The sequence below is a fragment of the Anser brachyrhynchus genome (assembly GCF_964034855.1).
Source record: "Anser brachyrhynchus genome assembly, chromosome: 1".
Classification (NCBI taxonomy): Eukaryota; Metazoa; Chordata; class Aves; order Anseriformes; family Anatidae; genus Anser; species Anser brachyrhynchus.
Window position 1 is genome coordinate 156232577 of NC_137694.1, and position 72089 is coordinate 156304665.

At 44.0% G+C, this 72089-nt stretch overlaps 1 protein-coding gene across 1 annotated transcript; it reads right to left on the bottom strand.

The window, feature by feature from the left end:
• Positions 1 to 26450: 26450 nt before the first annotated feature.
• On the bottom strand, positions 26451 to 58018 carry RAP2A (RAP2A, member of RAS oncogene family). Its single transcript, XM_080555594.1, has 2 exons — positions 57662 to 58018; positions 26451 to 30450 (listed from the first exon to the last, which is right to left on the bottom strand). The coding sequence occupies exons 1-2, from the start codon at positions 57973 to 57975 to the stop codon at positions 30213 to 30215; spliced, it is 552 nt and encodes a 183-aa protein (XP_080411720.1). The 5' UTR covers positions 57976 to 58018; the 3' UTR covers positions 26451 to 30212.
• Positions 58019 to 72089: the final 14071 nt, after the last annotated feature.

Here is a 72089-nt window from a genome sequence, read left to right on the forward strand (position 1 = left end):
ACGAGTGGTGAGTCAACCTATTAAAAATTAAAAATCAATTTTACCTTCACCCTATAGAAGTTTGCCAAATGAACCAAGCACTATTTCATCTTATTTTCATTATCGCAGCATCTGAGAGTCCGGGTGGTGACAGGAGCTGTACAAGTGGTGACCAAAGGCAGCCACCCCACCACCGAGGGGAGATGGGTGGTAGGAGGAGCTGTGAGATGGGCACCATGCACTTGGTAGGACGGGGCTGCTGAAGGCCCTGGGTTTTGTTCTCTGACACAATATGGGTGCTGTCCTGGGCCCAGCAGCCAGCTTCTCTGTGGGAAAGAGACACTGGAGATGCTGACCCCCAGAAGCATCCTGTTTGTTTACAGCCCTAGGAAAACATGTCTTAGAGGTGTTGGGCAGCAAAACCCTCTAGATAATGTCTCACCTTAAGCTCAGGTCACCTTTAGCAGGTCACCCTTCAGGGAGCTAGACTGGTAGAAAAGTCCCCTTGTGCTGGCTGGGGACTGGGGCAGGGACATGGCTGAGCATGGGCTAGGGTGAGGAGAGAAAGCTGGGGCTGAGGAGCACCACCACCCTCCCTTACAGCAGCCAGTAGTGTTTCATCAGCTGTAATGTTTAATAAGACTACTCCTTTGCATGGTCACCAGAGTGCCCGCAGAGGCTGGAGAGGTGAGGACAACCACCTGCAATGAGGAAGAGGATGGTTTTCCTGGCACATTGATAGAGGTTGACATCTATGCCCTCAGACTAGGAAAATGTTGAGACACAAAACCATGTCTGGGCCCTTCGTTCACGCTGCCATGAGTGGCTCCATGCTGGTTCAGGAATCTGCTCAAAGCCACTTGCAAGATCAAGGCATTTCTTTGTAATCTGTTGGGGCCAAAGATGGTCTTTTATATATATATATAAATATTTTTATAAATATAATAAATAATAAAATATGTTTTATTATATATATATATATATTTATATATATATACATATATATAAAATGCTTCGTGTCCTTGTAGCCACTGCAGGCAGAATAGATGATTGCAGCCCACTGAAATGTTCGTGTGAAAACTTTGTTGATTCAGTCCTGGTATTCACCCTAGTGCTCAGACTTGGTTTTCTGAGTGCATAATTATTAATGTAGTCATTAAGAGCATTTCCTGCTGTGTCAAAGCAAAGGAACAGCTCAGAACTGAGCACAGAACATATCAGAACAGAGAGTCAACCAAACGAATATGAGTTAAAAGTGCAAAAACATCTGTAAAAAACAGGTCAAGAGGAGTCTAATTACAGGGAGCACTTTGAAAGAGATTTATTTTTCGTTTTGGGGTATATAGTTTTAAATAATGATGAAAAAACCTGCAATCTTTATTGATTCTGCGTTATCTAGAAGTAAGGATGAGTTAAGGCTTCATAGTCTGAAATATAAAGATTGTGTTATGCATATCATTTAAAACATACTAGATTTTGTCAGATGCTCGTTAAAAATGATAAGTTATTCACAAATATTGACACCATTTGTCAAGATGTAATACTTTAGATAGTCTGCTGCAAGAAGAACAAGAAAGTATGGTCTCATTTGCTTTCTGGATTGTGGCAATAATCTCCAAGCATTTTTGCTTTCAACAAGTATAATCTGAATGGTAAAAATTGTTCAGTATGAAATTATGAAATGCTGGGAAAGAAGGCTTAATTCCAGGGCCTTTACCGTAATTTTATCTGAATGCTTTCAGCTCCAGGATCAGGGCCAGCAAGTATGGAGGACTTTCAGGGCTCTATGAATGGATTTGAAGAGGGTATAAAGAGGAAGAGTTTAAATGTGTTTGACACTGGAAAATGGCTTGGATGAAAGAGCCTGATGCTGGGGCTGACAAGGAAAGAATCTATGCTGTGAGGATAATAAAACAATGGGACAGGTTACTCTGATAGGTTGAGCAGTCTCCATCCATGATGGAAGAACATCACCCAGCAGCACAATGCAACCCGGACTGATGCCGGCATTGACCTCAGTGTGAGGTAGGATGAGAGACCTGAGCTGCCTTCCCACCTAAACGACTCAGTGTTTCACCATGGATGGGTCCACCACAGCCTACAGTGGACGTGGCCCCATAGCGAACCCCCAATCCCAGCCCCCTCGTGCTGTTAGTTTGGCATTCTCCAAATCCATCCATCTCATAACAAGCTAGAGCTCCCAAGGGCAGAGTATCTCCATCCCTCACCAAGGCAGGGCTCGTGCATGGCCATCCCCACACTCAGTGGCCACCATTATGTTGCTTCATGTGTCAAATAAGCTCAGCACACGTTGAATAATCATGCTGTGAGGAAGGGGAAAACCCACCCACCACCTCGCGGCCCACCAACCGCCCAGCACGGCGCTGCTGATTACTCAAGCAGGAGTCGCCAGGAGGGTTTTATTGCGCCTCCAAAGCTAAAGCCTCATTTCCTCGCGTCTCCAGCAGAGCATCCCACCCGTTCTGCAGATCCTTCGGCGGTATTAGTCATTTGTGGCTATCAGCCATGCTTTCCCAGGCCTCCCCTCGCAGCTGGTAACTGGGGGAAAAAAGCATGCTGTAACAGAAACGGCCTGTGTTTCTAAATCACAAACATCACCGTTGTGTTGTGCTAACAGCCATCATCTTTATTTTTAGGATATTTAATCAATTTGGATGGTTTCAGATATATTTTAGTCAGACCAGCTTGCTCTAACTTACCTCCTAGTTCTGGTTGCCATGGCGTAACAATGATTTCTCTTTTAGCTAAAAATAAACCTTCAGCAACAAATGTATTAGCCATACACATGCACACCCAAAACAAAAACAAAAACAAAACAAAAACAACCCTGAAGCACTTTTCTATGCACCGATTTGTATCCTGCCCAACTGGGGCTCCTTGGGCATCAGCTGTAGAAGGCCCTGGACAGGTGCTCCCCGCCTCCCCTCCCCTACTTATGGACCTTTATATTCTGTCTAATGAAAGAAATGCCTGCAACAGTGCAAATATTTTTTCTACGTGGCGTCAAAACTGAGAGCATCTCCACTAAAACTACTGCAGGTGGTAGCTTATAGGTGCAGCTTGCCACGGGGATGTTCAGCTTGTAAAAACGGCGCTGGCACGTTCAGAGGGGTGTTTTCTTTGGCTTTGGAGTACCGACACCTCTTCTGCTGCTGGCAGTGCTGCCGTGGGCTCTCGGCAGCAGGGAAAGGGCAAGTCTGGCCAGGTTTGTCCTGCCCTGCCCTTCTGCCTCCCCGCCGAAATGAGTTTGCAAGCCGCTGACAGGGCCCTGCCGAGAAGCTCTTGGGCCGCGTCAGCCCAAGCGTGCCCGTACTGTGGCACGGGGGAGAGCGGGCGGCTTGCTCAGCTCCTCTGCCAAAACCCCACAGAAAGGTAACGCGGAAATTTCCGACGCCCAGCCAGGGAAGCAGGACAGAAGCAAGGACACCGTTTCTCCGCACGCCTTTGAGGAAGGTTGGGCTCTCACCCAAGCGGCGCGTGCTTGCTGAGTCCCTGCACTGCCAGTTCTCACGCTCCCGTTTTCAACACGCTGCGAGGCCGAGCCTTTCTGGGATCTTGGCCTGGTTTTGTAAACACTGCCTCACTTAACACAGTTAAACACAGCAGGGGCAGGAGGGACTCCTGCCCCCGAGGGTGACTGCGGCTGAACAACTCCTGTCCGTGCAGCAAGGCCACCTGGGCTTGCATCAGCACCGTACCGCTACCTATATTTATTGGTGTATAAAAGAAAAAAAAATACACATATCTAGTCACATATATACATACATAAAAGTATATATATGAAGTTGCTGTCCTCTTTTGTAGCTGCTTTAACAGCAGAAAGGTTGGTGTCACTGTGCCTGCTCACCCCATGTCCTCAGCTCTCGTGGTGGCAGCCAGCAGGTGGATGCTGATGGTCCCATGGTTAAAGCCCAACAGGTTTGGGGCAAGGAAATCTCTTTCCTCCAAGGCATTTGGGCTGAGGCTAGGTAGCTCAGTGAGTGCTTCCCAGCCTGCAGCTGAGGCATATGCTTGCAGTGTGCTTGTGATGGGTGCCCAGTGCCTCTCTGACAAAACCAGATGGAAAACAGGAGTTTTCTGTCATTACCAGCTCTTTTAGCCCTTGGGGTGCCCTGGGCCTCACCACTGGTGTGAGATGCCTGACCCAGCAGGCTCACCAGCTGAATTCCTTGTTTGACCTGTTGCTAATGGCAGCATTTTAATAAAAAATACCCAAACCCTACCTGTGAGAAGAGTGAAGCGTTGCCAAAATAGAGCTGGACTGAAATCCCACAATCCAGGCCCTCGCTTTCCTACGGTTCTTCCCAGAACATGACCCTTGGGCTTGGAGCTTGTATTTGGGTAAGAACTCAGGCATTTAGGCAGCCACCTCATTCCTGCAGCCTTTGGGCTTCTGCTGCCGCTGGGGAGTGCTCTCATGCAGCACGCGTATACGAGGACAAGGCCGTGCTTTGCTTTAGGTGTGTTGGTCTCTCTGGCATTGTCACTCGCCACACCACGGCTGGGGCAGCATCACCACTGGTGACCTGGAAGGCTGAAGGTCTGGAAATGCTCTCCAGAGGCATACTTACTGGTCCTTTCTCCCCCAGCCCTCAGGCTTCGATGCTTGCCCTGCATCTGAGCAGACCATCCCCTGTCCCCTGTCCTCACTACATGGCAGCCCACCTCGTTACTTGCGGTGATGAGCTTTTTGAATGCTGCCTTTTCTCATGTCTTATCGTCGCAGGTTCAGCAGAAGGAATGGAAGAGCACAGCGGCTGCTTACCACCCGAGTGGTGCTGCCAGGCTCATGGTGGAGCTGAGCAAAGATGCAGGAGGAGATGGAGTAAGCGCTGGGGCTGGGGAGCCTTATGGCACTTCTTGTACCAGCCCCGTGATAATGCCACCACCCTCCCCAGTGAGGTAATGGGATCTCGTGAAGCTTCTTCCTCCTCTGAGCCCTGAACACACAAAAGGATGTCTGTGATGCCCAGATCATTGCAGACTTTTGCTGAGCGTGTGCCAGAGGGGTCCATGGCTGCCTCTTCCCCACATGGCTCCCGCAGTGGGTGGGCATCAGCTCAGCTGCAGGGAAATTTCTGGCAGGGCTGGTTAATCTTGAAATTGCTTTTGGGAAAGACAATGAAAAAATGCAGATCCGTTTTCTGCCCATGCTCAGCAAAACTGTCGTGCTGGGCTTACAGAAATACTCCTCTGCTGCTCTGCTTGGGTTTCTGTTTTCCCTCAGAGCTCACATTTTTTCCTTTCGCTTCACCAGGTCAGCCTGCAGTTTAACACGAGCTTCAAAACCCCCAGTGCGGCATTTAATGGCTTTCCCAGATCATCTTTCCTATCTTTTATTCTGCTCTTCTCTTTGCTCATCATACCCCTGGTCTTTTCCAGAGTAAGTCTCACATCCACCGCAGAAGTCCCTTCCCCGCTGCAGTTGTTTATCCCTGGTTCCTCATCTTGGAGCCAACTGTTTTCAGGATCAGCTTTCAACAGGGGAAATCACCTCCCTTTGCAGTGCCCCAAACCTGAGCTTGTGAAGACAAAAATCCTTTTGTTGATTATCAGCACTGTCATTGTTTGGGCTTTGTTTTTAGTGTTTCTTTCTACCTTTCTGCACAAAGAGAGGCTAAACCCGCTCTGATGTGCTGCCTGCCACTACTGTCGACCGCTGGCACAGTCATGAGTTTCACTGCAGCCAGAGATTTCTCTGCATTCAGCTAAACGCGAGTGCATGTATTTGCAGGCTTGAGAACAGGAAAAAAAAAAAAAGAAAAAAAAAAGACAATATCTCGTGATAACTTACAGATATAGATTTACACACCACTAACACAATCCCTGTGGAGGGTGAAACAAATTTCCATGGGTCTGGAATGAGGTCATGCAAGCTAAAAGAGCCCTGTACTTCCCCACTCTGAGCTGCCCATCAGTTTCTGCTGCCACCTGACCAGTGGACCTAAAACAGCAGGAGTGCCCCAAAATGTGGCACACTCATGGACAAAAGATCCCTCAAAGCTGTTTTGTGAGCCTCCTGCTTGGTGAGCATTTATTCAACCTCTGTTGCCTTCTAAGCTTTACAGTTTTACCATAGAAGAAATATTCTTCAGGGGAAAAAGAATGAAACAAAAGTAGTTTGGAAATACAAATATTCAGTGCCTTCCTCTAGCACTGAGAAACAGAAATAAAAGGACACAGAAAAGAAACCGAGCTCTCAGGTAAATACAAAGAAAAGAAGGTGTTAGGAAGCAAGAAAATTATTTATTTGAGTTTATTTAAACAAACAAACAAAAATCATCCTGATCACTTCTTCAGTAAGCATGGCAGTGTGTGAAAAGAAGCCATACACTGGTGCATGCTTGGAGATCCCTCTTTGCCAGCAGTAGCCATGTTAAAAGGATATTATATCAGGTCAGAAAGACAGCAAACGCGTGTAAGAGTCTCACATCGGCCTCGGCAGGGCAAATTCTCAGGATTTTAATGACTTCCTCCTTCCATGAGCCACTCGTGTAGTCACAAAATTGTGCTCCTGCTCCTCATCCATCACCCAAGAAATGCTCGGCCCCCGGCGTGCTCCCAGGATGACCCTGCCCCCTTGGTCAGCACGGGGCTGGTTCAGTGCCCAGGCGGCTGCTTGGACAAGCTGGGCATCACCCAGAGGCTGCCGGGTGAGGACCGAACCTCTGTGTGAAATACCTTACTTCGTTGTTTTTCCAGTGGCCTAAATACTCACAGTTTTATCTGGTTGCTGGTATTGTTCTTTTTCCTTTGGTTTCACTCAAAGGCCCGTATTTCTGTTAAAGGCTGTCAGGGAGATGCTTTCTTTAGCCTAGCACTGTCCTTTGTAAAATCATATCCAGAACAGGTATCTAATGAGGTCAGGCAGAATACAAGTGTATTCGTGTGCTTGGATGTCTGTGACTCACCCTGACCATTAGTGAGACGGTGCTTGCTCAGGGTGTGACTGCGCTTAAAACTACAGGTAGCAAGCATTGAATGTGTGTGTGTATATATATATATATATATGTAAATATAAGTAAGCATGTTTATATGTATGCATGTGTGTATATATATATATACATGTATAAAATGCATAAATACCTATTTACATAAACCAAATATATATGAGACGGGGGTTTGGTAGCACCACAGGCAAAGGGATTACAGCTCAGCTGCAAAAGCACACCTTGCTGTCTGCTGGTACTGCGAGTAGGTTGGCTATCAGTTGGACAGTTTTGTGCATGCACATAGCTGCCAAATTAAGAAAGCTGCTGTTTCCCCTGCGTAAAAGTTTAAGTAAAAAACACAGAATGAGGGGTGCTCTGATGACCTTCATCAGATACCATTGAACAGCATCTGTCTGGTGGCACTTGCACAGGATACCTGGTACCCAGGGTGCCTGAGTCTGCCATACCCCATCTTCTGCACCAGCAAATGCTATTTCTGAAAGACTGATGAGCTCCTGGGAGACCTCAGCTCCGCCCGGTCATCTCCCTTTGTGCCTTAGAGGTGGCAGAAGGGAAGAAGGCAGCTCTCCGGCAAAGACCAGGGCCATAGTCTCCATTGGTGTGGTGGGATGTCAACACTGGAGACCTCAGCCAATTTGAGAATCTCAGATGGCATTAATGCATCCAGAAGGTTAGGGAGGGCTCCTGGCCAAGACTGATGCCCCCACATCCTGTTATCAGGAGGTGGCAGCAGTCACGGGTTTTCAATTTGTCTTTTTCCACCTGGTACAGTGCCAGAGTCTGGTGCAGGGCAGAGCAGCCCTATATGACCCAGCACGCTCACAGGGGAGAGAAGTCTCCAAACTTCTTTGGGGGAATTCCAAATTTCCAGCTTGTGACAGATTCCAAGATTTTTGACATTGTTCTCATTCCAAATTGAAGCGAGTTTGAAATTTCCCCAGAGATCACATAACTGGTGGAAAAAGAATCTCTTTGGGGTCAGAAAAAGAAATCATTTCAGTTTAGAGCTGGGAACTTTTCCATCAGAAAAAGATTTTGGATCATAATTTTTGGAAATATATGTCAGAAAATGTCTGTTTCTCTACACATCCCCATAGTAAAAGAAAATTTATAAGGAGGTAACATTACAAGCTGCTCAAAATGTTTATTTTTAATTTTTTTTACAACCCCCCCCCAAATTAAAACCAAAATCAGCATGTTCTAAGAGCACAGCATTTGCAGCTTGTAAGGTAATCAAAATATTCTTATAACACAGACACCTTGATGAGCATCATCCTAGCTTCAGTGAGCAGTTCTGGTGAGTGCACACACTCTCTTGAGCTCTTTGAGCTGGGTGCAACAAGGGCTCTGCTGTTAAAAAAAAGTAGTAAAAGCACAAAAAGTATTGAAGAACAAGGGCAGAGATTCTGAAAAATGCAGCATCTGGAGTGAGGAAAGGAAGTGAGGGGATATGGGAAAGCAATCCCACAGAGAGCCTTCTTCCAGCTGTCCAGGTCTACATGAGGAACTATTGTGTGTGTTTACAGAGATTGGGGTGGAGATGGAGATGTCTGTAATTTTTTTTCTCTTCTGAGATCATGGATCAGTCCAGAAAAAAAAAGTGGGTTTGCAGAAACAGCCACAGAAATACTTTCTAATATTTTTTACCTCTTTTTCCTTGATCTTGCTCTAATTCATCTTTATTAGTAGAAGAAATGCAAGGCTAAAGCCTTAATTCTCTGCATACCTATTGGCTTCAGTAATGCTGTCCATAGAGGAATTATGGACGGGCTAGGAGGGAGCTACAGAGCTCAGAAATAATTGAGTGATGTAGCAGCAGAAGATCTCACAGTTCATTTTGGCTTGCACGTTGCTAAAAGAGGGCCAAAGTGTTTTGGCAGTAACGTGCAATGAGGTGTGGGACAGTCAGGAGGATCAGGGCTGTGGAAACGCTGTGACATACCGACAGTCTCTGTGCATCCACTCCAGGCTGTCACTACCATCTTCGGTCAAGGTTTTCCTGCGAGGACTTATAAGATATGGAAAATCTTTTGTTCAGATTGAGACTGCCTTGGGCAATGACCAAAACACCCCCCAAAATGTCACTGTGCGGCAGGGACAGTACAAGAGGACGTTACTTCACCTCCTCTCCTTCTCCTGTCACCCCGCCTGCCACCTCCCAGCACCGATGTCTGTGTGGCCCTGCCGTGCCATTGCTCTCACAGGAGACCAGACATGGGGACCATTTCTAAAGGTACAATAGTTGGGTGAAGCAAAAAAAAAATAACTTTCCGTAAATGTTCTCTGTTTATAGCTTCCAAAAAAGCAAGAGAAGAGAAATCACTCTTTGTAAGCTACAGTAAAAGGAAGGTACAATTGCAAATATTTATGCTAGTCTTGCATTAGAAATCTGTATTTTTTTGGCAAACACCAATACTGTGCATGTCAACAAAGCCATTCAAAATTTACTGAGCACCAAAAATAAAAATGGTCCCTGATGGTAGAGCAGGGCTCAGCCCTTCCTCCATAAACTTGAGGCCATACAGTTGCCTGCTTGTTGTGAATACAAGCCCTTGATTCAAGTACCTTTGCTCTTTAAAAAAATAAATAAATTACTTTTGAGATGGGCTTATTTAAAAAAGCTTGCAACAGTGCCTTCATGCTCACCCACTAAGCCCCAAATACCCATGAGTTTTCTGACCAAATTGCTTCAATTTTTTTTTTCTTTTTTTTTGGATGCTAGTTTTCTCCAGGCCTGGATTTACTGGAGGGAGGGAGCTGCTCATCTGCAGAAGGTGACGTGCTTGGACCACATCAGAAGTGGTTGAAGTAGCCTTGTCTTGCTTCTCAGGTGCCGGTCAGCAGGCTGTAGGAGTTGAGGGAGAGGCAACAGGCTTGCTCCCACATTTACAGCCAGTAACCCGTAGTTATCCCACGGGCCTACGGGCACCAACCGCTGGAGCCAGGAAGGCTGCCCTCTGGCCATCCCTCGGCTGGCTCATGCTGCATTTCAGTCCCGCTTTCTTCCATGTCTTCAGCTATTTGGTTCACTCAAAATTTGTTTTACGGGGTTGTAAACCTCTTAGGTTGGATTAATGAGTGTGTAGACAGCTTGGGTCACTCTCCCTCTCCCATTTCTTACAATTGCTGGGTTCCCATCGTACGGTATCTATCTCCGATTTGACAGATCAGAACTCCTTACTGTCAGGCTGGCAATTTCATGGGCCAGTTCCCTCAGCATTGGGGATGGAGATTATCTGGTCTTTTTAGCTGGAATATATTAAACTCTGAGTTTAGCTTCAGTCTGCAGCAGGGTAATTTCCATTTCTCTAAACATTTCCATTAGTCATCCTGGCTCTGACCCTGCAGTCTAGATAATTATTCTTATTGAATTGCAGAGGCAAGCTAGTCTCTTATTTTTTGAGACCTAAATAAATTGTTACTCCTTTTAACCTGAGCAGGAAGCTGAATGTCAGGATCTCACAGATAATTTCATTTAGGAGGGGAAATCAACGGGAGAAATTGAGTGGCTTTGATGCAGTTTTGTTTGACTGCTTGAAGGGATTTAGTAAGTCCAGGACGAAAGGCTCTGCTGGGTTCCTGGCCAGGGGCTGCTGCCACTGCGGCCACCCCACCCCAGCAGCAGCCAAGTGCCATGCCTCCAGCCCAAGCACTGAAGCTCCTGCACAACTTCTTTTTCATCTTTGAGAAAACGAGCTTATGATGGTTGGACCAGATGATCTTGGAGGTCTTTTCCGACCTTAATGATTCTATGAACTTCTTTCAAGTCCCTTAAATGAAAGGATAAGCTGCTGGTTTCAACCTCGGCTCAGCGATCCTATAACCTTAGCTTTCCTGTGATCCCACCCTTGCTGCAAATGCCTCCCACTTCTTGCCCTGGTTGTATGTGGCATATGTGACACCTTCCCTGGCCACCACGTGCTGTTCCTCAACCTCTCCTGGCTGCCAGAGCCAAGCCATCCTCCTTAGCCTCTCTCTGCCAGCTGAGCACTCTTCTTCACCGTGCTGTCCCCCTGGTCCAGGGCCACCAGGAGAACGTACAGACACCTGCATCAGTCCTTTGACTTGAACCCAATCAGCTCATGTCCACTCGGTGCAAGGTCATCTTCTATTAGGAACTTTTCTATAACCTGCAGTATATCTAACTACAACTAACCAGCAATTTATCTGTCTTTAAAATAGCTGAAAGTAATGTCACCCTTGCTTGGCTCAAATACACGTGAGCTATTGCGTCTGAGAAAACTTGGTGCTGCTTATTATCGGTAGGGCTATTTTCCAGTTACTGACTGTGTACTCCAGCTCTCTGTGAGGATGTGACTCCCAAAATCATCTCTTCCTGATGAAACCACAGAGCTCTCTCCCACTTCTAACTAAATCCAGCACTAGGAGTGTGCAGCAGCGCCTTTTTCACAGTCCCTGTTTCCTTAATCTCTTGCAGAACTAGCAGGTAGTAACACACTCCTCTTTCTACTTTGGTTTCTCTGTTTTCTTTACTGTTCACAGATCGGTCACTTGTTCTTTCTATCTATCCATCTAGCATCCTCTATCTACCTGATTTATTTTTTATTTTATTTTATTTTTTTTTTTGAAACCCTTTGCTCCTGGAAGGAGTCCTGCTCCTGGAAGTGCCTACTCTTGCAGCAAGACTCTGGCGATGTTCAGCTCATGTCCTGCTACCAGGAGGGCTAATACACGTGTTCTCGTTTTCCTGGCTCCCTGGGGAAGTGCAACCACTCCTTTCCAACATTATTATCAATAACTTATAAGGAAATGCTGATTATCTGGTGCGAGCTAATCAAGCTGAATAGTAGATTAACTATGTTAATTCACTTTCATTTAGATTTTATTGGAATTCAATCCTGCTTAAGCACTTAGCTGCTGAACTTGAATATTGCCTACTTCAACCTGTGAGCAAACTGCTGTTTATGATCCACTGGTGTCCCTGGCTTTTCAGGTTCAAGGCCATGGAGGCAGGTGAATCCAAGGAGAGGTGAGTAAGAGCAAAACTGGTGTGGCGATGTGAAAACAACCCTTCAGGACAAAAGGCTTCCGCAGACACCGATGATTTTGTTCTTAAATCCCTGGGGATGTTGCATTGGAATAGGGCAAGCGTGCTCATGTGATCCTTAGCAAGGCTGCCTGTGTGGTTTCCTGCCAAGGGGCAAAAAGGGGTGTCTGGGCTGGGATTCACCCTCGGGGGTGGTCACCTAAATGCACATCTAAATGCAGGCAGCAATGGCTGAGCCAGGTATCTACACCCTCACTGGGGTTAATGGAGCCTGGAGAATGATTCAGATGACCAAACCTGAGTGTCCACTGGGAGGTGAAAGGAATGAATTCAGGAGGCCACCATCTGGAGCTGAATCCTTCCTCTGACGGCTGATAAAACCTTCACCACCTCCAAGGGTGTTCCAAATGACGATGCCTGTAAACCCAGACATGTTGTACATAGAGGCTTTTTCCAGCCAAAAGCTCATGGTTACCCCCCAACACACATACACACTTATCCCATCCTTCCTCGGGCTGGGGCAGCTACCACTGCTGGGTCCTGCTCCCCACCCCGTGCCTCTCCCTGTGGAGATGGAGGACGAGCAGGGCAGGTCGGCACAACAGCTTCAGCTGCAGCTACAGTGGCCGGGAAGTTATGTGGTGTTTCCTTTCTTTTCATCGTGCAGCTCAGCGTCTGGGGAGAGAGCCTGTGTTGGGTGGGGAGAGCATCTGTGTACGTGTGTGGTCCTGTCCCTACCTCTGTCTGCCAGGGCAGAGCAGCTTCGTGCTGCTTCCCTGTTTGACCGGGGGCCAGCTAAGCCACCAGGGAGGTGCGTTTTCCTTGCCATTACTGCCACATCTGATCGCTGCCTGAAAACCAGCTCTCCGCACCTCCCCTCTGAGTGCAGGTAGGTTTTGTTTGCTGAGGCGGCGGGCTGCAGAGCCTGCCTTTCTGCACTGCAGTGCCAGCAGGCACGTCTCACAGGGACATTTATCCCTGATTCTGACTTTCAGACTTCTATTTGCTTCGAGATATGAACAGAGAGACTTTTATTTCCACGACTTAACCTGTTTAACCTTGTTTGTCTTCTAACAAATCCCATTTAAGTGCTGTTCTTTTTATTTCAGTGGCTGGTGCGGAGGAAAAAGTTCGTCGGGAGAGAACTCCCTCTGCTTGTGCCAGAACTCACTGGAGGAAAACAAGCCTGGGGTTTGGGTTCCATTTCTTTTCATTACAGAGAGGCCGAAGCAGTCTCAGGGCTCTTCATTTCCCTCATGAAGCCTGCAGGTGATGCCCTGTGGATAGGAGCCATCCACCTTGCAGCCATGCAGTGGCAGCACGGGGAAGGACGGTGGCAGGGAGCAGGCTGACATCTCCAAGCACCTTGACCCATCTCTGCCCTGCCCCACGGCCACGCTGGGGTAAGGATGGCTGGGGACAGCCCATGTGCTGGGGCCACATGTGGCACATCTTCACAGGGCACGTCCATCCCCAGGGAAAGCTGGGACACCAAGCATTTTAGGAAGGTACCCAGCTCTGTGCTGAGCACCTGCGGCAAAGGGTTTTGGGGGCAGGATGCTCCTCAGCATGCACATCGCACTCCTGCAAGGCAAGAAAAGGGGGAGGGAGCAGAGGCAGGGGAGAAAGGAGCCAGCTGCCTCGTGTATGAAAAGGTTTGCCAAGCTCCCATGGTTGGATTTAATAGCTGGGTGCTCCGCGCCCTGGAGAACAATGTAATTTATGTCATTCCCGCTAACGGGCTGGTTTGATGGTGAGGGCTTCACTTGCGTTGCCTAAAATGTTAACAAAGGGGAAAGTGAAAACAAACATGAACGCTGTAATAAAAATTATGAGGATTTTGGGGAGACTGCCAGGCACATTTTTCTAATAGTACAAAGTGGAAAGCGGCTCGTTTTGTCTATTCTAACTCAAAGACGTGAAGCTGGAGTTAGAAATAGAAGGAAATAATTAGGCTTTGCTTTAACTTCACAAGTTGCTGGAACATAAGTCAAGTCACCCCGTTGTGCCTGAACAGCGGAAGAGATGGTGCATTTTTTTCATTCAAAATTAATTTCCTGTTCTTGAAAAACAACTTCTTAAGCATCTTTTTAAAGTGCTTTGGGGATGGGAACGGGCGGGGGCAGAACGGATCCAAGGGGTCCTGTTCTTCCTACCACGTCTCGACAACCACAGATGTATTCTGCAGAGGGCTGTGCCTTCCAGGGCTGCTGCATCCCCATGCCGTTTCGTGATGGGCTGAAGTGGAGCTGAGGGAGATGGACACCAGCAAAGCCCTGCTCCCTCACCTGGCCACAGACGGCAGCCCCGGGGGAGATGTGAGATGCTCGGCATCCCACCGCCTCCCAGCCAGACCCAGGTTTGGTTGCTGGTGACGGTGACTCTTGCCACAGGGCAGCTCTCAAGCCGTTCAGATCATCTGCTCCTGCGCTTTGAGGGACAGCTGCTCAAGCAAAGAGTAACAACCTGGAGAAATTATTTGCCTGTAAGCACAGCATCACAATGTGAGGCCCAAATGAGCCTCTTTTTTTGGCAGTGTTGCCTTTTGCATATGGCATACATTAGGCTAACTCCCAGCCAGGCACAGCATCTCTTTACCAAGAAGCCACTTTTAAAATTTAGATGGTTTTTGTGGCTCTTGTCAGAGACCAGTTTATGGGATGGGCTAGCAGTGAGCTTTTCAGTTTCATGTGTGCAAATACCTGAATACTTTTAGCTGAGCTTTAAAAATACCACCTGAGCATCACCAGTGGTGCAAGGACAAGCATGGGGCACACAGCAGCATGCAGCCAGCGCTGTGCCAACCTGCTCACAAGAAACATCCCTTGTGGTCAGTGGAACCACATTCTGTCCTCTGGCTGTCTCCTCGGTGGAGATTTCCAAGGAGGAGGTGGCTTCAGAGCTGGGGACAGCTCAGGTTGGGCGCTGCACGGAGGTCTCTGACTCAGACACGCCGGTTGCCAGAAACCCACTGGCTGGCAGGGTGTTTTGGTCATTGATAACCGCAGCACTAAATGCAAAGCAGTGGATGTGTTTCCAGCATGAGATGCAGCCCTTGGCTTTTCCTTAAAGGATCCAGCCCTGCACTTGGTGGTGCTTCTGGGAGGGTCACAGCCATCCTTCAGGGACCTTTGTCACATTTGTACTGCAGCTGCACTGTCGTTCCCCCTCCACCTTTCTCAGCTGGACTATACTCTGATGCTCTGAGCTAAGTATTTTACCAAATATGTATAATCTCACTGTCTAACCTCACTATTTCAGTGTTATTGTTTACTTGACTGTGGTTATCAAGTGGAATATATCCCACCGCCTCGCATCTCTGCTGTCTCCACTTGTTTTCCCTGTTGATGTTGGAACGGGATGGTGAACGGGCTCTGCTGGACCTGCACGACTCGCTGACTGCTACACCTCCCCCTGTCAGCCCCTTGTATCGGTCTCATCTCTAACTCAAACAATTCTCATTTTTCCACTGCTGACAGCAGAAGTTTTGCCTGTCATTGATCCTTATCAGTCCTGTCTCTGACTCGCTTTGCGGTTCCCGATGGATGCTGTGAAATTGTATGCTAATGCCTCTGCATAGGATCTCAAGTAGGGGACAACTTATTCATAAAGGAGCTCTGTAGTTTGTTGATTTTCAGATTTGCTGTCTTTTTGGAGGCTAGGTTACCAAACACAATCGGCTGGATCCAAACAACTTGAATTAGTGTAGGACATACCGTCCGCATACAATGAATACTTTCAAGTCATCCCTTCCCCTGCACGTTTTGAGAAGGATCTCCACCTGCCATCGCGCTGTTTGTCTGGTTTTCCCAGCTGGCAGCAAAGCCGCCGGTGTTCATGAAGTTAACTGTATATTTTGCCTCCAGCCAGCCCTGCCCCGGTGCTGCTCTGCTCCAGGTCATTAACAGCTCTGTTAATCACTGCTGCCAGCCCAGTAGCAGAGCCTACCCAACTCCTCACCTCTAGCTGCATTAAAATGAATCACTCCTCCCTCCCTCCCCACCCCCTTTCATCTCCTGCCTGTTTTAGTTGATAATCAGAAACATCTTTTGCCTGCTCTTGCAATTTCAGCGCCTTGAGTACCTTCACGGAGCGAGCAGGGCTGACAGATCCGACAGTGCCAGCCAGCTCCTCCGTCTGCTGGGTTTTGCTGACTAAGTCCCGGTGCCGCCAGCGCCGAGGAGGGCACGCAGCCCAGCTCCAGGCAGGGCAGGGAGCGGTGGGAAGATAAACTCCTCAGCAGCTGTCTGCGGAGCGAGTAGCGTAGCATTTAATCCAGGCACGGGAACGTATTCCCCATTCAGCACTGGCGGTGATATTTCCTATGCTTACAGCCAGGCAAATAATCCGACGGCCGTCCTCGAAGGCTTGGTGACTGCTTTATCTATGTTCATGAACGTCAAGGGTAGCTCTGGGCAGCATCCCATCCCACCACCCTGTGTGACGTCCAGTCCCATCCCAGGAAGGCATACGGCACCTTCGCTGCCCAGCAAGCCAACCAGCAGGAGAGCTCACAAACGGGAGACTCTTAGATGCGTGCAGAGTACGCGCTGGAAGTGAATTTCGAATTCATGTCAAGCACTGGCACGAGGAAGTCTCTTCTAAAAAGCTGTGCTCAATCAGGGAACAGATACACCTCGTGACCTTGCATCCAATCAGCACTGCCTGGGTGACACGAATCTCAATTAGTCACAGCGAAGCTCGCAGCAAACATTAGACGAGCCTTTGCTAAGCTGGAAGGCTTTCCCTCAAAACCTGTGGCGTGGAGGAACGGGTGAGCACGTTGTCACTAGGAATTATTGCCTGCCTAAAGGGGCAAGAAAGACAGAGTCTGTAAGGGCTTCCCAGAGAGTGGATTTTAACTTGAAAATATTAGAAGAGTGCAATGAAACATGAAGCCCAGCTCCTGACATCCACTGAAGGACGACCCCATCAGTAGGGAGGTCAGATGGGGAGGCCATGTTCTGCTGGTGGCCTCAGAGGGACATGCAACTCATCACCCGCCTGAAAAGCACCTCGCTTCTCTTCACTGAGGAAGAAGAACTTCTTTTCAAAGAAGAACTTCGTTGCAAAGTCATGTGCTTTGCAAAGTGAGCGTGCCACTTGCTCAGGCTGCTGTGACCAGAGCCTTCCTGGTGGCAGCCTTCATCTACCCTGTCACGGGCCAAACTGGAGGTGGCAGGCGAGGCCTCATCACCAGGTAGCACCTCTGTGCGTGTCCCACAAGATGTGCTGCAGGACAGTATTGCTGCTTCCCACTTTGTGGGTTTTCCCTAATGTGCTGTTTGCAAAAGTGTGGGAAAAAGCTGCTGGAAGGGCATTATCACAGACGAGGATTCCTCTCAGCCCCTGGGGCTTCCCTAGAGAGATGTCTTGAGGGATCTGTGATAAACACAGACTTTCTCTTTCCTCATGACCAAGGCCTTTAAATGACCTGCTGCTGCTGAGAGCAAGAGAGGACGTTTTTCAGTGTGTCTGGTTCTCCATTTCTTTAAATGGCCTCCCGAGTCTCACTTCACCCAAAATCAATGCCGTGGACCCAGCAACATCCAGGATGCAGGTGCGGCCAAAGCCAAGGCGCCCATGGCTCTGCAGTGGTGCTCATTGGTCATGGCCAAGTGCTAACAATTAATTAAATTAATCAATATTATTAATTAAATAAATTAACCTAGAGGGAAAGCACCAGTTAAAGCCTAGCTGGGATCCCACCTGATAGGACCCATAGCGGTGGGCTGCAGCACTGACCAGCAGTGGTTGCCCTCAGTCTGAGCCTCCTCTTCCTCCTTGTCCAACTCAAAAGCAGGTGGGCGTAGAGCAAGATGGATTTTTTTTTTCTAATTTCTTTTTCTTGGAGGCTATTTCAGGCAAACTGATTATACCAGGAGATGTCAGCTGGCCTCAGCCTGGAATATTTTTTTTTTGGAGAAATTGTTTTTAGCACCTCTACAAAGTGTTTGCCTTATGGTACGTGCCGGGGGAAAGTGCCTGCTTGAATCACTTCAGCAGGACCTTCAGAGAAGCTCTCAGAATTGACAGTTCTAGTGGTGAAGACAGCATCTCAGGTATCACTCTCTCTCTCCTCTTTAGGAAAGAAAAAATATTTAGAGTTTTTTTTTTTTCCCCTTTTCCCTTTCTCTGGATTGCCATTGTTTCTGTAGGAAGCTCACACACTGACTTCGCTCCTGTAGCATTTTTTCTATTGCTCGCTTTCCAGCGACAAACTTCTCTACCAGTAAAAGCAGTTAGTATTATAACGAACTTCTATCCATGTTTCTCCTGTGTTTCCCCTAGGGGGGAGGGGGGGAAGCTTGTGTCTGTCTGTGGAGTCACTCTCTCCTCAGCCCATTTGGGATATCCCGTGCATTTGTAAACCAGACTGCATTGTATCTGTAGTCTGAATAATTGGCTGTAGGAAGATATACATCCCTGGGTAAGGACTGAGGAGGCTCCCAAGGGGCTTGCTATTCATCACCACGCTGCCAAACCCACCAGCTAGTTAGCTTTTACATATCAGGTTTACAGTGCATCGCTCCATTTATTTTTTTATTTTTATTTTATTTTTCCCCCATTGCTGAAGCATTTGGTATGTAGGACCAAATGTATAAAAGGAATGTGTCCCCTCATTGCTTCCTCTTTTCCAATTCACCAGGGCAGAATACAAAAACCAAGAGAAAGCATTTTATATTCCCCCATCTATTACAGTTGCAAGCAAAAATGTGCTGTTGCACACAAACGCACCCTCCTCAGTTTATAACAGCTCTTCTTAAATAATCCTAGCCAGTTTATTAAGCCTGACCTTCTCTTTTCCTGGAATCATAAGGCTTGGCCCTTTTCAGGCCGTCCCTTTCCAGGAGATTCCCCATTTGAGCACTCAAAATGCTTTGTGTCTCTCCTCACGCACAGCGCTAAAAGGACTGGAATACAATTGCTGTTTACCCAGCCTATTTTTGCAAGTACAAGGCCTACAAAGCTACTTCTTACTTCACTGGGATTTTAAAGCAAGGGAAGAAGTGAGATTGAAGCTGCAAGTTTTTGTAACAAACAAAAATAATGCAAACTTCATTTCCTGCCTTGCTGCCTTATGCTTTCCATGTGCTACTACCCTCAGAAGCAGGGTGGTTCAGTGCTTTTCCAAGTCCCTTTGTTTTCAGAGTCTAATTTTTATTGTCACTTACTGTTACCACAGCTGTACTCATCACAGGAGGTAACCTGACTTGGAAATGTGAGGCTGGGGATCCGCTGGGCCACGGAGTGCTCCTTTGGGTGAGTCTCTCTGAGACCTCCCATGGGCATGAAATGAGGGTGTAATGCACCCATTTTACTCAAGAGTTTAATGATCATTGCCCGAGAGCATGATATCAACACAGACTAGAATATCAGTAAAGAGAAGCCAAAAAATCATAGGTTTTTAGGTAAATTTCCCTTCAAGAGATTGTTGGGCCATTAAAACAAAAGGATGGTGATAAAGTGTGTGTGTGTGTCCAGATAAATTACTGACGGATCAAAGTATCAGCAGATAAAAGGCTTCTTATTCCCAGACTTTAGCACAGTATGCATGCAGAGGTGTCTCCCTGCTGTAACAGGAAAAAGAAGCTTGAAAGGACAAGCCACCTGAGATACCTTGACCTCGGGGCCCTGAATTTGACTAACCTTTGAGACTCTCAGCCAACTGCTCATTTTTTCCAAAGACCTTTTACAATAGCAGCACACAAGAAAGAAGTTGGAAAAAATCAGTCTTCTTGGCTGGAAACTAACCTTGCTTTAACTGACGATCAACTACTACCTTCTTAAAAACATACATTACCAAGGTTATTTTTACTTTTTGACAGGCTTTCAAGATAGGCCTTCAAAAGCCTGCTTTTACCATCAGCGGCTTGCTGGTCCCGGCAAGAGCACGTTAAACTGTGCTGCACTGCAATCACCAGGCGGGGAGCCATGCCAAGTTTTGCTCGATTTTTAATTTGGCTCTTCTGTAGGAGTCTCAGAAAGCCCTCTGGTCTTCATGGCCCTCCAGTTAACTGCAGGAAAAACTCCTGCTTTGCACTCAAAGCTAGTTACTGTGGTCAGTACCAGAACAGCCGACACTGAGCAATCTGCAAGTGATGCCAGTAAGTCGTGCACATTGAGGGAAATACCCCCATCCTTTGAAGAGCCTGAGATACACTGGTGTAGAGAGACATTGAGAAGGAGGGAAAACATCCTATGCGCTACCCTGATGCAAGGTTTGCTGTCATCTCCTGTGCCTTCAGTGACTTGCGGGTAGGCAAGTCCTAAAAACCTCCAGGCAGAGAACTGACTTCTGCATTTTGTTTGATGCCTGAAGGACAAAGGATTCTTCAGATCTGTCTTGGATGTACAGCAGACATGCTGAGGACCAGGGTCTAAGCATGGCCAGGCAGCGTGGCCCGCAGCTTGAATTTTGGCAGCAGCGCATGGACTTTGTCAGGGTGGAGCACAGGAAGAGCACACCCTTGAGAAAGCCAGCCATGAACGGTGGTGAAGGGTCTAGAAGGCAAGACTGAGTGACTGAGGTCCCTTGGTTTGTCCAGCCCAGAGCAGAGCAGGCCGAGGGGAGGCCTCATGGCGGCCTGCAGCTCCCTCACGAGGGGAGCGGAGGGGCAGGCGCTGAGCTCTGCTCTCTGGGGACAGCGACAGGACCCGAGGGAACGGCATGGAGCTGGGACAGGGGAGGGTCAGGCTGGGGGTTAGGGAAAGGTTCTGCACCCAGAGGGTGGTCAAGCACTGGGACAGGCTCCCCAGGGCAGCAGGCACAGCACCGAGCCTGTCGGAGGTCAAGAAGCATTTGGACAACGCTCTCAGACACGTGGTCTGATTTTTGGGTAGTCCTGTGTGGAGCCAGGAGCTGGACTGCATGATCCTTGAAGATCCCTTCCAACTCAGGATATTCTCCAATTCTATGAAATACTCCCACAGTGCAATGTCACTTGCACTTCACAGTGCTAGAGGCCAACAGAAGCAGGACACTGCAGTCTGGGTCATCAAGGCACTTTGCTTTTGGTGCAACTCAGCAGAATTACTGCATTAAGCATCCTAACATCCAACAGCATGGATTCTGTATTATCCCACAGATACACCTTTGGCACCATGTTTACCTCAGCCACTGCATGATTGCTTCATCAGTCACATAATGGACAGAGCTGTTAGGGAGTCTGTCCACACAAAGCCAGGGCAATGGGATGTCTGCTCTAAGGGGATTAGAGGGGGATCTCTGCTTAATTAGTCTAAGAGGACTGATCTCAGACATTTCTTATACAGAGTAAAAGGAGCGACCTGGTGATCTTTGGATCAGTCAATTACTGCACATACCACAAGGCGTGATACAGACAGCTCTGGCTAAGACTTCCCATCCAGAAGAAATGTGGTAGCCTGAAAGTAGTTTGGGCCCCTAGTGACATGTGGCTGGTCAGGAGTGATTATTCAGCATACACTGTTTTGCAGTTTGTGATGGACACCTTGCACCTAGCCCTCCTCTGTGATGGACAGCACCTGAAGGATGAAGAGCACCTGAAGATTTTTTGTAAGGAAGATACAGATTTAAGTGATTACACAGTCAATTAAAAGAGCTGTGTATTTCTAAACTTACTAAGCCCCAGCTGTGGTCTGCAGCAAAGCTTTGCTAAAGACTGTGAATCTAGCAGCTGCTGCAATGCTAATCCAGCTTTCTTGGTGCTCACAGCACCACTGTTGGAGGGTGCCACTCATCACCCGGCACAATTCCTGTTTGGTAGACATTGGTCATTAATGTGTTTCTTTGCAGGGAGACTTGCGTGTGGAGGAGAAAACAGTTTTATTACCACCCTTAAGCCCACTGAAAACCTGCTTTCATAATCTTTCTATACTTGATCAGAGATCTTTATGGATAATTTTGATATTGCCATCTGAAGTCAGTGAGCAGTCAGAAACCCTTGTTTTTTTTTTTTTTTTCCCCTGTAAGCCTTCCCCTTTCCTTCCTTTTTATTTGCATTTGTAGGTGACAAATAGTAGCTGAGACTTTATTTGTTGCAAACACCAGGATGAGGAAATGGGAATGGGCTTTATTTTCTGTCTGGTTTGTTATTTATTTATTTATTTATTGTGGTAGTGGTATTTTTTAAACTTTAGACCAACATGCCAAAACTGAGGGGAAAAAATGGAAAATTTTAACAGGAGACAGCATTACAAACTTTTTCAGAAAAGGGGTCTTCAGTTCTTGGAAAACATTGCCATTTACAAGTAAGCAAGCTAGATGTATAGTTTCAGTGATCTGTAGGCTCTCTGTTCATTTCTGAGAGCAGGGGATAAGCAGCTTCTGCCATCAGCTGCTGCTTCCAGAACAGTTTGCTAAAGCGCGGCTGCGAAGTGCAGTCAAGACAAGACATAAAACGAAAAAAAAGGTGCATGTGTGTGGGGAAAGTGTCTCTTCTAGTGGAAACAAGTTGCTTTCCACATAGAAAAAACCTGAACCTGGGGACAAGATGCTCATCTAGTGGCAGAGGTAGCCCTGTTGCTCTTCTTCCTCCGTACTGACAAATATGATGTTTTTGCCATTTTTTTCTAGACAACCCAAAGAGCTCTGACACTGGAGCTGCCACTTCCTGATGGGGAGAAAATATTTATTACTCTTCAGATTCTTGTAAATATGACAAGTGACCCAGCAAATGAGCATTTTGATTTAGATCTCAAGCAGACATGCAAGCCCCCTCCCCAGTCATCTCAGTGTGTCTCCAAGTGGATGTTGTCCTCCTGAGTTAAAGATGCTCACCTGATGGATCAGCTCTCACTTTAAAGTAGAGATCAGGGATAATCTGAGTAAACCATCATGCATAGTGGAGCAAGTAAACAACATGCTGCAAGTGCACACCCACACTTAATGGTCTTTAAGTGTTTGAGTAAGCAAGTTCCCAGAAATAACTGCAAATACCACCTTCGTCAAGAAAGGGTGCTTGAGTTTATCTTATGAGAAGTTGCCAGCTCTTAGGAAGACTTCTGGAAAATCTTGAATCTTCACAGCTGCATCTTTCCCTGATAAATTCAGCAGAACCAGCAGAGTTTTTATCTCCTTCCATCTTAAAACACAAACCTAAATATAAAATCAACAGGGTCGCCTTCTCCGGAACAAATCTACAGTAGAGCCACACAGGAAAAATGTGAACTTCAGCTAAAACTGACTGAGAGAAACACATAGGTCTTTACAGAATCCTACCCCATTACAGCAGCACCTGAGGCTCTGTGGAGAATTTGAGAAGAGCGTTGTTTCATTTTGCATTGAAAGTCCTCCTTCATTCACTTGCTATCAGTCAGACACTGGTGTGTCATCCATTTTGCTTCGCAGAATCCCACCTTCTGTGATTGATCAATTATTTGTGTCCCTGTAATCAAAATCTCATACGGCAAATACCGTAGAGGTTAATTTATCGTCGCCTTAATTTAAGAGGGCAAGACTTCCAAGCGAAAAGCTGTTTGAAAGCTTTTCCTGTCCCAGTGTTGGTCACGAGCCATCAGGCAGGTTACGTTGACATGCTGAGACCAGGCCTCTCCTCCTGAGGCTAGTGAAGTCCACCCCCGAGTCCCTTCCTAGGGGACCTCACTGTCAGCAAGCCCAATTTCTGCTTCTTCAGCAGGATACATTAAGATGCATGGTTGGGAATCCTCCCTGCTGAACAGTGTCATCCTACTCTTTCCCACTCTATTTCTCAGCTCCCACCCACTGCATGTAAATATATACGGCAGCTTCTCTGCAGATCCTTCATCCCAGCTAGTACGAGGCTGCCTGCTCCTTGCCTTCAGTCTTTCCCTCACTCTTCCTCCAAGAAGAACCAGCTTTATGCTACCAGCAGCAGAAAGACTTGCGACATCGCTTGCTCCGAGCACTGAAAAAGAGTGGGAAGAAATTGCTTTGCTCAGCCGTTTCCATTCCAGGATGAACGCTCACATGCACTGTGCAAGGTGCCTTGCACCCAGAAGTTACTATAAATGAACTACAAAGGGCCAAACGCATTGCCTGCGGCAGCTGAAGACTTCGGATGCCAACTTCTGACTTGCTTTGTACTGACTAAAGTGTACCCCACCTCCCCCAGCAGCTTATAAATATGTCCCAAGACAGTGGTTTTAGGGTAATTTCCCTATGGTTCAAACCAGAAAGGTGTCAGATCTTAAACTATTTTAAAGAATTTTGCATATTCAGAATGATGCATCTTCCTTTGTTTTATCCTGAGAAACAACTGAACCATTTCACTTAATATAAAAAAAAATAAATAAAATAAAAATAATTAAAAATGCTGTAATCCAGTGTATGTTCTCAGCTGTAGGAGGTGTGTTTTGTTTTTATGAACTGTGTTATACAACAGGAAAGAAAAGGTGAATGTCTCAAGTATTTGAGGATCACATTTTTCTTTTTGTTATTGAACTGTACAAGGACTCTAAAAGAGTGAAAAATTCAAGTATGTAGAATATTTCCCATTACTGTATCGAGGCAGCTTTTTATCTTTTTCTGCCATAAAGGCTGTACTTCTCCCATTGTGCTTACCACTCTCTCCATCGACCTTCATTATTTTTCTTGAACAATCCTTCAGTTGTGTGTTTTCACCTCTAGGCAGATCCACCTCCACTCCCAACCTACCACCTCACTTTTCCATTCTTCAGCAAGATTCCTCTGTGGCTGCTGGACCTCGCACGCGCTCCTTGGAAGAGCAGGCAGGCATCTTACCCGGTTGCCTTCACACGTGGGCACTGCACCGTGGAAAGCTTGAAATAAATTCTCAGTGATCCCCAAACTGTTTCATATTCAAGTCAAACCAAAACGTGCGTGCTTGTAAGTACACAGGAAAAAACACCTCTACCAGAGCAGGATGAAGATTTGCTGTTTCAGTGATTCCAGCACCGCACGGTGTCTGGTTCACAGGAATATTGCTCCCCTGCCACCCACTTGCAGCCCAGCCTCTGAACGCAGCCTCCCGTCTGAAAGTCAGCGTGGGCTGTGCCTGCTCCGTGCCCAGACAGAGCTAGAAGAACGCCAGTTCCTGCTTCCACGCTGCGTTGGTTTCGCTAGGCAAATAGGCACAAAGTCTAGCAAAGCTTGCAGAGCAACAGCTCTGAACAGCTCTACGTAGTCCAGCCACTGAGACAGGGCTTTTACGGTCATTTTTCAAGCAAAAGTGCCGTTTAAAAACGTTAAGAGACCGCATGATGAACATAACACGGGAGCTGAGGCAAAGAAGAAAAAAATAAAAATAAAAAATCTTAGCAGTACGTTAAACTCATGCAGTACTTTCTATCTGCAGTGTGAGAAGGTAGAAAGTACTGCAGCTAGATCCAGTAAGACTGATACCTGTGCAGGATAGATAAGACATTTATTTCCAATCAAAACATTTTACAAACCTTTCGCAGAGGCAGCTAGCTTCCTGCACTAGCTAAAAGTAAATAAAATAAATAAAGAGGACTCAGGGAAGGCATAAGAGCAAAACATTCAAAGATTTCTAGTTGTTCAGTGTTTGTAAAGAGCATGTTTCATCAACTTTTTTTTGAACTCTTTAGAAGAGCCCAATGAGTTCCTCTCTGTACAGGTATTTTCTTGGGCAAATAAAAAAAAAGGATATTAATAAATGAACAGTACGGCAAGAACCCATCCACGAAAGCTCCCCTGGCACTGTTTTACAGAATGAACGGGCATATCAGAAGCACAAAAATAACAGTGTGTGTCAGCCCTCTATACTATCCATGGAACCAGATGGGCCAGCCTCAGGCTTCGTGTTCCTTATGGCATGCATGACATGAAAGCAAGTGAGCATCAAGCACCCATCATTACTGAAAACAGTGTATTTTAGTGATACTGGCATGACCAAAATGTAACTGCTGATCAATGCCAATTAGCTAGAATAACCCTGTTAGCGTTAGCTCAACTGTTCATTTATCTCTGCAATGCTAATTGTGTTTGAAGTTCTTTCTAACACTGACTCCTTTTGTACTGCAATGAAAGCCTGCAAAAACACTCATCAATTGAACAGCTGATATAGTGAACAATACCCTTCTTTTTTCTGTTTTGACCCTTTGGAATCCTCAATGTTATAAAAGTACCACTGGATATTAATTGTATCATATATAGACCAAGTTCATGCATTGTTTTAATCTATTTTACAAGAACTATCATGCTTCTCCATAACAAGGTATGTATCTTATCAAATACCAAGTCTTACTGATTGTTGTGAGTGTATGTTCCTCTAAGAAAACAAACAAGAAAACCCCAAACCTTTGCTTTGGTTCTTTATCAAGCATTAACTTAAATCACACCATGCATCCATCTGTTAAAATGAAAATATATTTTTTCTTCTTGCTTCTTAATTTGTACTAGAAGAGCATTTTGGCAAAAAATGCTTCGCTGAATCCCCGAGTAATTGACAGCATGTTTTAAATTACTGGGCAGCTCTTGTTATTAGCTTTGGATAAACTTTATGACCAGACCAAAACGGACAATACGGAAAATCCAAGGGAGGTTTCATTAAATAAATTTATTTGTTAAAATAATTTAACTCCAAATACAACTGCTGAGTTTGCATTGAGTTCTATGTACAATTCTTGTTTTATTTGAAACATCAAGGTTTAAACAACTGACATTGTTACAAAACAAACTGTTGCCCCATTTTAAGTTGCCAGTTGTATTAGAGCTCAACAATTATCTGTGAAATACATTAATTCACCTCTGGGAAACTCCAAATCAACAGCGTTAAGCCTGGTTCCAGCACCCACTTCAGTCTTTCTTCAAACCCTGATCAAGAATTAACAGATGCACAACAATGCAGATAAAGCCTCCTGCAGTTGTCAAACGTTTGCTTTTGTCGCGGAGTTTCACGATTAAAGCCTAGCCAGTGCTTTGACAGTACACTGGCAAAAAAATAAAAATAAAATAAAAATAAAAAAAACAAACATGCACAACCCCCCCCCCCAACCAAATGGCTGACATCTTTAGGCAACATTCTATACAGGAAAGCAAATACCAGTAGTTTTCCCACAGAAAAGTAATGGCAACTGTAGCACTGGGGTTAGGGAGAGGCTAGAACCAGAACAGAAGTCACCAAATTGTTTTGATGCTTTGGGGGGGGGGGGGGGGGGGGGGGGGGGCGAAAAACAACAACAACAACAAAAGCAACTACGTGTAATACTTGAGATCTGATTCCCGTTTGTTTGTTTGGACCAGTTCTTGTGTGCATTTTTAAGGGAAAGAGGAAACAGTTGCTATCACTATCATCGCTTAAAAGAATAAAAGTTGCAACATTATATATATTAAAAAAAACACAAACAAAACAACAAAAACACAATAGAACAGGAGAAATGCTGTCTTTGTAGAAAAGGACAAAGCTCTACAAGAACAGCCAAAGGAAAAAGCGGGTCTTTGGAACAAATCATAACATTTTAAGGCATGTTATAAGAAACTTTCCAATACTATAATTGGTAATCCGATCAGGGTACAAATTAAACAACGACCAATGACTCCCACGGGGTGGCCACAAAACCGCCGTGTGGCTCACTCAACTGCGCTTCTGCTACCCCTAGATTTTGGAAAAAATCTCTGTCAAGTGCAACTGTCATTGATTCAAGCTCCACTATCTTCACGTTAGTGGAAATACAAATAGTGCATAACTACTTCCTCGGAATTATACAAAAAACAACACTTACGCTTTTCCCCCCCGCAGTATTTATATGGTAGCAAACACAGCCTAAGTTTTTGAAGACGTAAAAGTGTACTGCAAAAGCAAGACTGGGAAATATTTTCACCAATATTTTCTGTAAGGAATTGTACTGTGCAATTTTTCCAATATTAAATCTGTTTTACAATATGAACTCCACATTAGGCTGTTCATATCATACTTTATGCCATTTTGTGGTCAATTAACAATTTCCAAGGTAAGATTTTTAATACCTCTGCAAATACTGTTGCATAACGTGCACTTCCAATTAAGTATTTTTGATTTTTTTGAGCGCTTATACAGTGGATCTCACACTGACAAGCTATTTGGCAATTTGTGCTGCTCAATGTTTCCGTAATTTCCCAGTCTAGATATCTTAAAAACTGTCACCAAGCAAGACTTCAGCTGTTGAATTGATCTTGCTTAAGCATGGTGGCTGACACAACGGGCGGGGGGGAAGAGAACATTCATACCATCTAGTTTAGGCATAGAAGCTGTGGACCCAAACTAAAAGCCTACGTTTGCTATATAGTCAATGGAAAGAGGTAGGTGCCTCTAGGAGGGCGATTCGGAGCACCCAAAACGGGCATTCAGATGCCAGAAATAAATGGTGTGAATACCTCTCTAAGAGAAAGAGCAAAGCGCGGTAACAAAAGCTCCGTAAGGTAGACGGGGAAAAAGGGCTACATTAACTTTCGAGTAAGGCGTCATTTTTTTGTGACATCTAATGCCCTTCCAGACGTTGGCTGTGGAAAGGTTTTGAAAGATTAAGGGCAGAGATGGCCAGTTCTCTTCCGTTAACATGATTTCCTTTGTTTACCATCCACCGAACTACAATTTAAAACGTTAAGAATACATATGCAAATCTGCAAAGCGTGTTGCACTTCAGTTTCCTTTGTAGAAGATGAGAGCATTTTAGGCAGTTCTGCAGATGGAGGCAAAACTCTCGAACCTAACTCCAATTACAGCATTTCTAAGGGCCATATACACACACACGTACACACTCAACACACACGCACACCCCAGCACCCCTGTTTTCACTCATTGAAACACAAGGAACTACACTGTTACTGCACAAGATTGAAAAACTAATGAATGCATGGTGTTATTTAGACCACAGGCTCAGTGACTGTATTTTTATGGCCAATTTTACCTATAAAAGATCCAGCTCAAGACAATCTCTCCAGCATTTAAAATCTAAACATTGTGATTGAAAACTTTTCTATACTTTGATTGTAAGACTTCAGAATAGGTATTTCTGTGCCATTAGTCATGCAAATGATAAATACTTCACTGCTATGAAACTAGCAAGCCAGAGCTCGAGCATCCTTTCAAAATAAAACATTTGCTCCCACCATTTAACACTCCAATAATTGGGGAAACCTTTGAATAGTGTGTCAGGCAATTAAATAGCCATTTCCACGCTCACCTAAGGAATTATAACTGTAACTATTTCACCTCTGAACCAAATGATTTCACGTGGTTATCCAATTTGCGTTTTCAATATTAAAGCTACGAAATAGCAAACGTGATTTTCAAAGGTTAGTTAGGGATCACACCAGAGAACATAGCCCTTCAAGGCAAGAAAAACTGTTGTCTTCAACAAACTTAAAAATGCAGGATGTTCATACTGTCCCATGAGGTTTCTGCAGAAGGGAACATATGGATGCAACATGGCTTAATTTTCCTTACAAGATGGTACTAGTTAAACTATTAAAGTGTTCCTTGTTAGTAAGGCTCAGCAATTTTTTCATCACAGTTGCTTCCTCCTGGTTCAGTAAAGTGATAAATAAAGATGCTTCCTGCTTTGTAAACAGAGGGTTTGTTTGGCTTTTTGCAGACCAAAACCTGAAGCGATCCTCCATTTTGAGCAGCAAAACAAAAGATTTAAAACATTCCAATGCCGTACTGTTTCTTCACCTGCCACTTCTTTTCGGATCTTGCCTCTCGTTTCACACACCGATGGCAATGTCTTCTATTTCAAGATGTGGGATAAAGCGTTGAAATAATAGCATCACTTTTGAAAAAAATCCAAACTTATATAGGTCTCTGGTAACCTCTTCCTCTAACACTGTCAGAAGTTCAGGTGAAATCAACACATTTGACTGAACAAACTTGGCCACAAGTGATAGCGCACATCTGAAGCACAGCAATTTGAAAGACTTGGCTCTCCTTTTGCACTTATGCTAGACGTGAATGGTCTTCAGTGATAATTTTCTCCACTGCTTCTGTTTCCCATTTCCAAAGGGTTTCTAACTTCTTCGGAAACGGTTGCTGTTGTTGCCGTGTGCCGTGACAACACGTGTACGCTCAACTGGAATGACCCTGTAGATCAACTGGCTAGGCCATAAAATTGCAGGTGCTCAAAGGGAAAAACGGGTGAGATGTGGTCATTTAACCCAATTATATATCCAGAGTCAGTGATTGACTTTCAATGCTCAGCTCTGAGTTAATGATGCTACTTCACTACAGATGTATTTCAAGTGAGCCACAAACCAGGAAGTGAAGTAGACAGTTTTACCACCTTACAAAATTTCTGCAAATTAAGTCCAGGTTAGGTCATTTTTAATGCTATTGTATATTACATGCAGAACAGCATGGATCATCTTTGTCTGGCTGTGCTGCATAGTTCATTTGTCTAACAATTTCCGCAAAGAGCTCATCCACCATTGTTTTACTTTTAGCAGAGGTCTCCATGAAAGGGCAGCCCCATTCTTCGGCTAAGGCTCTGCCTTCATTTGACGACACTTCTCTCTCGCTTTCCAGGTCCACTTTATTACCAACCAGGATTACTGGCACTTTCTCATACCTGCAGTTAGAAAAACACAACCAAACAAAAAGAAAGCAGCAATCATTATATTTCAAAAGAAACAACACTCAAAAATGTAAACATCTATTTACAACCAGTGCAGACCCAACAAGAAAGATGTTTGGACAATATGAACGTTCTACATTGGAAAAAAAGTGCTTGACATGTTTTGCATCCTAGCCATTTGTTGCACATCTCTTTCCCCCCCAAACTTTTTTCTTAAAATTCAAGGGAATAATTCCTCCTCTGAATGTTCTTTGTCACCAGGAAACCTGCCCATTATTACCTTTACTATGTTGTTAATCTCAGGGCGCAAGAACAGGACTGTGGTACTACCCTCTCTCCAACATTACATCTTCCTTCTCCCTGAACAGGTTTCACATTTTATTTCTTGCTTTTGATAAGGAAGATGCATCACTCCCCCTTTCAAAGGTACATCTACCTTCAGTTAATATACACAGAACTCTCACGTGAACAATAAATGGGAGAGCACCAAAGTGCCAGTAAATTCATTTGAAATTCCAGGCAGCCCACTACAAGTTCTGTCTACACACAGAAGTATTATATAAAAACATGCATTAGCTAACACAGAAGATATAGCTTTTCCTTGCAGCATTCACATCATTATATGAGTTACACAAGCTGAAAAGAAAATTAAGTACCAGGTAATAGTATCACAGTTCTGCTTCATCACCAACTTGGACAACACAACAGATCATATAAGCTCTGCAGGAATTTATTATTTTGAATCTCTTTATGAAGGGATCCTTGCCATTTTTATTATTATTATTATTTTAATTAAAATGCCTGTCTTGTGTCCCCCCCCCCCCCCAATCCTCACATGCATAAAACCCTTCTTTAAACATGGATCTAAGCAAGTGTTTAGTCAAGTTTTAAATTTACATATTTGACATAACAGAGAAGAAAACACTGGGCCTGTTTCCAAAATGCTTTTACACTGGTTTTCTCATAAAAGCAATGAGGACTAAGAGAAAAACCAATTATGGTTTTTAACACTTAAACTAAACTAAGACCCAGGAGAAACAAGATGGTTGGTTCCCTCCTATTTTAAACCTGATTTTCTACTTTGCATTAGCTGTTTCGAGTCAAATGATCTGAGCAAGACATTCATTGCTAACATGTGCAGCAGTTTAAGATGTTACTGTCCTAAAGCCACCTATAACAACTTACTTATCCCTCCCTTCTTTCTGCCTCCCAGGCAGGGCAGCAGAGCGGAGTTGGTGCATGTGCCTCCACAACTTGGTGTGACCCAGCAATGGTGATGAAATTGGGCTGGCAAGACTCTGCACAGAAACAGGGAATCTATATGTTCCTGTCAACTTGATCTCCGAGTCAAAGGAGAAAAGTACAGGAACTTCTCACACCACCTCAGTATCTAAAATTGGTCGAACTACGTCATAAGATGCACGTGAAATTCTAAGCTTCGTAATGTCTCTTCGCTAACTCTGAGAAGATCACTTAATCCAGAGTCTAAGGCTGTGGTCAATAATTGTAGAGGACTCCCCTCACTTTTTCACCATTTATCCTATCCTCGGTTTACGACCTGAGCAGCCGCAATCCATTTCTTACTCTCTAGATGCACAGTATTTAGCACAATGATACCTTTGGAACTCTTACAAGAGCTAAGCTGCCATTAATTAAATACCAAAATACACACAAGCATCTTGAAATCTGTCCTCCTGCGTTTCAGCACATGATGGCATAGTCTTTAATTACATAAGATGGATGGTGTTGAACAGATAATACAGCAATTCAGTGCTTTTTTTTTTTTAAATTTTTACTATCTACGTGCATATGTCTTATTTTATTTGCTGTACAGCATTAAAAACCTTTAATGGAAGTGGAAACAGCTGCACCGTCACTGTATGTCTTGAATATCTGAGGGCCCCAAATGCGAATCTTTTTCTTCCAGCTTCTATAGATATTCTCTTTCTTCTCAATTTTACAAGTGGGAAAAACCTGAGAAATTCGGAGTAGTCGCTTGAGAAGCATTCAGCAAAGAAGTAGCTGAGCCAGAATTAAAACACAGGATCTCTTGTTCTGTAAGATCACTTCAATTTGTTGAGAAACACAGAGGGGAAAAAAAGCCCACCCACTTGTTGCAGATTTACAGATAGTTCAAATAAAACATTTTAGTGCTTAGAATGGTTTGAGAACCCTAGAAAAGCTGGGCAACTAAATATCCGAGGATCTGTTTTCTACGAGTGCTTAGCATCTGGGAAATAGAGGGACAGAAATACTGAAGCTTCATACTAGAGGACAAAAAGAGGAATTGATGAGCTGAAGAGATAGATAGAAAAAGTTTAACTGTATTTATCTGCACAGGACTAAGAACTATTACATGGAACAGATTGAATCACCTTTCTGTATTGCTTTTTCCTGCCTTTAGGGCTTATGTTTGCCCTATTCACTACCTACCTTCACCATGTAAAATGAGACGAGAATCCTACAGTCAACAGCCTTATTTACCTCATAATCTGGATTCATCCAGTGACTTTATAACACTGATTTGTATAAAAAATGTTTCTGCAAAACCCTCATGTTATTTTACTCAAATACTTCCTCAGAGGGCAAAAATAAGGTCGCTCTTGCAAAACACACATCTTTATTACCTCACCTTTGAGCAGTCAAATTTACAGAGCAAGTACTTTATATAAAAGTATACATATATTTTAAAAGATACATTGAATGTATTAATTCTGATTATAGTCTGGTTTTGTACATATATATACACAATGTATAGATATATTCTGTATGAAAAAAGTCTTAATCTGTCTTTCTACACACAAAAGTTGTTATCCATCATCTAGAATAATGCAAACTGGAATATCACTAATAATGGGAAAACAGTCTGTGGACACCAAGCAGAAGACTGGCTTCATTCAGTATGGGCTTATTAGCTCCAGTTCAGTATTATTCAGTATCACAGAGATGTCTGTGCCTTATATTGTCTGAACATCAAGATGACGATGGACCGACTGCGAGCTGGGCCGTGCCACGCCTGACCTAGCAGGCCTCTGCAGAAGCTACGTGGCTCCATGTCAGCCCCTGCTATCTTCAAAGGCCCTCCTAATGGTCTTTGCAGCGTACTTCCCAGCTTTTGGGTTCTGGTAACACACCGCAGAAAACCTAGAAGTCCTGAAGCTGGCTCTTGACTAAATGGCTCTATGAGATCTGAGGTTCAAGATGGTCTCCACTTTCGTCTCCTGGAGCTGCCAGGATTTCCTGCCTCACTCAGCACCTGGGCAGATCTGTTTCTGCTGAGCATGGAGGAGCTCCCTGCTTCCACTCCCTCCTTGCAGTGGCAGCTGATCCCACAGGAGGCTACTTCTACCTGTTCTCAGAGGTCTCACTCACACGGCTTCGGCCTGCCCCAGGTTTCGGCACGCTACTGAGGTGGTGGGCAACAGCATGGGCCCGCCATGAGAAAGGGCGATTTGTCAGATGCGGCAGAACTATGGGATTTTAATGAAATTTGAAGGGAAGAAGAACATCTATTCCCCCACAGGCTTTTCACCCTGCGGATTTCAGTGACCCAATAGGAAGCACCTTCTTTATGAAAGGAAAAAAATAAAATAAAGAGCTGTTATTAGGTTAACTGGCACCCGAGCAGCAATGCAGAACATTCCCATATAACCACAAAAAATCAAACCTAGGATTTCACAAATCCTTCCAAAAGCTTCAAGCTGGATCTAACCCACTCACAAACACACTCCTAAAGCAGACAGCGTGCTCTATATTCCATCAAATTCTGCCTCAGCTTTCAGCAAATTCTGCCTCAGCATATACCTATCAAATTGTGTATCAGCAGAGCAAACGAGGCTAAAACCCATCACCTATACTTGAGCCCAGAAAAAAAAAAACCACACACACACAACACCACCACCACCAAATTGCTGTTGCTGCCATCCCAGGATGCGTGAGAGGGCAGCCATCCACCACGGGAGCTGTGCAGAGGTCTTGCCTTTCGGCATGGCCTGCTTCCCCCTGCCTGTCCCCGTCGCGGTGGAGAAACGGCACGTTCCTGCCCCTCGTTCCTTCTGGAGCAGAAAAATCCAATTTTCTCAGCACTGCTGAAAAGCTCCGAGCAGCACTGATCTTTCCTAATGAAAAGGATGAGGGCCACCTGAAAATAAGAACTGCTGTCAGTTTCCTCTGTATCAGTGCGGTGAAGTATGTATTCTAGGGCAAACATCACAGCAGAGCTTGAAAGAAATATACTCCAGTGTAGCACAGGAAGACCTGACTTTTCAAGACCTCAGGAAGAAATTTTTGCAAGACCAATTACACGTGTTTGCAGAACGTGTTTAAAGAACAAGGTACTTCACCCTGCTGAAATGATCTCACTGTCTTAGGCTCCAATCTGATGGGTACAGAGCAGTGACAGATCCCGAAGATATAAACCCGACTGAGATCACTTACAGCCCCGTGAAGGACACCGGTGCAGAGTCAAATACCATCATATCTAGAATGTCACTCTAGCAAGATTCAGTCCTTGCTCCTTAAAAGATAACCAATACGTACTCACCAGTCTCAGATAACTTTATCCAATGCTAAAAGACTACCCTGATATCCATCTTTACAAGCTTCTGGGACCAGCAGGCCATAGTAAATCCCCCCAGTTTTCCTGAGGATGGACACCATAGCCACACAAAATCAGTAAATACATAGACTTTAAATGTTTAACGCAGCTCAGCTATGCACCGCTGACCACACAGCGATAAACAGTTTCTACATTTTATCTTACCTCACATGGCATGTCCACCCGCATTTCTGTTTAGATTAATATGTATACTTTGAGTAACAGCTTAATTAACTTGTTAAACATTTAGAAAGTCTCTAGATGAATGGTATGTAAATGACCTGCATAGATTTCTACCTCACATTTTTTCTAACCTCCAGTCTTATTCAGAGAGAAAAATGTGGGCAGTACAAACATCACACCTGAATTTCTTTTACATTTACAAGGTACTTTTCACATTTCTGGTTGAAGCTGTCACTGGAGAAAGATGAAAAAGATGACATGAAGCGAAAATAGAATAAAATGAAGAAGAATAAATAAAATGAAGAACAAAAAATTAAGAATTTAAAAATATACACCACAACACTGATAAACAGATCTGACTCCCTTAAACTGTATTAGAGATTGCCCAGTATCTCTAGAACAGGAAAATAAATAAGTAGTGCACTGGAACAGAACAGAAGAAACCAGAAGTGCAAAGGGGTTCCTGCTTTTTAATTCACGTTCAGGAAATGCTGCATCTTTTCTAGGATTTTTGCCTGAGCTCCATAAGAGAGCTGAACACGTTGAACCAAAATGCAGAAGCTTCCTGTATAATAAAAACAAATTAAGAGAAAAAAAGATATGTTCTTAAAGACTATTTTTATGACTACCTTAATTCCTGTTGAAGTTTATGGAAAGATGTATAGATTTCTAGCTTTACGTGTCAAATACCGTGACTGCTGAAATGTGAAGATACCTATCCATGATAACTTTTCCTAATCATCAAAGGAGTCTTAGGTTTGAAACCACCTTTATCTTCTTCTTTTGCACCACATTTTATTCCCTCCTCCTTTTCTTAGGGTGTTTCTGCCACTTTTCATAGTATTTCAAAAAGGAAAGCCTGTAAAGTGGTAAAGATACTAGGGAAAATGATGATACAAATATTATCGGAAGGTCAGGAAAATAAGCATTCTTCACTTTAGGCTTACAAAAAAGTTACGATAACAATCTTGCCAAAAGACACAGTAAAATAGTTCTGGGAAATATGAAATAAAGTACCAAAAATAGCAGTTAAATCCATGAGATTGTTTACAAATTCATATGCATCTATTACTAAACATTATTTTGTAATGCACGTACAAACTTTGATTGCCTGCAGTAAAGTCTGTCTTAACTTGAAGTTTCCTCAGCTAGGGAAAGAATTTATTCTGAGTTTAACTATCAAGACTGTTTCTAGCCCTTTCACACAGTTTCTTGGATATTTAATGTAAAATCTTCAATAGTTACAAATCACTTCAGCTGCAGAGAATAAGAAAAGAGACAGACTGTTCTCCAGTCTGGTGCTGAGCCTCTCAGACATGAGGACGAGAGGAAGCAAAGCTATGGAATCATCAAGTGCAAACATGCAAGCTGAAATGAGTACTTAAAGCTTCCAATACTTGAACCAAAGCAACGGGAGAAAAAGAGATAGCTATTCTACATTTTTATTATGTGTATATATATACACACTTCTAAAACATTACTACCTTATCTTAAGAAATTTAGGTAGAAAGGACGCTTCACTTTTTCCAGATCCCAATTCCTTACATTTTGGTAGTTTTAAAAAAAAATTAACATTATGGGTTAAATCAACAGCACATGCCCTGTCTGTAGAGCTCTATCTTTTCCCTGTGGAATTCTACAAATACACACCAATGAAGATGTGCCTGTATCTGTACACATAGATCAAATGTGTCAAGAGAATTATATATATATATATATATATATATATATGAATCTAAAAATAAGTAGGTTTTTGCAAAGTGTGAACTTTCCACATTTTGCTCTGTGCAACATGAAAATTATTGCAGCTTCTCAGGTAAATCCATACCTAACAGCTGTAAAACCCACACCACCATGATACAAACGAGTCATTCCAGTTTGCCGATTAATTGCATTTAATATTCAGTTTGGTAAGCTATATTGTGTAAGGATTTAATTAGTTAAGCAACAACTCCCAACTAAAAAAAAAAAAGTCTTAAAATCATTTTTTATAAATGAGTAGATGTTAAAGAGCTTATTGGAAGTCCCACTGCAATTAGGTGCCTGAGTCATGAATTATTTTGCTATACAGAACAGCGTATGGCCTAATTGCGGGACTAGGGATCTAACATTTCATTCTAGGCTTTGACACGTACTCCCTATATAGCCTTCGGGAAACGAACTCTTCAGATGGGTAGACCTGAGGATAACTGTATACAGTCCGGTTAATTGTACTTACTCATAGGGCATCAAATTAAGTAATAATTGTACAATGACTTGAAGAATAATATTAGTATAATAAATAACCACCACACCACATTGCTCTTGAGAAGACTTCAGAAACCATCCTTGCTCTTGTACATGAAACCTGCTGGAAATAATCTCCTCAACTTAAATTAAATACTTTAAAGGCCAATTCAGTTCACTGGTTGTTATAGTCCACTTACACTTTCCAGTTTGGTTTCAAGGTCTAACTGAAGTCTCAGCCAATCCGAGTTTCACTGAAATTGTCCGACAGGCTCACCTTTGGTACTGTGCCTAGGTAGTATTAGAGGAAATAGCTGTCTTCCAACCAAAAGCCCAAGAAACAACAACAAAACCGATCGTAATGAAGCCCTATATACATACACATACATGTATACATGCACACATACCTATACACATACATAGACACAAATTCACATATGTATTCACACACACACAAATATATTTGCTTCCCAACTGTTCCTACAAGCGCTTTTTAATTTAACATGTTATTTCTTGGTAGCTTACAGCTGAGAGCTTGCTAGGGACACAAATGGTGGATGATGATATCCTTTGCATGTACTCAAACACCGCCAAATAAACCTGCATTCCTTTGCTACAACACATGATGTGTGTCATCTATGTATGAAGGACACTGAAGAATTTCCAGGCTATTTCCAGTCATGTCAGAGAAAAATTCTTATTTACAAAAGATTTTCCACATCTAAGATCTCATGTGGGAACAGTACAGTGACAAGCTCCTTCCAGATGGTCAGCCTGCTTCTACAGGTCACTGCAGATAAAGCCTCTGCCGGCAGCTGCATCACCTGCTTACACAGTAGAACAGCAAGAACACCTGAAAATTCAAAGGTCTGCCAACATGCCCCATGTGAGAAGAGATTACCATTCACTTTAAAGTACCAAACCAGTCCTAAAGAAAAATTACTGATCATCAAGTTCCTTGGGAGACCTTCTTCTCAGCAAGTTCACAGAAGCCCATGCATGTTTAAACTGCATCCAATGGCATTACCAGTTCCCCTCGAAGAAAGGCTCTGGCATGGGAAGAGGCAGACAATCAGCCCTTTTTGCACTGGGGATGACAACAGGGAGCCTATGACCCAAGTAACACCAGGTCTTACCCTTTCAGGCACTCGATAGCCTTTGCAAACAAAAGGTAAGCCTTCACCTTAAAGAGCATACCTTTTCCTAAGGTATCTATCATTCCAATTCGTATCTAATGCTGAAATCAATTATCAGCACTGAAAAGACTCTAAGTGATATATAACATCTACCTGCTTAGCAGCAGGCTTGCTGTGAACACACGCATACAGTATTTCAGTCCCTGCATTCCCTCTCTATACCACTCGAAGGTCTCATCTGAGAGCAGCAATAACCATAAGTATAAAAGGCAAGGCAAGTGTCTTTACCTGACCTTTTTCTTCGTGACTAGTTCTCTTGTTTCTAATATGATACTTCCAAAGCAGCAGGAAAAATCAGAATGTCCTACAAACCTGAGATTCTCACAGGTGCATCACTTTCACTTAGTTTCTGCCTCATACTCAGTTTGTGTTGAAAGAAGTCTAGTTATCACAAAGGCTATGAACAGATAAGGCACAGTAGGGTTGCTTAAGTACAAAGCTCTTACTCAAAAATTGCAGATACTCTAAATCTAACCACCTAGGTTAAAATAAATAAATAAATGCTGCTACTACTTGTAGCAATGGCTCAACATCTTGAAAATTAGGCTGCATGTTGAAGTATTTGAACTTTGTATCCATAATTGAAAATTACTCTTAATGACTGTATTAGTTTTCTGACCTTAAATATTTTTAAGCCATATGCCATGGTAATATAGTAACATTTATTGCAATGGGCATGACTGGATGTGTCAAGGGTTTTGGTACGTACCAGATGTACAACACACAGAAGATACTACAGTTAAAAAGAACAGAAAATCCTAGAGACTACCATCAATATTTGATTTCTATTTTAAAGTCTTCCAGACATAACCACTTAGAATTAAATTTTCTGCAAAGTGTCAGAGGATAAAACACATTAAGTGAGAGGAGCGCCAACACACAACCTGGGTTCAGTACCATACCCTGCTAAAGACTTCCTGAGTGATTTCTCACAAGTCCTTCAAATTCTGTATCTCTATTCTCCACCTGGAAAAACTGCCATCAACCTTCACCTCAGAATGCCTAAGGCACGTAACCACCATTGAGGCCTTCCATCCTCATTCACCTGAGGATCCCGAAGGATGTGCTGGCACTTTTGCTCTCTGTCCAAGAGAAGAACATCCTGCACCCCGGCTGTTCTCAGCAACCTGCTACGTAACTGCACAAACCTTCGGTTTTTCTTTACAAGCATTCAGAACGTGTACATTAAGACAGATTCAGCGCCGACATCAAGCGTGCCAGCAGAGATAGTACAGCCTTTAGATTAGGTGTGCCTCAGAGCAGGAGCAAAGAACAAACACCAGAGAGAAAAGCCAGAGTTGCTACCTCACTTCAGCTGCGCAGGCTGGAGCAGACAGCAGAGCTCACGGTATCTTAAAACATTAACACTGAAGGATTTGTCCTCCTCGCGTCTCCATACAAAACTTGCACGAGGTCAAGAAGCCTGCCTACTCCGACAATGTGGGACTGAATACAACCCTTTGCAAAGGCAATAAAAAATGCATATAGGCCTCTTGAACATCATACAGCAAATTTGCAAAGCCTAATTTTTTCACACTTCTAATTTATGAGATTGCTGTGTTCATAAAACGTAAGTGACCCTAGCAGGTGCTACCATTTATCTAGCAATACATACTTTGTCACAAGAAGCTTCTCTCAGAACCGTGCCTTTTGAAATGCAAACTTTCTGATGGATTACTGTAATATTATAAAAGGTACTCTAAACTCACCGCACAAGGAAGCACTGCCAACGAGGGGGAAGGAAAGTTGCCACATAGATTTGTACCAATTCAAATATAGCAAAGGGTATGCCTGTAGCTGGGTTAAAGAAAAATCCGAGATCAAAATTTTGTTAGTATTCCACCTGGAAAAGCTGAAGCAACATCTAGCCCTTTCGTAAGGCACAGAACCTAGCAAGAAATGTATGTGAACAATGGTAGGTCTACTTTCCTATAGATTTGGTCGATGCTGTATCTAAAGCTCCAGTTTTTCCTTCTGTCTAGTACTCTTTCCCTCAACCACTCTCCAGTCCATAATTAGATTTGAGCAGATGTCAGAGCGTTTTCCACAACCTGAACACCAACATGATCTCTTTCCCACCTACAACTCAGCAAGAACTTAAATCTCTAGATCTCTAATTCTCTCCAGTCTTAGACCCGCAGCATCACTGGGAAGGGAGGTCTCTGATCCAACTCCCTGATCAGAGGAAGGTCAGCTAGGAGACCTCGACCAGCTCACGCACCTGAAAACCTCCAACGATAGACCTTCCACAGCCTTGTTGGGAACTTGTCCCAGTATTGAATTTATTTGGACTTAGCTGCAGAATTAAAAATTTACTGGCTGGTAATGGAGGAAGATGAGACAAGCAGACAACTGAGTTGCATAAAGCTGGCTTCAACAGAGAACGGGCTGAGAAACAGATGCCAAAGCTATACAAATATGTTTAACTACTAATTTATGTAGAGGAATTGACAACCATACCTACGTAACTCAAGGTAGGCATGTATCTTATCATTGTGAAGGCAAAGTGACTTAACAAGATTTTCCAAAATTAACTAGAGCTCCCTGCATAAGCTAATGGTGACTTCAACCTCTTTATCCATGTTAAATCTATAGAAAGGGGAACTTACTAGTGAATACACAAAGTAAAAACTTTGGCTAGCATATTTAAATATATAAGCCCTTTAAAAGGGTCAAAAGACCACAGTCCCGTAAGGCCTTAATTCACTCTTCAAAGTGAAAACGCTCTTATATTCCTTTAACCAACTCATAATCACTGATAAGAATCCAACTACAAAACTTATTTAAATAACTATTCTAATAGGATTTTCCCTAGCTCATTAAAATTACACTTTTACAGTCTTTAAGAACAGGCCTAACAATTAATTCAAAACCCTCTTAGCAGCATCACCTGCTTCTGAAGGATTAGAACCTAGGAACCATCGCGTTGTTCAGTCCAACGAGAACCACGCAGCTTCTTCTCGACATCAAGCTAAGAGCCTTCTTACTCCCGTAAATCAGGGCTGCTGATTTTTACCTCTACCCAAACATACTCCTTTAGAAACAGCTGCAGGCCTGGATCACAAAACTCACAGACAGCACAGAACAGCCCAGGTTGGAAGGGACGATCACCAAACGATCACCAAGTCTGATCTCGAATACCTATGTCCCTGGGTAGGCTTAAACTCACCTCTGACAATTTGATTGCCACTATCTCCACGGTCTGTACGATCAAGCACTGCACGTGGCTATAAACTGTATATCCACAGTGCCTTTTACTTATTTACTTTTAAAGAATTTGACCTTCTGCGATGAACTTAGCTTCAAGTCGCCTAAAGCTTCAGAAAATAAAAATATAAATAAAAGTAACCGGATTAAGCAGCAAACAACCTGGCATAAATTTCTGTTCTCCCATCAGTCCCCACGTAGAAGCTCAGGCAGATGGATACCAGAGTGTGTGTGACGTGGCACAGCCTGAAGAGAATTTGAGAGCCTAGCACGAAGCAGAGGCTTCCTTGTTACCCTAGTAACCAAAGAATAATACAGCTTAATGTCCTTCAAGCTAATAAAAATACCCTACACTGCTTCTAAGAAAACTTTGCAAAAGTGCTCTGCTGAGACAGATTTTCCTCACAACTGTACTATTATATTACAACTCTGGGTATTATTTCTAAGCTGGGCTATTTTACAGAAACTCTGAGCAAGTGGCAACACAAGAATACCAAATCCAGAGAAGAGAGAGAAGTCTGACTTCTATCATTTCATCTTTTACTTCAGAAGCAGTATTATGATTTCATATCCTTTTGATTATAGTCAAGGCCCCTTTTACCAATGTAAAATTTGTCTTCAACAAAAGAAGCCCAAGAACTTTTGGGTTACAGGTCCAACTGCTTCATTAGCAGGTGCTCTGGAAGCCTCTTCACTCCTGCTGAGTTTCTACCAGAAACTCTCACTTCTGACTTGAGAAAGAAAACCATTCTGCCACGACCACAGAAAGTTGGTGGCCCTCATCTTAAAGAAAAACTTATTTAATTACCATAAGCTTGGTTTAAATAATTTGAATGTTCAGTTGGACTGCTTTGGATGATCAGAGCACCAGGAATGTTTCTTCTCCACAGTTTTCAGAAGTGGCCTCTATGTTTAACAATTCAACTACTTAACTCCACAAATAAAGAGAGCACATCAGCCAGTTAAGTGAAACTGTTTCCATATCTAAAGATCAATAATATACAAATAAAGACCTTTCAAAAATCTTGTGGGTTTTTTTTTGGTTTCGTTTTTTAAAAGTGCTTTGGTTCACCACCAAGTAGTGCCTCCCAGCATACTACCGCTATGCTGAGAACAGCGAGTATGATTTACTAATGACCCCTTTTCTATGTTGAGCATAAACTTCTGAAATAAACTTCTTCGGAACTTATTCTTCCTACATAAAGACAAGTACGCATTACAGAAAAGTACCTCACAAACTATTTTATTCTAAATCAGCATCCTGAATACGTTGGAAGACCTGAAACAAAAAATTCAACCATTCTAGCATCCAGAACTTCCCTAGGAAGAAATTAATGTCTATAAAATGACACCAGATATAAGGTATTGGGTACATAAAATCGTAAAATGTAAATATTTTCTTCCTTATGTATATCTCAAATCCAATATTTGCGTAAGTATTAAAAACGTCAGCCAGAATGAGGAACTTGGGTATACTCAACATCCCAGATGTTGAGCTATTTACGTTTCAATTCATGTACAAACGTTAATTTATGTGGGTCTGGCCAAGGTTATAAAAGAATAAAAGCCACCTTTTCCCAGACAAGTTTTACTAAAACGATGGACAGGTGTTTTATTGTCCATGAAGACAGCCCATGGCGTCTTCCCCAGGAGGGTCAGAGCCCAGGGCTGCATGGCCAGTTTGTGGGCTGACGGATGCTGCCATTGAACAGGAGGTAGCAACAGGAGGTAGCTTGGCTGGCAAAAAGGATGTGCTTCACTAGCTCGTGGTGAGAAGAACTCATGCATCTGTGTGAGAGGGGAAGGAAAAGAAAGGAAAAGACTTTTCAGCAAAAGATCATATTGTTCAGACTGAGAGAATTTTTTTCAGAGGGAGGAACAAGAAGCCAGGCCAACCTCAACCATTTAAGATGTTGTGAATTCCCACATGGACACCAATCTTAGTATTGCTTAAATTAGTGAGGAAAACGGTTACATTTATCTGAAGTGGGATCAAACAATGTGGCTTTATACTAGCTCAACTAAACTTGTTCAGAACGTAATTTAGTCATGAAATTTTCATCCAGGAAGGATGGCAGTTTGTATACTGAACACTCAAAAGAAGCAGTCAAAACGGTAAGAAGCCATTCGAGAAAAGTTGGATTTCTTTTAAGAAAGAGTCTATATTTAAAGGAATCACACACCCAGTGTCCATAACACCTTCTTTGTTGAATCACTAATTGGTAACCAGAATTTCCTGAAAATAGTCCACTAATTATTTTTTCCACATTAAGTCGTCCTATGCAGAAAGGCCATTTCAATTAATATGAAGGTGTGCGTGGGGGTGTGAAGCCCAGGCTGTTCCCAGTCCTTTTAATCTAACCGCGTTTCTTGCTGACAGACGAAGTCTTTCAAAGGAAGGTGTTTTGATCATCTCTGGGAGAAGAATGTAGACTTCAATTACCGGCCCAATTATCCCAGCTAGGAAGGCAATACAATTGCTTAATTTTAGAATAATAAGTGACTTTCAAGGTGAGCCTTTTCAGCTTTCATCCAAGACTGAGATTTCCATTGTCCCTCTCCGGAAGACTGAGCTACCACGACTGCAGTCACTATTTTTTTATTTTTTTATTTTTTTAATAAAAACCATCTGCAGGAGAATTCAACGTCCCCTGAGTTCAGTGATTTGCCACCTCTAGGTGATTTGTCCTCTTTCTTGACTATGCTCATGTCAATGTTAAAAAATAAACCATGAATCTTTTTGTTTTGGGTATACTTTAGCCAAATACAGTTGCTAGGGTCGGAACAGGATAAAGAAAAAAATATACAACATCCTTCAATAAACAGCAAATTATATTAAGTGATCAAGCTCTTGAGAATCCATGTAAGGAATATGGGGTAGCCTACTAAAAAATATATATCCTATTTTCTTTCCTATGATAAGTCCACAAGGTGGAAATTCTTTTCAGAGATGAAAACTGTAACCACAGCTTTTTGCTGAATCTGCCTATGTCAGGCCTAGGGATGCATCAGTAATCCCTGCAGTACGTGGCACGTATGTCACCCTCCCTCCCTCTTCCTTATGTTCCAGAGCAATCCCAACCTTTTAAGTTCAAATATCCTGACCTCAACTTTCTGCACAACTCATTTGCCTTTTCAGAATACGGTTATACTGTAAATTCTGGTAAGTAAAAACTGAATTAAGTGAATTTGTTTAATCGAAGAGTTACAGAAGGACGAACATTTCCATCATCATTATCAGACCACCACAATGCTAATTGTGAACTTCTTGTGGGAGAATGCTCAGCAGATAAAGGTTTGTGAACATGTCCACTTCAGGAGAACAACTGGGGGTTTGTAACGTCTCCCAGTGTCAGTCACCTCCTTCCCTTGAAAAAGGACCCCAGTTTTAGTTACATATTCATTCACCTCATGTGTCCCAGATAAAACCATTACCATTGCCCTGTAGCTGAACACTGGGGAATTACAAATGTAACTGACAGTGTAAGTGAAAAAGACGCAAAGAGCATTAGCTCCAGCCCATCAGGAGGCTGTTTAAGGACTGCATTTGCTCACTGTGGTTCTTGAAAACCACCCCAGCACAGGTGCAGAGCAAGTCCAGCAATCCTCCTGTTTGCTGAATCAGAGGTCAATGCAGAACACAAAGTATAAGGCCTGGAGGCAGCAGGGCTATTTCCACAATAGCTGCAGATCTTTAAGTAAAAACTGGTACTTGGAGTGGTAATAGGAACAGCATTTCTTGCCAACAGTTGCTGACAGACTCATCTGATGAGCAGATTCAGCATCTGAATGTGGTTGCTATGAAATCTGGTTACAGAGAGTGCTAGAAGTAAAAGGGTTAGAGGAGGTTTGACTAAAAGCTGCTAGATGGTAAACAGATTCTTCAGGGATTTGCAGCAGCTACATAACAGCACAGTGATACTTTAGCAAGCAACCGAGGCTACACAAACCCAGCTGGAAAGTCTATAATGTACCTAGTGCCAGACAGAGATCATTAGATATCCATTCAAACAGCGTAGGAAAAATTACGATCCAATCCATGATATTATTATTAAAGGCAGCCCAGTGTTCCACAAACCTAATCCCATCACGACATAACCAGATGTTCACCCCACTGAGAACAGGCAGATTAGCTTCTCCACAATTTGAATAGAATTTGGGAATATCTGGATCCAGTGACATTACCTGCACTTTCTGCAACGTGGTTGAGGATCAAAGAGGAGAAGGCTATTGCTTATCTCACATGGCCAACCTATAACTACTGGAGAAGCAGATGACAGACAGCCTGCTAAGAGTCCACAGCTTTTAATGTTAAGTGAGGCTGCCAGTATCCAAGCTAGGGGAAATAGAAAGGAGATGCCTGTGAAGACTAGTCTACCAACTTTCCTCAGATTTGATATTTCGACTTTAAAAGCTGTGGACTCTCAACAGGCTATCTTGATATCATTTGCTCGCCCAGTTTCTTCCTACAAAAGAGTCTACCATCCCTCAGACAACTATTTGTTCAAGGATAGCCACACAAGTAGATTCTACTCCAAATATAATTTAATAATCAGCAATGTAATATAACCAGTGCACAGAACTTGTTTCTAGAGAAGGAAGACATCTCAGAATGGTTAAATATATTGTCATGGAAGCAACGCAGCTTATCCTAGGGACTGACAACAAATCGCATAACAGAAACACAATTTTCGAAGGAGAGAAAGAACTCTACGCTGTCCGAAGAGAGAGGCTTCCCCATTTTGCATTGGCAAGTCTCTGTGTCACAGCATTCTGGGTTTATTAATACTTAAACCCAGAAGAAACCTCAGCCAGGAAAGGGTCCCATGCAGTTCTGAAGTGTGATAAGCTGATCAGCTCCAGGTACAAGAATTGTCAAGCCCAGGCTGTGGGCCTTGTGATCATCAAGACTCTGGTTACTCGCTTCTCCATACTAAGAGTGTTCACACAATCGTGTGGTGGAATTCCACTATTCAAAACATTTCAAAACATGAAACAGATCTAAAAAAGCAGGAGGCGAAATGAGGAAAACCATTCTGGTGGCAAACAACGCTAGGCCTGAGGTAGGTAAGCACACTAGGCCTCCAGAAGAATTTAGGCAGCCATGTCCAAGAGACAAGAAGAGGCTCCACAGAGCCGCTGCCTGCCCGTTTCAGCTCCTGACAAGCAGCATCTATCTCAGGCTTTTTTTTTGCCGAAGCGATACAGCTGCTTGCAGGCTTACAGCTGTGCAGGCCAAGCCGAGCCGTACGCTTCAACCGCAACAGGGTCACACACCTCAGCTCTCTCGGGATTTGTAGATTAGGTACGCAGGCAGCTCAGCCCCTCGGGAGGCCTAATTCACTGAACGCTCCTCTGTGCGTCTAGGAACACAACAATGGTAAAACACTCAATAAAAACCACAGCAGATATCACTTCCATGCAAAACCATGGGAACAAAAAGAAGTGGTGGCAATGCTGTTTCATGCATTGGACGTGCACTTTCTTCAGTCCTGGGGAGTTTCTCACCTGCCTTTCCCAGAAGACTGCCATAACCACCATGCTACAAGCAAAGCTGAGGAAAAACAACAACTCTTCAACAGGAGGAATGAAGATGAGCCACTATTAAGGCATATATAAACACTTGAAGGTAAACTCACAATTTCCAAGGGAACAACAGAAAAAAGATCAGGTGTACTAGGTAGTATGGACAGTGACCTAAGGAAAAATGCCAGGGACTGAAACCCAGAGATCTCTTGATACTGTTTATACAAAAAAGTCACTGGAAAACGCAAAATCAATATCCCAAACACCGAACGATCACCAGAAGACTCCCCTCGCCCAGGTGACTCAATATTTCAGGCAAAGCTCAACTGTTGCTCCATTACTGCACAGTGGTTCCCATTTAATCCCACACGATTAGAATTTTTGAGTGTTTTAATTAGTGAGAGAGCCTGCTTCTGAAGAGGTGGGTTACTAGTAAGGAGATAGTTCAACGAGTTTGCTGCAAGAGGACCACACACCTCAGAGCACAGCAGATTCCTAAAGCTCTTTTGCAAGACCCATTTCTCATTTAAGTTCCTCCCTATTTCTCAATGAAAGTGAGAAAAGAGAAGGCTGAAACTGGATATAAACAAAAAGGGGGGGAAAAAAGCATCTCCTCCAGTGCATAACATATTCAGAAAATTAATGCCAGGATTCACTGCATCCATTCTGCTTCAGACAGCATCCTGCACACTTCATACTAAAAAGAAGCCATCCCCTCCTTGCCCCCAAGTCCCCTGCTGCATACTGAGGAGGTTATCTGTTAAAGAACCCACAGCTGACGAAAGAGGTTTAAGCTGTACTACATCGATCCCCTCTCCCCCCAAAATCTTATCAACACGCAAGCAAAAGCAATGGAAGAATTCACTCCAAATCGCTGCCTGGCTTCTGATTGCGGCTCGCAGCACTAACCCAGCAGAAGGTGACTCATGCTCCTCTCTTCCAGGCATCGTAGGGAGTAACCTGCATGTCAGCCACAAAGAATCTGACTGCTTCTGAGGCAGGCAGCGCAGATGCCTTCCTTAAGCAGCGAGACAGAGAGCCCAGGTTTGGTCAGACTCCGAGGCACTCAGACTAGTTAGGAGATTTTTATTTATTTCAGGCTTTGAAAGGCATCTGAGAGAATACTCCAGAAGAAATCATGCAAGGTGATCATCCTTCCAAATTATTTTCAAAAAGACTGAACTCCTAATTAAAAACCACTACCAGCACCGAAACAAAAACCCCACCACCTCTTGACCAGTTTTCAGTAAAATTACTACAGTGAAAGAGGAGCAAAAATGTGAACTTGGAGATTACCACTAGGAAAGCCCTTAACATCATCAAGTCTTTTTGGCAGTAGAAAATACACAGACTGAAAAAACATACCTTCTTAAAATACATTATAGTGGCAGTATACAAATAAGTACTGCTGTCCTGTGGTTCACATGACACACACCTGCAAGACTCCATGTCACGTCCAAGTGCAGTTAAACACAGAGGTGGGTGAAAAAGGATTTCCCCTTGCCCTCTTTAGACCATTTCCCTAAAAAATTATAAGAACAAAATTCTTCAGATCCATTATATTGTTCTGACAAAAACAACGAGCTTCCAAAATTTAAAACTGAAATTGAAAACATGAAGAGGAAATTTCAGAAGAAAAGCAGATCTTCAGAACAGACTTCATTTATGCATTTCTAAATGGTTCTTACCAAGTTCATGTCTTTTTTTGAAAGAAAAAGCATACCGGATTTTTTTTTTTGCATATTTATAAAATGTTTCAAGTAAGATTTTGCAAAGCAGTTAAAGATGTTATAGCAATGTGAGAAACTGCAAGCAGATCTACTCCAAAGAAAGTAGGTTGATCAGTCTTGGCTTACACTCTATGCTGTGAAATGTATTAGGAGTAAGAGGGCAAACAGCACAAACATTCTCTACCAAAACCAAAACTAGCTTGTCACAGCAAGCTCACTTATAGCCCAGACGTGATCTATGTGGCTATTTCTTGAAAGCATCTTTTCTTGCAACTCATCAGAAACCCAGGACTGAAGCTTTTCTTCACAACATTCAGAGCACTTCAAGTTCAGTGCCCTTATCCAATTCACGGGGATCCAATTCATTTCCAGTTCAAATTAAATTGCCACGTGAGTATCAACTCAACCACAGTCTCAAACACTATTAATCTTTAGTTAAGGTGGCTGGCTACCTGTTAACCAGAACAATAATGGGAAGACACGAAGGTGGAGGGGTGGAAACAACACAAAACCACTAACTAACCAACCCTTACTTTACAGAATTATTTTAGCACAAAGAACGATCCTCATCGATTACATTCCAATACTTTAAAATGCTTTAGTCGCATCTCCTCATTACCCTGATTTTTTGCAGAAGACAACAACTATATCTTAAAAGATATTAAAGCTCTGTCTACGTGACCCAAGCAATGTTTCAAAAACAAGCTAGTCAACTCTAAAAACATTTTTTCCTTTTTTGTCCTTCACTAGATCTTTCATCTAGTCTAGCCTTTCATCTAACCAAGACAAGAATTACACATCGTCACCACTGCACCAACTAATTGAGCTAGCCCCATGACATTAATGTTGGGAAAGGATAACATGCTCCTATCACACCTTTAATTCTCTCGTCTAGACTAGGATTTAAGACAACACAGCTGCTAAAACACAACCCATCGACAAAGAAAAGCATTTGAGTTGTACTCATCACTGTAACTGTACCTAGACTATACCGTTTGCCTTAATGCAGCAAAAACTGAAGACCACTCCTGTGCTGGAAACCTCTGGCCAAGAAAAAAAAATAAGCAGGAAGCTAATGAATAAGAGGACATGAAGTAGCAGATAGCTATAGTTCTTGTTACCTTAATCACATAAATCTTTGTACAAGTCACTACGTGCCAAGATAATTTAGCGCTGCAGTCCCCATTGCTTCCCAATTCTCTCTCAAAATGTTATCATCACATACCACCTACACAATTTACAAGGAGGGGAAAAAAAAAAAAAGGAAGAGATGTTTTAACAACACCCGCAATATTTCTGAGATGAAATAACCAGTAACCACAGGTTTGTTCTTAGTTGCGAAAGAAATCTTGAAGTGAATTAAGTGAAAAACTAGAAAAGGAATGGATTTAATGATTTTTGGGACAGCCACCCCCTCAGACATTTCAAATTTGCTTCATTTAAAAACTCTCTTAAAAATAGAATGACAATTGAAGTCTCAGTCCAAAGAGTATGCCTGCTAACGGAACAGTTTTAACAAAACATACTGTTACTCTGAATGTTTTATTTATGACCCAAACAACAAAATTTGTTTCTTACACATACTAGCCAACTGAAGAGCAGACAATCACGGTTATTTTGAAAGAAAACACGCAAGTTACTGCCAACTGTGTTGGCTATTTAAAAAAAACGGTATTTAGAGAATTATTGTCCCCTACATATCAAAGGGAAAACAGAAAATCTGGTAAGCAATGACTTTTTGGATAGAATTTTCCAAGTAATCATTGCAAAATCTGTCAAAACAGCGTAATTAAGAGCAAGATAGAAAATATTCAGCCCCAAGCATTAACGTACAAAGTCCAAGTACTACTGTTCTAAACTATGAAAGCCACTTAAGTCACTGTTACATTTGATCTTTAACATATTGAACAGCATTTTTACAATGCAGACATGATCAAGTAACACTGCAAGACTGAAAACAAACTTCAGAAATCTTGCCACATACTGTTCTACTGTTTTGACAATTCTAGCTATCCACATGTATTCACACACCTCTACAACAACATGAACTGCAGCAGGGCCCGGGGAAGTGGTTGAGTCACCATCCCTGGAGGTATTCAAAAGACGTGTAGATGCAGTGTTTAGGGTTATGGTTTAGCGGTAGACTTGGCAGTGCTAGGTTAACGGTTGGACTTGACGGTCTTAGGGGTCTTTTCCAACCAAGACGACTTTATGATTCTAAGATTTGTTTTCAGTGCCCATACATGCAAACTGTCACATCATTTTACCTTACAAAGGAAAATAAATAAATCTTGGAAAATATCAACCTATATGATTAGCTGGGGAGGGGGGAAGCAGACAAAAAATATTAGAAGACTCTAGTTAAAGGCATTGTCTCAAATTTTCACAGCTTCCACAGAAAGTAACTCAAAGTAGCATGAATATTTCAGATCATCAAGAAAGTGAGCGGGGAAAGAAGAATCATGTGAACTCTGCAAGTACGGAATTCAGTTAAAAAGCTTCTACAGGAAAACATTCAAGGTGGTATGTTCCAAAGATGCATGAACACTTTGAAATATTTGACTTTAAGACCAAGCTGAGCAATTTTAAAATAATCTTCTATGGCTTAAAATTGCACACTGTCAGAGATTTTTTTTTAGGGGATTGTCTATGTATGAATTCCGCAGTTAAATCAAGAAACCTATAATTTTGTCTGACAGAATTATTTCATTAACTTCATATTAAAACAAAGGTAGATTGACTAAAAAAAAAAAATCTACATTCTAAAGAGCCAGAAAGAAGTCTGGTAAAGTTGTTTGAAAACCACAAAGGGAAGCTAAAGTTTAAGACATTACTGTAAAACTTATTTAGTCCTGTACCCTGCAAACAGGTACTCCTTCCATTCTAGAAACTTTCTAGGTTATAGTTCACCAGTAAGACATAAGAGATGTCTGAACAGCTGAAGAATGCGGTGTTACGTAGAGGGTCAACTTGGTAAGACTGCCAACTTGTGTTTACCACTTCTTTATATCTCCACAGATACATAAAATATTTGCATTTTCTTCTTCTCACTCTGTAAGATTCTCACCTGAGAAACAGCTGTCTGTAGTGTCCCCTCCAACATGGGAAAAAAAGGAGAAAAAGGGCCAAAGTATAGGTCTTCTATTACACTTTGAAGAAATGTTAACACAATGTCTGAAGCTTGCATCATGTCAAAATCCCATACAGTTTCCTGCATTTCCTCAGAAGTAGGTACACCTGTTTGATGGGATTTTAAAGCCCATTAATCTCTTCTTGCAGTGAAGCGCTAAGTTTCACCTGACAAGCACACAAGAGTGGCTGGCAGCTTGGTAAGCCATGCAGCGGAGGATGTGGACCGTGCTCATTACCTGCCCTGCCTTTTTCACTGAAAGATGAGTAATCAATCCACTGTGTCACGATTACTGGAAGAAAAAAAAAACCACAAAAACAAACAAAAAAAACAACACAAACAACCCACCTCTTGCTAAAAAAAGACTTAAGGATTTCAGTCTCTTCATATTTCTACCATCCTACATGGATAGCATCTGAGAAAGTCCCTACACTTTTGTTTCATTCTTTTGCATACAGTACTTTAGAAGGAGTAATATTTTCCAAGTTTTGTCTCTACCGTTTTGCTATTTCTTCCTGGAAGGCTGGAGCCATACTTGTTGTCACAAGTGTTGTAGCTGCATTTCTTGAGTACTGCTCTAAATGATTCTCAAAATTAGAATAACAGTTTCTTAAATCAAAAAGAGATAAAAAATACATAAAACCTGGAACCCTTGACCAGATGACCTCCTGAGGTCCCTTCCAACCCAAACAGTTCTGTGATTCTGTGTAAATTTTGTGACACTGGAAAATTCACTGCAGTGAGAACTCTTCAAACCAGGTTGAAGAGCTGAAGAATAAATACAACTATATAATCCCTTCCAAACTCTATTGACAGTCATTTGTATGATGATATTATTGAGTTTTAATACGGAACCGGACCCTAACCTGCTAAGTGATCTTTAAGTAAAAAAATATTTAATTTTCACAGCACTTGGAAAACAACATTTTTAAACTAGACATTTGAGCAATTTGTAACTTCAAGTATAGATTTCAGACTTAATCACCATTAAGACACTAAAAACATCAATCATCATTGACTCAAGATGCTGATTTCACAATTAATAAATTTCAATAATTGCTTCTCTCGCGTGTTTTGAATTGCCACATAGAATCCCTAGACCGGGAGGCAGATTTTCATCCTGATGATAAGCATTGCCACAAAGAACACTCAACTCAGCCACATTTCTGCAGTATTTCATTGTAATATATCTACAGTGTTCAGTCTGCATTTTCAGTCAAAATTAATGTGTTTTCTCGTCTTTGCTTCGTAGAGAAATTAAGCAATAGATTATTTAGAAGTTTTATATTTACTCGTTTTCCCACTTCTGAAATAAAGCATTTCCCAAAAGTACTGCCTGAAGTAGAATCTGGCGGATTCTCCAAAAGATGAGCCCTACAGTCCTGTCTTTAAAGCACTGGTCTGCAGAAACCACGACAAGAACAGCAGATTGACTTTGTAAGAATTTCACTTCTGTGCTTTAGACTCTGCTGGAACAATGATACTTTGCTATTTCATGGGGTTCTACTAGAAACATCCTACAATCCTTAATATGCCCAGACAGAGAAGTTACATTACAGAAAGCTACACGGGCGCCTAGAGTACACAGTCGACAACGTTTAAGCATCCCTCATGGGAATAAAACACTGGCAAAGTCATATCCAAAATTAAAATTCAGTATATGGTAAATATCAGCAGGTTGGCTTCAGAGAGCTTTCTAATCACATAACAGACAAACACAACCATGTTAGAAGTTATTCAACTCTGCTCTGAAAAAAAAAAACAACAAACAAGAACCCCACAAAACCAACAAACCACTATTCCACGCTTCTTAATCTACATACTTGCTATTTCTTTGTGAATCTGGATATCTCACTGGGGTGTATCACCACCAACCTGTTCCATTTGACAGCTTCTGCTCTCACTTCGCTGCAGACCTTCAGCCGCACGGGCCCACTCACCCAGGCTAGCCTTGTTCTCACAAGTTAAAAAGTTCCTCCAGAAAACAGTTCTGTCTGCAGCAAAAGAGCTCTTTGCTGCCAAACCTGCTAATCCATTTTGGGAGGAAAGGAGGTCTCGGAACTGCAGTACCTACAAATGCCCAGATAACATTTTGTGTTTCCCACCAGGAGCCAGTAAGGCAGCAGTCAGTTTCTGTACACAAAAAAAGCTAAAGGGAATTGAGCGCCCTTCAAAGACACCACATGAAAAATACTACGCTTAGGTACACCCCATCTTCCCAACGCTACCATCTCGCAGCATCTGGAAGTACAGATCTGCAAGAATGCGAAGAAGCAAGGCTTAACGGACGTATCTGGCACGAGTGGGATCCAGAAACTGGTACGAGGTGCCTGAAACACGAAGACCATGGGGTTTGACCGATGCATTTCAGATAAGCATTCAGTTGTACCGTGAGGAGTTCACGAGCTAAGTTTATTTAACTATCATAATCAGTGGTAACTGCTCCAAGCAAGTGTGGAGGCGCTCTCAAGCTCCCAAACCTTTGGCTCACTCTGCACAACCCACCGCCCCGCATCAGGGCGCCCCGCGTCCTCCATCCCCCCCTCCCGATCACACCCCTCACCCAGCAGAACAAGGCATCCCCTGCTTCCCTCACCGAGGGCACGGCCCCTTCAACAATTTCCTCCTCCCCGGGTACTAACCCTAAAGCACGCGCTCCGGACAAGCAGGGCCACAACAGCTGACTGCAGCGGTGGCTGCTTTGTGCAGCACAAGCCACGGCCAAGTCACTCCTCGGGCACAAACCGGCGCAAGGAGCAGCGTCCGGAAGAGGAAGCTCAGCAGCTGTGACTTTGTACCACCGCGATCCTTCGTCCGACGCTGGCAGCACGTGTAAATCTGGGAAACTCCAGCCGACAGCACTTCTAAACCCTCTCCCTTCTTCTCACCTGTCTGCTCAGAGCTGCTGGAGGCGCAGCCGTCCGCCTAGCACTGACAGGGCTCCTTCACCGAGGGCAAAGCGCCTTCATTCGTTCCCAGAGAAATCCAGACAAAAACGCTTGGCAAAGAAGGTGGTTTACATTTCAACCAGCATTTTCCAGGAAGGAGCTTTAATTACCTGCTTGAAGGCTACGGAGCCATCCCCTGCTCCTTTTGTTAAAGCTGTGCACCACGCCTGAAAGGGCTGCAAGGCTCCCACACCACGCAGTACAAAAGAAATCCTGACTTTATAGTCGCGCCACTAGGAGACTCCTCTGGAAACTGGGAGACCTGGATTTCGGTCCCGTTTCTGAGGAAATCTATGCATTTTTTTAATATTAAATAGCTGTTGTCAGCTTGGTTTCTGTTCCCATTAAATGGCTATCTGTTGGATAGCCTCTAGGGGCTGGCTTCAGAGTTAAGGTCCACTTTTTCCCTCTCTTTCGGCCACTCAATCCTGTAAAGCAAATCAACTTCACCGGGTGGAATGAAGGATTCCCTTAGCTTAGTTTGGCCTGGGATGTGGTGGTCAGGCCAGGGAAGCAGAAAACTCAAGCCTGCATCTCTCAGCCCGAAGAGGGAATTTCACCCGGCTTTTCTACTTCTTGGGACAATAACTATAGCTACTCTCTAATTATATAAGAACACAGGAATCCTTCCATCAGAAAAAGTAAAAATAGCAAGGGCACGTAAAATGCAAAGGTACCCACCAGCTGGGGACCTGGTCAATCAGTTTTTGGGTACAATTAAAGTTCAGAGACTTATATCGTGGCTTTGTATCGACATAAGCAGGTACTTGCAGTTTTCAGGTACATCTCCTCCAAAACACCCAAGTAAATGGGACTGTGATTATTTACCTCTCATTAATGCATTTGTGCAGCTGTAAATTATAAATTAGAACTCCTTGCACAGACACATATCTGTACATCTGCATTCTTCCAGTTAAGCTTGCATCCTTTCTACTGGTTAAATGAACGGCACGTCAGGTCTGAAGACGCTGCCTTTGAACTTGCATCAAGTTGTAAAACAAAGCAGCAAAACGCACAACCATAAGACGAGGTAAGTCGACTAGGGAAGACCTGGTACACTTGCTGAAATCTTGTAATTCACTTTTTAATATTGCAAGTCAATATTATATTCCTTTCAACTGCACCTCAATTAAAAAATTCAGGACTGGCCAGAACCTGGATTTCAGCTGCTTTTAGATTGCTTTGCATAAGAGAAATTTAGAATTAAAATACTGCTCGGATCTCTTTCACAAAGTAGCTCGCTGACAGACAGAAGTTGAAGTCTTGCAGTAAGAGCCATGACAGCAGAAAAAGACGAGCGGCGTTCAGACCCACCCTGAGCAGTGCTGAGTCAATATAACTATGGAAGTGTAAGGTGCTTTCTGTTCTGCTTCACCTACCTACAGGCTGTCAGCTCGGGTCTGAAGGCAGGCACTCCGCTGCAAGGCGCAGAGCACGCTGCAAAAGCTGCAGCTCGCGTTCAGGCACTGAATGTAGAGCGATGATTAAACACAGGAAAGCCAAAGGCATTTACTAACGAATAAAGTCCACCTTAACTACTCGGAGCAAAACCGTTCTGCTGTAAGGTATGTATGAGCGATAAGGATCGTAAGGATACAGAAAACGCATTTTCCCTACTGAGTTCAAAATAACTTTGTTACATCAGCCTTCAGAAATCCCCCTGTTAAAAAGTTAGGACACATATTAAGAAACACCTCCTGTGAGAAAGTTGTAAGTCTCCAGAAATATCTGAGCTTCGCCTCCTCCCTCGCCTTTCCCCTCCTCACCCTCCTCCCCAGTTTCAAAACACGTCTTGCAGGGGCCTCGGTCTGGAGCAGCGGCTCCTGCCACCAGACCATCCGCCGCTGCCACCGCTACACGGTGAGCTGCAAACCCGACGGCTGCAGTCCAGCTGGGGTTATTTACAGGGGCTGCCCTTTCAGGTGGCCGAGCCTCAGCTAAAACCCGGTCCTGTGGCACCAGCCCAATCCCCCTCCATGTGGGAGAAGAGACGTGGGGCTGCGAAGAGCTGATAGCGGCGTTTTCTCAGCCGTGCCATGGCTTGAAGGGTTGCCACGACGTTAGCCCTGCAGGCTGAGGGGGCCTGACGGGGACCTGAGCATCACGTACCGGCATTTCACCCTGCACCGACATTTCACCGTGGTGCCAGCGGGATATTTGGGATACCCACCGGCGTGTGCAAGGCCTGAACCTCACAGCCACCACCTCCTTAGGGAGGCACAGCCCGGTGACCCTGCGCTTTGAGGAGCGGGACCTTCAGGGGCACAGCTATGTGTCTAGGCAAGGAGGGACATCCCCACCCGCCCCGGTACGTGCGCGTGGGGTGCGACAGCCCCCAGAAATGCCCCCGCAGAGCCCCTCGGGCCCCCATCCCCGCCCCGCGAGGGGTGCCCCCGGTCTTCCAGCCGCCCGCGGGGGGCTGCCGCGGGGGAAAGGGCGTGCGTGCGGCCCCGCCTCGTCACCTCTTGACGCGGATGATCTGGTCGCGCATGGGTCGGATGTCCTGGAAGCTCTGCTGGTTGACCAGGCTGTAGACCAGGATGAAGCCCTGCCCGTTCTTGATGTAGAGGTCCCGCATGGAGGCGAACTGCTCCGTGCCCGCCGTGTCCAGGATCTCCAGCACGGAGGGCGACGCGTCCACCTCGATCTCCTTGCGGTAGAAGTCCTCGATGGTGGGGTCGTACTTCTCGATGAACGTGCCCGTCACGAACTGCACCGTGAGCGCCGACTTCCCCACCCCGCCCGAGCCCAGCACCACCACCTTGTACTCGCGCATCCTCCCGCCGACCTCCGCCGCCACCCTCCTCCGCCTCCTCCGCCTCCTCCGCCTCCTCCTCCCTCGGCCCGGCCCGGCCCGGCCCGACCCGCGCCTGCCGCCGGCCCCTCCTCACCCCCCCGCCATCCGCCGCCCCCTCCCGCCGCGGCTCCTCCCGGCCGCCGGGGCCGCGCTGCCGGGGCTGCGGCGCGCCTCGGGCGGGGCGCGCGCCACGCCCCCTCCTGCCCCGGTCGCCGTGGCAACAGCCAATCGGATGCGACAGCGGGCAGGGGGGGAGTCACGTGGCATCACCCCCTTTCGCTCTTTCCTCCTCCTCCTCCTCCTCCCCCGCCCGCTCGCCCGCCCGCCCGCCGGCCCAATGGGAGAGCGCGGCCGCCGCCCACGTGACGCCCTGCCTTCTGCGCTGTCGCCGTGGAGACAGCGGCCCCGCCCGCGCCTCCGCCGAGCCGCTCGGCGGGCCCGCTCCGCGTACACGCGCTGCGCGCCGGGGCCAATCAGCGGCCGCGCCGCCGTCACGCGCAGGGAGGGGCGAGCCAATGGGTGGCGGCGCGGGGGTGCGGAGGGGCGGGGCGGTGGCGCGGCCGGAAGTGTCTGTCAGAGGAGCCCGGGGCGGGGGGGGTGGCGGTTGGCGGCTGTTGGGTGTCCGTTGGTGCCTATTGGGGGCCCTGGCAATGTCCGTTGGGGATCCCGGGGCCCCAGGCCGGCGTTTGAAGCGCGTGCTGATGTACAATGCGGTCAATAAAGTCTATTGAAGCGGTCCTGCTCGGGTGTCCTTCGTGGTGGTGGTGTGTGCTCGCAAGGAGTGTGGCTGCGTGTGTGTTACCAAGGGGCGCCCGCCTCGCCGTCCCCTCCTGACAGCGGCTGGGAGCCAGGGAGGGCAGCCTGGGGGAAATAGCTCTGAATCAACAACATCTGAAAGGAAAACACTCGGTGAGGAGATGTAAGCTTCTCGTGGGATTCAGAGTCACTCTGGAATTTATGTACGCATTTATATACGTGTCTTTCCACCATGAGGCTCCTTAACCCTTTATTTTTGTTCTCCTAATCATCACTGGCCAAAACAATCGAATATATAGAGAAGAGAATTTGTTTCTTTTCAAGGCTTCTGCCTCTTCAGAGCCAGAGTCAGTCAGGTAGTTCCTGAAAGCTGCCGGAAAAGCAGCTCCCCCCCGGGGTTAGGTTCCTCGCTGTGCTGTTCTTCCCTTTGCTTTATCAAGCCTTCGTCTTAGGTAAGGCACCTGGTCCCAGCCTGCTTTCCGGGCGGGTCCGGTTCTACTTCCCCGCTGACCTATTTTCACGTTCCCAAACTTAACGTGGAGTTTTCGGCGGCAGATGTATTTCTGAGACTTCGGTGAACGCTTGTCCCCTTGCTGAGTCTTTTGGTTACGTGCTGCCATACGCAGTGCTTTCAGCTTTGTGGCCCTCTGCTGTAATAGCCTGTCTTCTCTTCTGTGCATTTCTTCTCAATCCGCAAAGCTTCAAAACAAATTTATCTTAGCAGGATGCCCGTAGCTTTAGCCTGTCTAGAAGAAGGAAGGTTATTTGCTGGCTTCTGGCGATGCCCATGCAGTAGAAACCACCAAAGCGAAACCAAACCACGCGCATCCATGTGATGTAAATACATTAAATAACAACGATACACAGGATTTTTACGGGACTGTCAGAATCCATTTGTAAATGTTACTGAGCCTGGCTAGTCTAGTCAGAAGTGACTAACGTTTTCAGTGAATAATCTCATTTGTGTTTGTTTCTGACTTGAGACCTTCGAGTAACAGAAGTGAGCCTACAAGAACGTGTGGTAGCAGAACATGCAAGATGCTGCACGTATGGGTTAATGAGTGTTTGCGCTGTACATCAGGGCACTCTCTAGCAGAGGACTGGGAAAATACCTGGGTTTATTAGTCAATGATGAAAGGAAGCTAGCGATTTAATGCCGTTAGGAAAAAACAAACATGACTGTGACGTCCACAAGGTCAAGCCGCTCGGTGAGGTTAGTGAGACATTAGTGCACCCGGTTCTGATGAACCATGTCCAAGAAAGAGGGACGTGTACAAAAATACACCCGGCAGGGTTACTGGAATAGAGCAAAGCTTATCTACAAGAGTACACTTGGAATATTTGTCTGGGTAAACCAGCAGAAGCAAATGTGGAGGAGGCACACGGCTGCTAGTAACAAATAAGCTGGGGCAGAACGAAGGCGTGGGCATTTCAGCTAGCAAACAGCACAGAAGAGCATGGATCTAAACTGGTTGTGAGTCTAGGTGGAAAAGAGAGATCTCAGAGGACGGAGGGTTTGGCCTTACGTTAAGAACAGCGAAAGATGAATGTGTCTAACAGGCTTTAAAACACATTGTGCTTCAGAATAGGAGGCTGATGTGCAATCATAAAAAATAGATGCAATTATCTGTGTTGAAGGGAGGAGACGGGGGGCCTCCCTTACGCATCCTGCGACTAGAGCAGGCTCCTGGAGCTGGGTATTTCTCAGAGAGAAGCTGTTGACTGCTGGTTCAGGTCCTCAGGATGAGGATGCAATGGTTCAGAAAGAGACAAGAGAAGCGTGCATGCTGAACAGGGTTACACCAGGTGGTCTGGCTCACAGGTGGTCGAGTTTCAAGCATTTTTTCACATAGTGATAGTGGGGTGATGTGTGCAGGGATTAAAGAAACTCTTAAAAAATGAAATGTAAGGGAAATGAAATGTAAATATGGCATGGAGGATGGAAAAGAAAGGGCCGGATGGTCTACTGGAGGAGGTGCTGGATGCCCGGAATGGACAACTGTTCCCAAGGATCTTGTAAGGCTAAAAGCCTTACCACTGCCTTATTTTTGTAGCCTTCACCCTTGGTCAAAGATGACAACATTGAAAATTCAGCTGGTCCATGATGGAGCCTCTCCCTAAAAAGAACTGCAGGTATCAGTGATGTGGAGTTAGTTATCGGGAGGTGGAGGGCATGGGGCTGCCCGCCTTTCTTTTATACACACTGCTTATACTTTTGCTATTCCCTACCAGAGAAGGTGGGGGGATGGAGAGGCATGTTTTGGGGAAAGAGAAACGTCCTGCCACCAAAGACTGAACTGGGCAAGGCTCGTCCCTGCAAATATCTCGTCCCACATCTGACCGGCAGACAGACGGTCTCCTTTCCCAGCACGACCTCCTGGAGTTATCTAGTCCCTCTGTGCTGTGCGTCTGGGTTTCGCTGGCTTCCCAGGATTTAGAAACTTCAGACAGTTTTATTGCTCACTTTGCAAGTCTTTTATGTCTTATATTGAACTATCATATTTCAGACTTCAGCAGCCTGTGGCTAACCACACTGTCTTATGATAGGCTGGAGTCTCTCTATAAATATTTTTTATTTTATGCAGAAAACTACACGCAGTTGCATAAGTTTCACGGTAGCTATTGTAGCCTCTGACTGCACATTAGAGTGTGTGTATGAAAGAGGAACAAGGCCTCTAACATCTGTTTTTATGCCATAGCTAAGGTTTGCTAATTTTTCAGTAGTAACAGTGCCATTGGCAAGATGGAAAACAGGGAAATCTGAGTGCTGATGACTGTCTCCTGACATTTAAGCATGACAGAAAGGATAAAATAGCGCCTGTGTATTCTGCAAACTGTTCTAGTGAATATATTTGCTTTCTGTGGCTTTTCCGAGTGCAGGTCAGTAGAACAACAGTGACATCCCGTCCGTGCTTACTGCCATATTTTTCTGTTCAGGCTGGCAGAGCAGTTCTGTCGTCACATGGATCGCTCCTAGCCACGTGTAATTAGAGTATTTTAGGAAGCGTAGCCAGCATCAAGTGTTAAGGATGAGATTATGTTCAGCCTTTCATCTGATACTTCTTGCCCAATTAATTGTCTGATTAATTGTCTGCCCGTAAAGTTGTTATCAAACTCAAGATACAGCTAAGCGGGGTGAGAGGTGGCTGACTTTTCTCACCCTGTCCTTAGCATTTTTAGGTGGTCACACTGTTAATTTCCCTTCCATCCCTGCATTGACCATCGACCTTGTCCCCCATTATTTATTTATTTATTTATTTATTTATTTATTTATTTATTTATTTATTTATTTTAACTGACCGCAAAATCGTAGGTGTTTGACATCTTTGTCCATGAAAGGAGCAGCAGTCTAGAGGGAAGCAGGAACAACCTCCGGGTGCTCGCAAAGGGTAAGGAGGTTGGACCCGAGCCCTCTGCCGTCCTGCTTGGCCGTGGCACAAGAGCCGGACTACCGGGGAGCCTGGAACCTGCTCTGGGGAAGGCGCCTCACAAAGCTGAGGTAAGCACTAGGAAATGCTTGGCAAAACTGGGAACTGAGCGCTTGGACTGGGTTCCCAGCAGACGAGCGTGCTGAGCAAGGGAGATTGTAAACCAGCTCATCAGAAATGATGTGTGGGCAGCTTTCTCCTTTGGTTAAGTTGCACGTAGCCTACATTTAAGCATTTTTGGCGCTGGGGAGACAAAATCTGCACTAGTGCTAGCATTTCGTGTAGCTCCATAGGGCGTAAGCAGACCCTGCAGTGCATCTCCCCGCTCCTCCCAAGCCCACACTGCCTTTGTCCCTGTGACACCACTGCTGGTGCCCTGCGCTGAGCCACTGCAGCCCACTAAATCTGTAGAAAGCTAATCCAGAGCAGAAATGCAAACAGTTTTATGATTGCTGGCTGCCCCGGACTCAGCCATGACAGAAGTACAGAGTTAACTCCATCCTCGGCTCGAAACAGTTTAAACCCACACCTATTGCTTCCCACGAGACTTTTTGTTTTGTGAAGTAAACCAAACTAGATTACGTTACAGCAGAACTAGATTGAATTAATGCGTTTTACCTTACAACTGGAGAGGACAACAAGTGTGAACACAATTACTGTGGCTCCGCCAGTAGATACTCATTAAGTTGCTGTAGCTGTCACTTCCAATTGTGTGCTCCTGTCCCTGGGGATTTTTTTTTCCTTTTAACAATTTGAAAGACACGGAGACGATACAAGTAGGCATACCAAAGTCTTCTCTCAGACATAATTTAATTTTCTAATCAGAAAGGAGCATTTGGGCTTCAGTCCTGTGGGCTTATTTCAGAGGATGACCAGTTTAGTAGCTCTGCAAATGGGGACAGCTTTCTGTTGTTATCGTCTCATTAATGCTCATTCCTGGCATTGCAGATTAACCATTCAGAGGAAGGGGATCGCTCGCCGAGGGGCAGGGCTGAGGTTTTTTTAACTACTTCGTGCAGTCAGATATCCATCCCTGTCACGTAATAAGGTCATTGTGTTTAATTGAGAATGGTGGTTAAATTTGAAAAGAATAATTGCTCCTGGTCCCTCTTTTTATTAGGAGTGAAAATCTGATTGAACCATTCCCAAAGCACCAAGAAATCTAAATGAAAATACTCTGTTTTAGCTTGTGACCTGATTTTTATTGTTTTTAGCGGAGTTTTGGTGGACTTCTGGTGATGTTTTGTGATGTTTCACAACGAAGTTTTCTTTGCTCACCATAGAAGCAAACAAGAAACCTTGGTGGTGTTATTAATTTTAATGAAAAGTCTCCACTGCGTATCTAAGTTTTCCAAGAAATACTCATCTGCCAATGAAGCGAAGTTAAATAGCTGTCATTCATATGTAGGTTCAAAACAGGGGAAGTCAGCTTCAGGATATAAAAAAAACCACAGTGAAATAAACTAAAAAAAAGCTAATTTATTATTCTATTTGATTCCTTCTTTCTCCTTATGATGTTCAAAAATAATTCAATCACAAGATTTAAGAGAAAGTGAAGATAATGATAGTCTGTTTTTATTAAGGTACAAAAGTCTTGGAATATCTATCACAAGCCACGTGGACGTATCTTTCTGAGTCAGTCTTGGAAGCAAATGTTTAACCCCTCCTTTGTAATAACCAGAGCGTGAGCATCAGGGCCTTGTATTTCACAAGCATTAGATTTTGTACATGTCAATAAAAAATAATATTACAGTTACAGTATTTTCTTTTTATGCAGTTGTTTTGAGCAAAATATCCAGAACTGAATTATTTTTTAAGATTCCTTAATTGTTGTGAGTTACACTGTAAGTTAAAATAAACTTTCCAACCCACTTTTCTTGTATTTATGTCTTAAATGCAAGTTTCCTTAAGCAGGGCAGTATTTAATCATCTCAGGTGTGATCGAGTCATAGTTTAGATCATTTCTGTATATGTCCTAAAACTTGTTTAGTAATTTTGGTGCGCGTCCAAGCAGACACATTTGTTCTGGATATTTGTTCTTGCATTGTCTGCTCTAGGCAGAGAAGACCACGGATTGCTCTGCAGGGTACCCAAAGCACACAGTGGGTGACAGTGGCCTGACGGGCCCCTAACGAGGGGCAGATTTTAAGGGCAGACTGAGGGGGCTGGGGGAAAATGAGATCATGCCTTTCCGAAAAATACTCAGCAGCCAATTTGTCTGCAGGCATTGTGCGGACCCTCCCTCCCTCGATACGTGCATGTATGGAGGCAGGAGCAAGCTTGGGATATGGGTGTGGGGAGGCCGGACTTGCAGGTAGATTAACCTGCCTCTTCCTAGCTGAAGGTCTCCTGGAGGTCCCCGCTTCTGGGAGCCTGTTGAGCCAAACCTCTGATTACTGGAGCAGGAATTCCTAACTAAGTGCTTCGAAACCATGAATTTCAGATGTAATCAACATAGGAGTTGCCACAAAGATGAGCATGAAAGGCCTGAAAATCATGAGGGCTCAGATGTCTTTTAACACCATTGGATTTGCCTTTTAGTCTTTAGATATTGTTGCTTTTCACTGCTTACTCATACATTTATTTATTTATTTTTAAACAGAAGTCATGTGTTCTTGATTCAAGTGGCTGGTGCTTTAAGAAGACCGAATATCATAAATTAGTGATAAAACCAGAAGTTTTGGCAACAGGGACTATTGACAGGATAAAAATAGCTTAGTTATCATTTTGAGCCTGGGGAAAAGATTCATTCAGAGGAAAAACGAGAAAGAAACTGAGTTTGTGAGGTGTACGAAGCTCTCATCCTCTTCTTTAAGTCTTCAGTGCTGTACAGGAGTGCAACCCTGTGACTACTTTCTAGCACATTTTCAGAGCTGTGTTATACTGGGAGGCCTGCTTTACAAGCAGGAGATACACGTACGCTGCTTTAGCAAAGAACCACAGTTCATTTCCTTGACGAAAATGATGCAAAGAATTAGCTCCGGCCTCTCTTTGCAGTTTCTCTCGGGACTTCAGTGAGAGCTGCTACAGCTGAAGGTAAATTATTGCAAAATAATGGGCAAGCAACTTAGAATACACCAAATAAATCCGGAAGATTAGATTGTCCAAAATCATTCAGGGTTTTTTGTATAGATCTGGTCTCATTGCACAGAGCTGAACTTTGTCAGACTTTTTTGGGCAGAATGAAAGATGATTTCCTAGCAGGTTGGGGATGAATGCAGTGGGCATAGCAGATGAGTGATGAATCTGCTGGAACTGCCCCTTGACAGTTTTCTCAAAGCAGTTAGTGTCTGCTAGTTCCTCCCATCTTCCTGGTTCTCCTGTCATCTTCCAAGTCAGTGCTTTGCTAATGCTTGAATGTCTTGTCCAGCTCCTCAGCAGTGGAGGAAAAAATACATAACCTTTGTGTATTTACTTAAGAGTTTGATGTAGCAGTGCAACAAGGGGATTCTGTCATGGTTGTTTGCTTTTTTTTTTTTACGGTGTCATATTTGCTGGATTTACACTTTGGTGCAAACTTCTCTTCCTTGTGGAAGGTTCTTTCCCTTTTTAATGTACTGTCCTCACAACTCGTCTTCCCCAAGGCTGTGTTTTCATGGTATTTAGCTCTGACCAAGAAACTAGATTACAGAATTCCTCCTCTTCCACTTAGCTGCTCACCAAATCAACCCCTGGTGCTTTTTTATCAAGTTAGTCCAGAGCATTTGAGCTCCAACACAGCATTGCTTCTCCTCTTTCAGTCAAAAAACAACCAATTAACCAACAAAAAAAGGAACACAACCACCTCAACCACCAAACCAAAAAAGTCCCGGCTCTATAAACATGGTGTAGCTCTCAGTTTCCAAAATTAGCTGTGAAGGGTGTTGCTACCGTCTCTAAAGAGGGACAGCATTGAAGATCTTGCTTAGAGATGTCAAGATTGCTGCCACAAGCACCTGCAACTAAAACGTACTGGAATGTACAGCCACAAAATAGGCTGAAGAGTGAATTTTAAGAGTTGACAAGGCTCATGCTCTGCAGTGAGGCAGTTTGAGCACATTGGGGTCAGCCCTGATGGACATCTGCACAACCGTTTCTGAAGGACCTCAAGCGGTCTTGCAGATCTTGTGCTGTTTTTTTCTAGTTCGTGAGGTTATATTTTGTCTTCCAACACGCTTGCAGGCCCTTCTCAGCTTGGTATCATCCTCCAGCCTAATAAGCATCGTCTTTTCCATGTAGTGCCCTGATAAGTGACTAGTTGCTGGATAGTGCTCTAATAAAATAAGTATTCATTATCTTTACTCTTATTACATAAGAAACTAGATTTTAGCGAGTACAGAAGCGATGTGCATTGGATACAGCTCTGTAACCACAACAGTGACAGCAGTGCAGAGAACAGAGACCTGAGCTAGCTAGCATAGATAACATATAAATACTCACTTAACCTGAAACAGTAATTAGTAACATACTTTGCACTTTTCTATCTGATCATCTGATTCTCCAGGTAGTGGGTTTTTGTTGTTTTGTTTTTCCCCCAAGCAGCTCCTATCTGAAAAAACTTGCTGTCTTTAGATATAGCTGCACCATTGATCATGCTCACACCGAAAAAAATTACTGTTCAGGTAAAACTAGTGATGGCTCAGCTTTTCCATGGGCTGTGACATAACTCTCTCCACATCTCATGCCAGGGAGCTGTTAGTGAAATCTAGTTGTTTAATAAAAAGTCTACTGAATAATACACATGGCCATATAGCTTTATTGTACTTACTCTTGCTTCCTAAAAATGTGCTTCACGGTGTAATCAAGTGGATTCCTTTGTCAAAGCTGCTGAAAGCTTAAAAATCAAGAATAGGAGTTCCTTTAAGTTTTAGGAAAAAAATGTTTTAATTGTCCATCCTCATTAGTTTCAGCAGGGAACGCATTAGATAACCTAGAGAGCATGTAAATACCCAGGGAGAAATTGCAGAAAGTGGTAGTCCAGAGAGATGTTGTCATACATGTAGCATGCAGCAGATTAGACCTGCTGCTTGGATGAGAGATGACAGAAAATTGATGCAAAATTGAACTGGGAAATCACATTTTAGCCCAGGCCAAGAGCCATTTCTTTTCATGCAGCCTTGATGGGGATCTCCTGAAGTACCATCTTGGTGGCTTGTGGCCTTCAGGGCCTAAACCAGATGCGAAGGGGCTGGTGAGCCCCCAGGTCATCCAGGTGTTTGAAAGATGTGATCCTGTGTATTTTTGGCTACGGTCTCTAATTTAACATGGCAGGCAAATTCTGTCCCTGAACTAATTCAAAAGTTGTTTGGAACAAAACTCAGAAAATAACCATTTAGGTTTCCAAGAACAACTAGCTGCGGTTTAACACGGGAGGAAGAGGACCCAAGCCAGCAGTAGCTCCAAATCAACCGCGAGTAAATGTGCTGCCTGTCAGGAGGTGATAGATCCGGAACAGCACTACCCATGCACATCTCCGCTGTGCTGAAGGTACGTCTGCAGCTCACGCCAGGGCTACCTGTTGATTTGGGGGCTGTACGGATGCTTGCCTGGAGGGATAAATGTGCAACCCCTTTCTCCGTGGGGACTGGACCTGTACCTAGTTTAACGGAGAGGTGGATGTGCATGTATGCTAGCTGCAGTTATGTATGTAACTGCTGTGCCTGCTTTAGGAAAAATACACTTCTGTCAGATAACCTTATCTTATTCTTCTGTACACAGAGGGAGATAGGAGCAGGAAGAGTTACTGGTCACTGTGGCCCTGTTCTGTGAATCACACGGAGCAGCCACCACATATCTACTTAAGGTCTAGCTTTCCATAAAATACTCTTATAAGCAAACTCTCGAACTTATAAAAATGTGCTGGGAAAAACAAACAAACAAAAAAACCCGACACACAACCGTGTTGTATTTTAAAGAGTGATAGCTCAATTTGCAAATATTATTTAAGTTTCTGCGTCTGTGTATACATGCAAGTATATTCTCTCTCTGTGTTCCCGTGTGTGTTTGCACAGGCTCAAACCCCACGGAGTTTTATCTAAACCTGTTTCATCAGGAAATAATATTGTTTCAAGTTCTAAATCAGGTAGATGTCCAGATGAAAATGATGATAATATAATATAGTTAAGTGTGCCCCCCCCCCCCCAATCTATTTACAAAGAAAAGATGAAGCAGCATGTTTTGGTTAAACCAGACTATTTACAACACTCTTTGCCCTTTCTTATTTCTTTTGTTTTCGTATTTTAGCTAGTGCCTAAGGAATAGATTGTCTCTGAAGCTGATATATTGTTATATAGCGCCATTTGATTAGAGGATGAAACATCTATTTAAAAACACATAAAGGAAATTAAAGAGCAGGACCAGTCTTAGTTGCAGTATTTTTCATGGCCTTGAAAACCTTCAGCTAGAGTCTCAGCTGCTATAAATTGGCAGAAACTCCAGTGTCTTAATGCTGCATTGGTTTATGTGACCCAAGGAGAAGACCTCAGGGATTTGTGGGACTACTGTATAAATATCAGAGCTTTCAACCTGCCAACGTCGAAATAAATAATGCGTTTGGTCCAGTCCTGGCTCCATGCTTACACGTCGCTCCTTGATTTAAGCAGTGTGGCGCGAAGCAGCTGAGGGGAGAGCGCGGCCTTCAGAGGCTCGGCTCTTCTCCCCGGCCAAAAGCCTGCCCTTCTGGGTGTTGCTGTTTTCATCTTCTGACACCAATGAGTTCATAATACCTCAAAACACCCTGCTCAAGTAACTCAACCCCATAGTCGCTCCTTTCAGCTGCCCATCCAGAGGCAGAAGTAAGTTTCTAATCCCCGCCACCGCGGATCTCGCTGCTGAGGAGCCAGCCGCCGGCTCCGGCCCAACACCGCCATGCTGCAGCACGTGTTCTGGGATAAAACTCATGCTGGGACACGTTTCCACCTCCGAGAGGGCTAAATCCCAGTGCTACAGAAACCAGAGCTTATCAAGGCCATTTTCTCTATCGGTTTTACTGCAAATTGGCTCAAGTGTGTAGACTCCTGGAGCTTGAAGCCGCATCCAGCTATGTCTTAGAAAGAAGCTGAAAAATAAAGGAGAGACAGCTGTCTCTGTGAAAGTATTTGTGAGGTAATAATGGCAATAATAAAGGAAAGTCAAATAGAGTGCTTTCACTGTGATTTTTTTAAAAAGTAAGGATTCAATTGAATATGAAATGATCGTTGATTTTAGGCACTTTGACTGACTAATGTTTGATTCTAACTGAGTCATTTTCTGAGAAGAGCAGAAAGAAAGCTGTGCTACGAGGAAACAACTCTGGCTTTGTATAGAGGTGCTGCTGAGTAGCACCGCCGGAGTCCTTTCTTTAAACAGGAATAATTTTATTGTACAGGAAACTTGGATTTGAGAACAGTTCCTCTGATAATTACTCCTAAAGAGGAATATATCTGCTGCATTCACCAAAGCTTGAAGGCTGGTCTCCTGTCACAGGGGGCCACCTGCATTTGGGCTAAAATTAAAGCAAAGGGAGAGGTAAGAGTCACATAAGAAAGGACATAGATTCCCAAAAGACAAATCCGTGAAAAAAAAATTTAAAAAAAAAAGGTTCATTTCACCAAGGAGGGGTAAAATGCCTCTTTAGTGTGAACACCTGATGTAGACAGATGTGAGAGGCAAATAAGAGAATAACTATGTTGTGCTTGGATTCCTTTTCAAGTGTCCCTGCTGAATTCTTGCTGGACGATGTCCTTTCACTGCTCTACACCTTCTGCTTTTCTTAGGGTTTCCACAATACCTGGTAGCTCTCATCAAAACCTGTCCTGTGGATAGCATTCCCCGTGAAAGACTGGCAAATTTCTCTCGCCCAATAATTGCATGGGGAGAGCTGCTTCCAATTCTGAAAGTAGGTTTATTTACAGCCAGCCTGGAATGAAGCCTGCCCTCCCCACCTTGTCTCTGATCTCGAAACATTGCATGGAGCAGGCGCGTCACTGCCTGCGAGGAAGTTGGATCCTCTCCGGGAAGGTCCTGACCACTCTACCTTCAATGCAAAGCAAATCTGTAATTAAACAATGCTTTGAATACTCAGGCCACTGTGGTTTCCTGCTTTAGTTATGAAAATGAAAACTGTCCGGTCGGTCTTACTGGAAATGACTCTCACGTAAGTTTTTGTAAGACTTTCATAGGAAGCTTCTCCATGTGGTGCAGTATGGCTCTTAATTTGGAGCCAAGGCCTCCTAAAGAAGGCCAGCAGAATCAAGAGGGTGAAAATAAATGCCTCTGCATGCAAACTAAACCAGGCTCAGCTAATACTTTTCATAAGTAGCAAGAGGGCATTTTTCCCTTAAAGTTTCTCTAGATAGTAAGGGATTCACGTTAATATGTACACGTAGTGGTGGGGAAAGGTCTTTGGTTACTCAGGACAAGTCACTTGCTCACAGGTCGGATCCTCACCTTTCAGGCAGCCTGTTCAACCTGTGCTGGCAAGAGAAATCGATTCATTGCAACTAATGGGCAAAAATGACCTGTTAAAGTGCTGCAGTAGAGCAAGGACCTCTGCCACACGATGATAAAAAAAATACATAAACACCACAAAAACAAAACCACCTGTGTCATTTCTAGAAAGAAAAAAGAGGAACAAGATGCTTTAAAAAAAACAACTCAGAGAAAAATAAAGGAGCAGAAGCTGGCCGGCAGCTTCCCACGGTGCACATATGCTCAGAAGCAAAGTTTGGGTGAAAGTCAGAGCAAGGAGGATCTGGCTGCCTGGGCGCAGGAGCGGGGATGCTCTGTGCACCCCAATGCAACTCGGCAGGGGAGTCACCTTGGGCATCTCTGCAGGCAGCTGGGCTGGGCAGGCTCCAGAAGAGGCAATGCTGTGCAGAAGCTGGGTGTTGCTGCCCCGACTGGGCCCCTGGCGAAGCCTTTCTCACTCCGTTTGCCTACACAGGAAGTCTGGGGCTGAATGCAAAAGACCTAAATTTTGCGGGGTAAAAATAGACTTCTGCTCTTGCTCTAATTCGTCTTCCACCTGACTTCAGTGGGCCCGTACAGACAAAAAGATGCCCACTAGAAAACTGTTGCTGCAATTTGGGCAATCTGTATAAATACTGTGCTACATCTGGCAAATAGAATGGTTGCAAGTGAGAAAGTGCAGAGTTAGCTGACAATTTGATATAATTAATTCAGTTGCATTTGCCTTATAGGCTCTCTGTGTGCTGTTGTAAATTATTTTTCAGATTGTGCTTCATAAAGCAGAATATTTGAAATACCTTGCTGCAGAATCAGTTCTGTGAAGAACAAGAGGAATTGATCTAGAAGACAAATGAGCACATCTGAAATGTGCATTTAAAGAGGACTAAAGCAAATCTGAAATATAAGTAGCCTGGCCCTTAAAAGCTACAAAGGATGTGCAATCAGTCTAACATTCACGTAAGTTGGGCAGAAAAACAACAACCAAACAGAAGTTCCCATACATACCTGCAGCTCCAAATAAAATGGGGAGTTGAAGTTCAGCCTCTCCCATCAACCAATTAAAAGGAAATTAAATGAAAAGCCCACAAACTGCAGGGAGAGCCACCAGTGTGTTTCCACTGCTGCCCATGAACACATTCCATGGGCTCCAAGGTAGCAGCTGAAGAAGGGGCAGTGCCTGCAGCCCAGGGATTTCTCAAGTGGTCCGTCTGGATCAGAAAGGTCCCACTCATAGAGGAGGGAACTGATTCTCTTTTAGAAGAATTTAACCTCTTTTTTTTTTTTTTTTTTTTTTTTTTTCTTCCCTGAAATTAATATAATCACTTTTAAGATCAAGGAAAAAGGGAAAATGCTTTCTTTCACGTCTTGTTAGAAAGTCTACTGAAATCTGATAATCTTTCCCCACGTAAGTCCCAGTTTACTCATGTTTGCTCATGTAGCTTTTCTTTCAATCACATTTGTCATGAGGAAGGACACAAAACA

Excerpts from the sequence above, each read along its gene's own strand:
- RAP2A (XM_080555594.1), bottom strand. The coding sequence starts at position 57,975 with ATGCGCGAGTACAAGGTGGTGGTGCTGGGCTCGGGCGGGGTGGGGAAG. Across the intron at positions 30,451-57,661 it reads CAGATCATCCGCGTCAAGAG|GTATGAGAAAGTGCCAGTAA; the intron begins GTGACGAGGCGG and ends TTCTAACTGCAG.